General features: G+C 34.1%; 2 protein-coding genes and 1 pseudogene across 2 annotated transcripts; 1 reads left to right on the plus strand and 2 right to left on the minus strand.

Moving 5' to 3' along the window:
* Positions 1 to 29,540: 29,540 nt before the first annotated feature.
* LOC139870455 (malate dehydrogenase, chloroplastic-like) lies at positions 29,541 to 30,132 on the plus strand (annotated as a pseudogene).
* Positions 30,133 to 31,057: 925 nt separating this feature from the next.
* LOC139873172 (protein EMBRYO DEFECTIVE 514) lies at positions 31,058 to 32,773 on the minus strand. Its single transcript, XM_071861104.1, has 2 exons — positions 32,371 to 32,773; positions 31,058 to 31,595 (listed from the first exon to the last, which is right to left on the minus strand). Exons 1-2 carry the CDS (start codon positions 32,674 to 32,676, stop codon positions 31,272 to 31,274), a joined length of 630 nt encoding a protein of 209 aa, XP_071717205.1. The 5' UTR covers positions 32,677 to 32,773; the 3' UTR covers positions 31,058 to 31,271.
* Positions 32,774 to 35,623: 2,850 nt separating this feature from the next.
* Positions 35,624 to 42,030, minus strand: LOC139870456 (diaboline synthase-like; the record flags this gene model as incomplete). The annotated part of the gene is made up of 5 exons (XM_071858261.1): positions 35,624 to 35,792; positions 36,023 to 36,146; positions 41,185 to 41,188; positions 41,232 to 41,670; positions 41,729 to 42,030. Coding segments are annotated over 5 exons (1,038 nt in total), but the record flags the coding sequence as incomplete, so codon positions are not given.
* Positions 42,031 to 72,089: the final 30,059 nt, after the last annotated feature.

Here is a 72,089-nt window from a genome sequence, read left to right on the forward strand (position 1 = left end):
CGAAATACTGATTGCTGATTCCCGGTAATTGGTATGGCAATTATTGTTACAGGGTAGATGAATACAAGATGGGGTTTCAATGAATATAATGATTTTTAGGAAAGTCCAAATTCATTGAAGTTGCTGGTAATTTTACTGCTAATGTGGTGAAATATAAACGGTTCTCCGGTAACGATGACGACAGGCAAACTTATATATCGAGGTTATAATAAGGCTAATTCGAATGGAAGTTGAAGTTGATTTATTGAAGCTGTGATAAAATTGGCTAATTTGAAAAAGAGTTGCAATGTTATTTTCGGTAATAACAATGCCAAAGGGGCTAACACAGACACGTGTTAAACTTTTACTTAGGGTCCAGGAGTTTTCAGGTGCATAACTATATGCATCAATCTTTTCTTCCGTAGATGAAGTGCGATTGGTTCATTCTTTCGATTGAGGTGTTTTCAAGAATCATGAAAGGTTTGAACGCAGATTGTAATCGTCAAGATATAAATGAAGTTTAGGATGAAATCAAGTGGCAAACTTGAAGAAATGTTTAGTTTCATATGTTATATTCAATATTTTAATTCATTTTAATTGTCCAATGTTATTAGTCCACAGTCGATAGTCCAATAATTCATATATAATTTAATATATAATATTCGAATTAATTAATACGTATCGTGACCCGTGTACATGTCTCAGACTCGATCACAACTCCATTTATATATATTATTGTAGAATCAACCTCAACCCTGTATAGAGAACTCGATCATTACTGCATATAGAGTGTATATGGTTATTCCAAATAATATATATAAATGCGTCGATATGATATGTCAAAACCATGTATACGTGTCCCGATATTTAAAGTGCGTAAAATAAATAACAGAAATTTAAATGACAATAAATAAAGTGCGTAAAGTAAATAACAGAAATTAAATGACGATAAATAAAATTGCGAGAATTAAAATTGCGATAAAATAAATTGCGATAGTTACAATGTAATACGGAATTAACAGTTAGCTAGGAACAGTTAGCTAGGATTTTGTTAGCGTGGATTCTTAACAACATTTATCATAGTTAATTTATTTGTTTCTAACAAATTTTGTTTTGTCCAATGTTTTCTTCATTATGCCACTTGTCGGATTCTGATAGGTCAAAATCCAAATATGAAATTGAATGAAAATGGTTATTCTGTGGTGAACGGATACGTACATCGATGGATGTAAGTAGGATCGTAAATGACTGTTGAATCAGATTCGGAGAATATACAGTGTAACTTATTAATATGAAATCTAAATATTCCTCGGGTATTACCTAACCGTTAAAATATTTTCACCATTAATAGTTTGTACAAAAGAATTTTTAATTACAATCTTTATGAAAATATACTTACATATACATTTTCTTCAGATATAATCATGGATTTAATGAGTTAATATGATATTAAACTCATTTGATTTACCGTTAGAACTAGAATGGATAATCTCCAAAACTTTAGAGATTACTTAATCGCCATGTCGAACGGGGATAAATGATGTAGAACATCATGTAGAACGATGATTATGCTTGAGGTACAGAATGAGATGTTGAGGCATGGATTGTTGATGATACTGGTGCTGTTGCCGATGGTACTGTTGGTATCGGTGATGTTGCTGAAGCTGATACATTTTGCACCATATTTCCCAAGGTTACAACTCGGGCGCAAAGCTCGTTGACTTCTGCTATTACTTCAGGATGATTGTCGGTCGGAACAAGTGGATGAATAAGGTTTAGAATTGTGGATAGAATATAATCGTGTCGAGATATCCTAGAAATGAGGCTGAAAATGGTGTTTCGGATAAACTCGCCGGTAGGTGCTTCAGGTTCTTCGCCAAGAGGACAATTTGGTGGATGAAAAGGATCGCCTTCTTCGCGTCTCCTTTGTTTAAATCGACTACGAACCCATCAGATGAATTGGGGATGAATGATTGATTGATTCATTCTGGTGACACCGCTTTTGGAGCTTAGGTGAATATCCATGTCGGAATAGCTGTCGGAATAACTATCGGAATAGCTATCGAAATCTGAGGGACTCGAATTGGTGGAGGGATTCATCTCCTACGATCAGATGAAGGATTTTCGATAAGAAATAGATTATAGGATGTAGATTAGTACCCTGCAGTACATGATTTACATATGCATACATAATACTAAAATCCCATAAATTAAGGAGAAATCTACGGAAGCTGTCAGGCAAAGGTAACAATAACAGACACGCTAAGATATGAATTTATCTATACACAGTCTATGCAATAGAGGCAGTAAGACGTGTCTAGACTTTAAGGATGATAAGCAAATAATTTTCGACACTAATGATAAGCAAAAATTTTGACATGCAGACACGGTCGAAGTCCAGACTCACAAATGCATTCTAACGACTTATCAGTTATACACACTAATGCAGACCTGGTTCGCTAAGACCACCGCTCTGATACCAACTGAAGCGACCCGTCCTAATCTATTCGGACGAAGTCTATATCGATTACAAACGATTCACAATAGTTGGTTACATCGCGAGGTACTTGACCTCTATATGATACATTTTACAAACATTGCATTCGTTTTTAAAAGAAAAACTTTCTTTACATCAAAAATTGACGGCATGCGTACCATTTCATAACATATTCAACTATAATTAACTTAATAATAATCTTGATGAACTCAACGACTCGAATGCAACGTCTTTTGAAATATATCATGAATGACTCCAAGTAATATCTCAAATACGGGCAAATGCACAGCGGAAGATTTCTTTCATACCTGAGAATAAACATGCTTTTAAGTGTCAACCAAAAGGTTGGTGAGTTCATTAGTTTAACATAAATAATCATTTACATCATTTTAATAGACCACAAGATTTCCAGTTCTCATAAATATACGTCCCATGCATAGAGACAAAAATAATCATTCATATGAATTAAACACCTGGTAACCGACATTCACAATATGCATATTAGAATATCCCCATCATTCCGGGATCCTCCTTCGGACATGATATAAATTTCGAAGTACTAAAGCATCCGGTACTTTGGATGGGGCTTGTTGGGCCCGATAAATCTATCTTTAGGATTCGCGTCAATTAGGGTGTCTGTTCCCTAATTCTTAGATTACCAGACTTAATAAAAAGGGGCATATTCGATTTCGATAATTCAACCATAGAATGTAGTTTCACGTACTTGTGTCTATTTTGTAAATCATTTATAAAAATTGCGCATGTATTCTCAGTCCAAAAATATAAAGGGTAAAAAAGGTAAATGAAACTCACACATATATATATATATATATATATATATATATATATATATATATATATATATATATATATATATATATATATATATATATATATTGTAAAACAGTTGTTAAAACTATGCATGAATTCACAGTCCAAAAATGTAATGAGTAAAAGGGAGCAAATGAAACTCACGCATATAAATATTGTAAAACAGTTAATAAAGCATTTGCATGTATTCTCAGCCCAAAAATGTAATGAGTAAAAAGGGAACAAATGAACTCACCTAATGTATTTTGCAGTAAAAATACATATGACGACATTGAACAACTGAACAATACAGGGTTGGCCTCGGATTCACGAACCTATATCATGTATATATATATTAACACATAATATTGTAATTGAACAATGTTGTATATATATATTTATTATAATATTTTATTAAATTGTAACTTATGGTTATAGATATATAATGTGTTGAATTCAATATTTATATATGTGTTTATTACTACTTTTAATATCTTAAAATATTTTTATACAATATATGTAATTTAGTTATTATTACAATTATTAATATTTCATATAAAAATATAGTATGTAATATACTTTTTACATACAAGTCTCTTTTGTTTGTAAAATTAATATTTATTATACTATTAAGGTAAAGATATTAATACCTATGATAAAAATGATAGTTTTACTAATATTGATTCTCTTAATAATAATATAGTTGTAAAAATAGTAATTTTTAATAATAATGCTAATAATGATAATGATAATATTAATAATAGTAGTACTTATGTTAATAGTGATAATAATAATAATTATAGAGATACCTATTTTGTTAATTATGGTTATAAGTTTAAATATAACCATTCTAAATATCATATTAATAATAATAATAATAGTTATATTAGTAGTAAAATGTTAAAGTTATATTTTAAATGATATTAGTAAACACATTAGTAATAATAATAATAACAATACTTGAAACAATAATAATAATCAATACTAATAATGATAATTATAATAATATCCATAATACTTATCATACTTAATAATAATCCTAAACTTTATATACTACTTTCATACTTATACAATTATCATTATCTTGTCACAAAGATTTATATTAATAACAATATTAATGATATTCATATTCTTAATCATGTAGTAACAATAATAATAATAATAATAATAATAATAATAATAATAATAATAATAATAATAATAATAATAATAATAATAATAATAATAATAATAATAATAATAATAATAATAATAATAATAATAATAATAATAATAATAATAATAATAATAATAATAATAATAATAATTAATAATAAAGGCTACCTTTAAAAGAATGAGTTTACCAAAAGAAGAACCTCTCATGCCCCGGCTCGAAACCCCGACCTCTCAAAAATCCACAAACTTCCTAAACCAACACACTGCTTCCATATTTCTGATATTCTGCTAGCCTATAATAAATATATATCTCATTTCTGTGTGTCATCTCCTTCCCCATCATACTTACATCGACCAGGGAACTAATCAGATTTATAACAGCTAAACCTTTGTTTGGTTAAAGACTCGAATTAAAATAGAACAACAATCAATGAATCGTTTACTGATAAAACAAAACAAAAAAAAAAATATAAAAAGTGCAGTACCGACGTTTTGAAGAACACGAGGACTTTAATCATGATATTGAAATCTAGACATTTTTAGGTAGAAGTTACAACATGAAATCTATAGTAAATCGTTATTGGAAACTTATTGAAGCATCAATTGAACTTGAAACATATACATGAACTCGAATTCGATTGTAGAACATTCTTTGACTTTTTCAATTTAATACTTTGACTCAAAAATTCAAAACCAATACATTGAATTGGGACCGAAGATTTTACAGAGAGTTTACCCTTACGAACCCTAACATAACTGTTATAATAGATTTTGGAATGGTATTTGATTTCATGGTTTTGCTGGAACGTGATACAAACAGAGGGACCGAAGGGTTTTTGAGTTTTTCTGTTTAAATTCATCAAATGGAATTAGCTGTATTTGATAGTGATGAGAGTAGTTAGAATGATTGTAATTGAGATAATTAATAAAGATTATTTGCTGTTTTATAAATCCACAAGTAGTCGACAGAATATGAAGCCAGAGAGTAAACGAACAAAGAAGAAAAACCAAACAAAATATTAAAAGCAGTTTATGATAATGAAAGAAATCACGCGATGTATAGTGGTTTTATATAACTGTGTTTTATATTTCGGTATATATATTATATATATATATATATATATATATATCATATAAGTATATTTATAATATTAAATAATAAAAACAATAATGATAATATTAAAAATGACAATAATATTAGTAGTAATGATAATTATTATTAATAATAACTATTAAACATAATAATTAAAATGATGATATTAATAATAATCCTAATATAATTAAGAATCATGATAATTATTTGAATGATGACTAAAATGATAATACTATAATATTACTAAAATAAATTTCATGTATCACCTTGCATATATATATATATATATATATATATATATATATATATATATATATATATATATATATATATATATATATTAATAATAATATTAAATATACTCAAATAGATATTATTATTAATATTTATTTTACTAATACTAATGAAGGTAATGGTAATATAACAACACTATTTCATCTTGTAATTTAAATTTAGTATTTTAGTATTACAATTTATTACTTATGTAATATTTAATAATAATACTACTTGATAATAATACTATTAATGATAATAATATTAATGTAACAATTATATTCAAATTTGCAATTAAGTTTAATATATACCATTTATTATTTATGTAATATTATATTATATGATGACATTTTCAGAATAGTTATTATTTATATATTATATATATATTTAATAGAAATCATATATAGATTCATAATAACATATATAATTATATATATATCTATTTATTTTAACAATAGCTTAATTATTCTAAGTATTATTTTACATTTTTGTTTTCAAGTAAATAAAATATAGTATACTAATTTAAAATATTATATATATACTTATTTATGTTTATATAATATATAAACATCTTTATTTACAACAAATGTTCGTGAATCGTCGGGAATAGTCAAAGTCAAATGCATTCATGGAAATAGTTCAAACATTATGAGACTAAGTTTAATAGACTTTGCTTATCGTATCGAAATCATATAAAGATTTAGTTTAAATTTAATCGGAAATTCCCGGGTCGTCACAACTCCTTTGCTTCAAAAGTATCATCTTCCAACATCAACCTTGATTCAGAGCAATGTCTTGATAATAATTGTAAGGCCTCTCAAAACCCCTCTCAAAACCCCCACTCAAAACCCTTCCACTTCCAATATACATTCTGCCTTACCCTCTATTTTCAGTCACTCACCTGCTGCAGCAAAACCACTTCATACAGATCAATGCCTTGGAAAATCCTGCAAAATAGAATGCCAAGAAATTAAAGCTAGATGTCTACCGGTAGAAAATGATAAACAACCTTTGGTTCTTAACAAAAAAGGTGGTTTTAAGAAAGCGTCCAAAGATAATTCCAACAGTTGGGTGGATGAGGTTCCAAACTTAAGCGACTTTTTTGACACCACCAGTGAGATTAACCATGTTGTAGGCACCTCGGCGAAAGTTAAAAACAACAACACAAACTATCGACAATTTGCTTCAAGAAAATTAACTCATAAAGAAGAATTGTACAAATTTGGAGTGTTTATGGATAATATGACGGATGATGATACGCCTATTAAGCATAAATCATGAGGCCGTTTCCAACCATTTCCTCGGAATCTAATTTTTACATTTTTCTTTCAATTAGTTTCAATTTTCAGTCCTGTTTATCAACATCAATCTTCTCTTTCGTATTTTTCTGTCTATTTTACCTTTTCAATTCCTAGGCTCAAGTCGATTTTGGCATGATCCTGATTTCAAGCTTCTCATTCGTTGTCGTTCGCCTCCTTTCTTCTCACTTTCATCTATTCATTCTTCAAGGTTTCTCCAATTTCTGTCACAAGCAAGATGAATTCGAGTGGTATGGGTGTTTTCGAGATTCATCTGATGTCGTTTTTCTTTCAAGCCATTGGTGCGCTCTTAGGGTTTAGATGCCCTGAATTAATTTTGGGAAGACTTTATCGTACAAGCCGATCATTTTCTTCTTAGACGTTTGGACCCGTTGATGGTTAGTGCAAGGTGGGCTCAGGCCCTTTAATGTCGTTGGGCCTCATTTTAGGCTCCTAGTTCAGTTTATGTTGATGCTTCTTGGGCTCCTAAGGTAGTCTTTGTTGGGCTTAGTGTACCATTTATGTTTTTTGCCCGACATACTTGTATTTTCGTCATTTTTTTGGGCTCTCAAGCCTCTTCCAATGTAATATGTTGTTTTTTCTTCATCGTAATATATATATTTCTTTTTCGCCATAAATAAAAAAAAAAAAAAAACTTTGTGTCAAATACTGCACAAGACCTAGATTACCATTTAACCTTCATTAATATTAATATTAATATTAATATTAATTTAATATTAATATTAATATTAATACTAATATTAATACTAATACTTATATACTAAAAGTAGTGGTGTTTTGTGTAGTTTCAGTTATAACCGATTGTTGTTTTGAGTTTGCGTTCACATTACAAATGGTCCCTCAACTTCGGCTATATTTACACAACCACCCCTCAAGTTTACACTTTTTCAGGGGTAAAAAGTGTAAATATAAAAATAAGATAAACTAACTCCACCCGAATTTATAACGGGCCCTATCTTTTCGCTCGGTGCGAGTTAAATTTTTCATAGACACTGCTCAACTCGAAAAAATCTTGCGAACCCAACGAGACTAACTATACGCGAAACGAACACTTCTCAAAAAACGCTAAACACCTCCGGCTATCTCCAACACATTTCTTTCTGTTCGCCGCGAGTTAAATTTTTCCGACAGCACCATTACACTCAAAAAAATTTATTGAACAAAACAAAACTAACTACGTTCGAAACAGATACTTTTTAAAAAATGCTTAACACAGCGACATCTAAAACGGCGCTTAACACATGGGTCATGTTCCCCTCTGTAAATACACAATGCTACGTTAAATATGAATACGCAGGCCGAAAGCCTCCGCCGCAACGCGCGGACCGGTCCGAACTAGTAAACACAAAATATTAAAATTTTGTGTCAAATAGTGCACGAGACCTTTTGCTCTTCCTTTTGTATATGTATAATAATAATAATAATAATAATGTGTAGATTTATTTAATGTTCATTGTATTAAATTTGGAAGTTCCATTTTGCCCCTCCAAATTTTGTAGGTAGTGTATGTGGTAATTAATGAATGACCAAGTGTTATGCATGTTTTTGGATTTGATCGTTGGCTCATTGCTAGTTCTCACACATTTTAACATGTTTGTATATAATGTAAATGTAAATGTAAATAGTCTAAAAGTAAATATAAAATAACAAATTTTCCAATAGATGAATTATCACTTTTACCATTGCTAAATAGTGTAAACTATTACTTCCATTATGTTACAAGTGTCCTTTAATTATTTTTTAATATAGTTTTTAAAAAAACTCACTAAAAATATTACCCCTACATACTAACACTCACCAAAATTTTTGTAGTTCTAGTTATTTTGGGTTGTAATTTTAACCCCTATATACTAACACTCACCAAAATTTTTGTAGTTCTAGTTATTTTGAGTTGTAGTTTTAAGTTTGCGTTCACACTGTAATCGGCCCCTCATATTTACCTCAATTTACAAAATAACCCATCAAATTCATATTTTTAAGGGGTAAAAAGTGTAAATATAGAATTTTACTAAAATAAAATAAACTTATTTCACCCGAATTTTTAGAGGGCTCTATCTTCTCGGTCGGTATGAGTTAAATTTTTTCGAACCCACCGTTCAACTCAAAAAAATCTTACGACCACAACGGAACTAACTATACGCAAAACGAACACTTAAAAAAAACCCTCAATACCTCAGACTATATTCAATACTTATACACACCTATAATACGCTCTGTTAACTATGAATACGCAACCTAAAGACCCCGTTAACTATGAATACGCAAACCAAAGGTCCCGCGGCATCGCGCGGGCTCCTTTTTCTAGTTCTTTATCAATAACAAATCTTTTCTTCTTTATGTACTAAAAGTAGGGGTGTTTTGTGTAGTTTCAGTTATAACCGATTGTCGTTTTGAGTTTGCGTTCACATTACAAACGGTCCCTCAACTTCGGCTATATTTACACAACCACCCCTCAAGTTTACACTTTTTCAGGGGTAAAAAGTGTAAATATATAATTTTATTAAAATAAGATAAACTAACTCCACCCGAATTTATAACGGGCCTTATATTTTCGCTCGGTGCGAGTTAAATTTTTCAGAGACCACAGTTCAACTCGAAAAAATCTTGCGAACCCAACGAGACTAACTATACGCGAAACGGACACTTCTCAAAAAACCCTAAACACCTCCGGCTATCTCCAACACATTTCTTTCTGTTCGCAGCGAGTTAAATTTTTCCGACAGCACCATTACACTCGAAAAAATTTATTGAACTAAACAAAACTAACTACGTTCGAAACAGATACTTTTTTAAAAAATGCTTAACACAACGACATCTAAAACGGCGCTTAACACATGGGCCGTGTTCCCCTCTGTAAATACACAATGCTACGTTAAATATGAATACGCAGGCCGAAAGCCCCCGCCGCAACGCGCGGGCCGGTCCGGACTAGTTAACACAAAATATTAAAATTTTGTGTCAAATAGTGCACGAGACCTTTTGCTCTTCCTTTTGTATATGTATAATAATATAATAATAATGTGTATGTTATAAAATATCTAGATTGTGTTATAAAATATCTAGATTGGATGTTAATTTTATTATTATTATATTTCTTGCATAGTAATATTTTATACTATAGATAGACATGTATGGTAACCATTTAAGGTGCACCATTTCTCTTGAAATATCAATATCAATATTTCTTCTCTCCTTCTTCTCTCTTTTTCTCTCTTTGTTCTTATAACCATTAAAGGTAGTTATAAGCCTACTGAATTATAACACGTTATCAGCACGAAAAGCTTAGTGTAATTAAAAGATATCTCAAACGATCACGAATCACTAATCAAGGTATGAAATTATTAATAATTTTCAGACTCGAATATATCAAATTTTGGACTACTAACATTTATATTTATGTTATTTAAGTTATATATGGTCGGTTATACCACCTGAATTATATTTCTGTAATCTAACTTTTACTAACTTCACTAACATTTATATTTATGTTATTTAAGTTATATATGGTCGGTTATACCACCTGAATTATATTTCTGTAATCTAACTTTTACTAACTTCACTAACATTTATATTTATGTTATTTAAGTTATATATGGTCGGTTATACCACCTGAATTATATTTTCTGTAATCTAACTCTTATTAACTTCACTAACATTTATATTTATGTTAATAAGACCTCATGATTGTACGCAACACGTCATTTGACAACACGGTACTTTATGTACGCAACACGTCATTTGACAACACGGTACCATGGGTCGAGATTAATTCCGATCAATACGAATACGACGGGGTCTTTATATGTTATCTAACATTTATGATTACTTATGCAATTAATCATTATTTATTTCATGCATACTAATGTTTATTCTTAAATTTATAATTTTAAAAGTTAAAATAAAAAAATAGTTTGTATTTTTATTAAAAGTAAATCTTAAAAGTTAAAATAAGAAAAAGTAGTTTGTACTTTTATTAAAAGTAAATCTTAAAAGTTAAAATACAAAAAGTAGTTTGTATTTTTATTAAAAGTAAATCTTAAAAGTTAAAATAAGAAAAAGTAGTTTGTATTTTTATTAAAAGTATATCTTAAAAGTTAAAGTAAGGAAAAAAAGGAGATGGTAAAATGGAATAGTTTTTTGTCAAAAATGAAGTATTGAAAATGAAGTGGTCTCCTTCTATAACTAAAAAAAAATATATACTTTTATCAAATGAATTTTTTTGTGGCCGACAATTTCAAACACGAGTCCGTGTTTAGTTTATCAAGAATATCTCTTGCTTTGGTGAAAGGTCACGATCACGATATCAGGTGTTGTGAAAGAATTAAAAAATTGGTCAAGTGGCCTTTTAAAAACTAGAAAAAAAATTTAAACAAAAAGTTTTTTTTATATATTTATAATTTACGGGTAACGTAAAAAAAAGGAAGTTTTTTTAAAAAAAAAAAAAAAACAAAGAAAGTGTTTAAATGAGTTTTACAGAAAGGGGGAAAGCAAAGTAAAAAAAAAACTTTTTTCCAAACAAAGGTAAATGAAAGTAGGACTTAATACAAGAAAAAAGTAAACATCTCCAAGACGTGATAAAATCTATCAATGATAAGTATTAGACTTGATGAGCTAAATGTGACAAAAATGTTTCAACATGTCTTATGTTAATTTTCTAAAATAAGTTATTATTATTCCGAGTTTAACACATATACATATGTTAATTAAAAACAACCTTTTTGTTCTTATGTAGTGTTGGGTTGCAATTTTGGTTGTATGCCATAATTCCATCCAGTAGAGTGACAATAGAAAACTTTTGATGATAATCAATAAAAAACTTTTTTCCAAACTTGTCAAATGTTTTGTTAAAAACGTGACCGTTGAAAAAAGGAGGTTGAATAATAAAACTTAAAAAACAAATTATTTTTTTAAGAGTGTGCATCAAAATGGTCCGTTTAATAATGGGGAGTAAAAATATAGTCAAATTGTTTCAACGAACAAGGGTTCAATTGGATGTCTCTTAAAAAAAATCCGCGGGTACGGGTGATGGATCCAATGGATCCGCATCCACGACCCGCGGGTGCTATCCCTAATTGTGACAAGTACAAATCAACTAAAAGTCTAAAAAATAAATGCTCTTATAGGGACTAAATGTTCACAATAATTGCCTAAGCTAGATATGAAACAAATAGTTCATAAAAAAAAAAGGTCGTTGTGCGTTTTCGGGATGATAGCCGAAATACACTTACAAAAGTAGGTCAGCCGTCAATTCTTTATGGCCATATCAACGTAGATCAATAAAATCATTTATGGTTTTGATAAAAGATTAATTAAAAATTAATTATTTTTTGGTCTTGGATTCTCGGTAACAAAAGCAAAGGTTGTTTTTGGTTGCCACAACAAACAAGACAGAGGTTGTTGACTTTTGTTGTTAAACATGGCACAAGTGAACAATAACAATAGATTATTGTTTTTGAAAAGAATAATGATGCGTTAATTTTATTGTATAAAATAAAATTAAAGAAAATGGTTTTCATTGATGACTATGAACAAACGTAAACAAAGTGTTTGTGGTATTTGGTGATTAAAAAAAAAATGCATCTAAAGCTTCTACTGAAAATAATATGCATCTAAAGCTTCTACTGAAAATTAATGTGCAAGGTACAACGTATAACTATATGGTCAAATTCATTTGAGCCTTCGGAGTCACAAGTATATGATGTATATATATATATATATTACTCAATTAACAAAATAGTAAATCTAAATTAATTCATATGAATAGTAAAACGAAATTAATTAATTTACTATTCACATAAAAAAGCGCATATGATAAAAAGCGCATCGCATATGATAAGCGCATATGATAAAAAGCGAATATGATGAAAAGCACAACGCATATGATGAAAATCGCATATGATTAAAAGCGCATATGGTGAAAAACACAGCGCATATGATTAAAAGCGTATATGGTGAAAAGGATATATGATAAAAAAAAAACACATATGGTGATTAATGGAAAGCACATATGGTGGTTAATGAAAAGTATATTGTGAAAAAGAATCACAAATGTTTCTTGAAAGAATTCAAGGTAAGATATATGAACCAATTCATCCATCATGTGAACCATTTTGATATTTCATGGTTCTAATAGACGCATCTAGCGGATGGTCTCATATTTGTATGTTATCAAGCCGTAATATGGAATTTGCAAAGTTTCTTGCACAAATTATTAAATTGAGAACACATTATTCTGATTACACCATTAAAAGGATGAGACTTGATAATGCTGGTGAGTTAACATCTCAAGCATTTAATGATCATTATATATCTACAGGGATTGTTGTTGAACATACAGTTGCTCATGTGCATACACAAAATTGGTTTAGCTGAATCAATAGATAAACGCTTACAGCTAATAACTAGACAATTGATAATGAGTACAAATCTCTCAATATTTATATGTGGACATGTAAATTTACATGCTGCGACATTAATTCGCATTATACCATGTGGAAGTCGTAAATATTTTCACTTAATACTTGATTTTGGCCAAGAGCCAAATATTTTCTACCTTAAAACATTGGTTGTGCAGTGTATGTTCCAATTGTATCACCACAACACAATAAAATGGTTCTTCAAAGAAAGATGATAATATATTTTGGATATAAAACATCTTCAATCATAAGATATATTGAACCCATGATGGGTGATGTTTTTACAGCACGTTTTGCTGATTGTCATTTTAATAAAACATTGTTCCCTAGATTAGGGGGAGAAATAAAAATAAAAAATAAAATGATGCTTCATGATGTGAACATCAATTAAGGTATATTGAACTCGCACAAAAGAATGTGAAACGAAAGTTCAAAAATAATGCATATGCAAGAACTTGCAAATTAATTACTTTATGCATTTACAGATATAAAAAAGTGACTAAATCATATATACCAGCGATAAATGCTCCAGCTCGAACTGAAATTCCAAAAGCTGGCAATAATGTCACTGTTGAGTCTTTGCCACGCATTAAACGTGGAAGATCAATTGGTTCCGAAGATAAAAATCCTCGAAAAAGAAAATCAGCTGATAATGAGGTAAGAGAAAGTGTTCAAGAAGAACCACAAATCAATATTCCTTCTGCAGAGGATATTGATAAATGTAAATACTAAAATTGCGATAAATTATGCAATATTATGGAACCGAAATGAAACTAAAATCTCTATGAGATATTTTCATATAATGTTACAATGACATCATGAATAAAGATGATGATCTGGAACTAAAATCTGTCATTGAATATACAAAATGGACATGATTGAGCTCAATGAAAAGGAGCAATAAGAGCTGAATTAGAATCGCTCGATAAAAGAAAAGTTTTCGGATCAATCGTTATCACTTTTAAAGATGTGAAACGTATGGGATACAAATGAATTTTTATCCGAAAAGAAATGTGCAAATGAAGTTACAAGGCAAAACTAGACTTGTAACTCAATATTTCCCACAAAGACCAGAAATGAATTAGGAGGAAAAATTATCCTCCTGTAATGGATACAATTACTTATTAGATACTTAATCAACCTGGTAGTTATTTAAATGCATCTCATGAATGTTGTTACTACTTATCTGTATGGATCACTTAATAGTGATATATATGAATATACCTAAAGGGTTAAGGTATCATAAGCATCTAATGTAAAACCCAAGGGAATATATTCCATTAAATCACAAAGATTTCTAAGTGGGTTTATACAAACGGGACGTATGTGGTATAACCGATTAAATGACTACTTGATAAAAAAAAAGGTATAAATATAAACTTATTTTGCACGTATGTTTTATAAAAACAATGTTCGGATATGAGATCGTAGTTTTTTATATCAATGTTCTTAACATCATATGAACAAATAAAGAGATCTATGAAATCATTCAACTTCTAAAGAATTATTTTGAAATGAAAGATCTTGAAAAAACCAAGTATTACCTTGGATTGCAAATTGAGCATATGCCTAATGGTTTACTTGTACATCAAACAACTTATACCGAAAAGATTTTAAAACATTTTTTTTTAAAGACAAACTCATTGTTGTTAGATCACTCAATATTGACACTGATCTATTTCATCCCTGCGAAGATCATGAAAATTTTAACAGATCGGAAGTTCTATATTTTAGTGCAATTGAGGTTCTTATGTATCTTATAGATTATACAAGATCTGACATTTCTTTTGCAGTTAATTTGTTGACAAGGTTCAGCTCAGCCCCTACCAAAAGACATTGGAATGAGATCAAACAAATAGTTTGATACCTTCGGGGAACTACTGATTTATAATTATTTTATTCTAACAACTCGAAACAAGATTTGTTTGGTTATACAGATGCAGATTATTTATCCGATCTACATAAAGCTAAATCTCAAACTGGATATGTATTCCTAAATGGAGGCACCGCAATATCATGACGTTCTCAAAACAAACACTTGTTGCAACATCATCAAATCATGCCGAAGTGATTGCATTACATGAAGCTACTCGGGAATGATTTTAGTTAAGATCAATGATACAAATCATTATTGATTCTTGTGGACTAGAACGCTATAAAAGCGTAACAACTATCTATGAAGATAATACAGCTTACATAATACAAATGAAAGAAGAGTATCAAAAATGACAGAACAAAACATAAATGCTGACGAGGCGCTAAAGCTATAAACGGTCTTAACGGTCATAAGTTTGATGGAAAAGAATGGTATATTGGTAAGGCTCAGAAAAAGACTGAAAGGGAATAGGAACTGAAACAACGGTTTGAACAAACCATGAAGGAGACTGTAGACAAATCACGAGGGCCAAACTTGTACATAAAAGATTTAGATGATACAGTTTCAGATGAAAACCTCAGATTTTTCTCATATACTCAAGATATCGTAAAAGACAACCAGATTAAAATGAGATACGTTCAATCAACAACTCTGCTGATCTTTATACTAAAGCACTGCTAACTGCTATTTTCAGAACACACGTTCATAATATTGGCATGAGGCATGTTCAGAAGATGTAACAACTCAGGAGTTGCCTACTTGAGGGGGAGTCAACTTTATGCTGCACTCTTTTTCCCTTAGCTAAAGTTTTATCCCAATGAGTTTTCTTTAGCAAGGTTTTTAACGAGGCAGTACTAGTTATTCTCTAATAAAATTGTCATCCAAGGGGGAGTGTTATAAAATATCTAGATTGTGTTATAAAATATCTAGATTGGATGTTAATTTTATTATTATTATATTTCTTGCATAGTAATATTTTATACTATAAATAGACATGTATGGTAACCATTTAAGGTGCACCATTTCTCTTGAAATATCAATATCAATATTTCTTCTCTCCTTCTTCTCTCTTTTTCTCTCTTTGTTCTTATAACCATTAAAGGTAGTTATAAGCCTACTGAATTATAACAGTGTAGAATTATTTAATGTTCATTGTATTAAATTTGGAAGTTCCATTTTGCCCCTCCAAATTACTTGAATGTAACAATATATAACCTTGAAAATTGACAATTATTACCCCTCAAGTTTGAGGTGTTTGACCCTTGCTTTCCTCCTTCAAAACGACAAATGTAGTCACAGAAGGCCACTAACGACCTTAAAATTTGTAGCTATTAGTGTTTGTGGTAATTAATGAATGACCAAGTGTTATGCATGTTTTTGGATTTGATCGTTGGCTCGTTGCTAGTTCTCACACATTTTAACATGTTTGTATATAACAAGCAAGGTGGTCAGCCGCGCATTGCGATGGCCACCCCTCGTTTAAGTAAAACATTTTTGTAGCATCCAATTATATATTCTAATAAGAATATATTAAGGCAAAACAGTTAACGTAACCTATAAGACAATAATTTGTTTTAACATATTAAACATCTAATACAATTGCAAAGAAACATATTGTCATATATTACTATATGGGTGGTAACAAATTAATTATCTTGAGCTGTTCAAATTATGTTGTATAATATTTTTTTTGAGATGTATCAAATTAATTATTATAAATAATTACTATATAACACATAAATAAATTTTTATACACGTAATAAAAATTACTCCGTATAAATTAGAAGAATGATTTAGTAAGTTTGAAAATTCAAGTTAGAAAAGAATGGTTCAATTTTGATGTAATTTATAATTAAAGGAATATGTTAATAATGACTCCAAGTCTTTAATTGTAGCAATGGCTATATCTATGTAGCTACTATTAAAAAAAGTTATCACGTATTCTCTTCTCTATTCCTCTCTTACTTGAAAATCTACCCATCTCATTTTGTCTTTTCCATTTGATTCTCTGGTCTCCGGTCTTCTTCTCAGGTAACAAATTACAATATCTTATGAATATTTTTTCTATGAGTCTCTACATTTTTGTTGACTCTGCCTTCTCTCATGTGTCTCGCCTAAAACCTTATTTTTTCGGCGTCGTTCCGGCTTCTGGTATCCTCCGAACGTCCGGACTTTTCTTCTTTCTTTCCTTTTTTTAGTCGCTGATATCTTTTGTTCTCACTGAAGAACACATCTATACTACCTGAAAAAACTCAGAAAAAGTGGCGGGAGAAATTTTCGATGACCTATGTGTGTGGCGTGTGGCAGTGTGCTTCAGACCGATTGCTGGTAAAAATTGTACGTTCGAAAATATGCTGCGAGTTAATTTGTATAGGTGGTGTGTTTTTATTTCGCTAGGAAAATGAAAGTATTTGCGTTAAAAGTTTAGGGTGGGTTTATGAGGTTTTTTAGGTCTAAAAGCTATGTGCGTATGTTCTAAAAGCTGCGTTGCCGGAAGTATGGCTGTTAGAATTGGTGGAAAAAAAGACAAAAATAGTTTGGAATGGAAAAAAAAACCGCAAAAGGACAAATTAGTTACTATTGAGTAATAGTAACCATATTTGGTCAAATGTAATATTAGTAATGTAAATGTAAATGTAAATAGTCTAAAAGTAAATATAAAATAACAAATTTTCCAATAGATGAATTATCACTTTTTACCATTGCTAAATAGTGTAAACTATTACGTCCATTAAGTTACAAGTGTCCTTTAATTATTTTTTAATATAGTTTTTAAAAAAACTCACTAAAATTATTCTTTATCAATAACAAATCTTTTCTATGTGAAATAACTTTTTCTGATATATATAAATTGAAAATAAACATTTCAAGTATGATATCGAAATAGAAATATGAACGGGATGGGACTAGGGATGGTAATGGATCGGATATGGATCGGATGATGCCATATCTACATCCATATCCATTTAATTTTTGCTCATCCATATCCATATCTATATCCATTTAATTTTAATTCATACGTCCATATTCATATCCGATTGATTAAGCGGGTTAATGGATATCCGTTGGATATCAAATGAAATGTTTATCTAACGACGATTTTATCAATTTAACATAGATCATAACAAATGTAAATATTTAAACTTCATGTTATTAATTTGTTACACATGTTTTGATTGTAATTTGTCGCCGACTGTGAATTTAAATGAGCAAAATACGTTATAATTATAAGTTTAAACTAATCTAAATACGTAACTTTAAATATTGTTAGTAGCAATTTAATAATTATGACTATCACAACTCTTATTTTCGTTAATAATTTAAGAATTTGTAGGTTATATGTATATGTATATCAATATGTAGATGCATATGCTTATATTTTAGTACGTATACTAGCTCTAATAGCCCGTGTGTTGCACGGTTGCTTTAAAACTTGGTATTAGCAACTAACAATATGTTTGATAAAAAAAATACCTATCTAATTCATGTAAACGTTCGTAAATGGACAAGTAAATGTACATTAAAAATTCCTCGTGTAGTATGTAGGTATCTAAAATACCACACCACACCACCTATCAGTAATTAACAAAGGCCCAACAGTGAAAACAAACTTAACACCAACCATTGACGAAGGACCGTCAATGTTAAAAAAACCCAATCTGCACAGTATTTACACCTTCAGTCCCTGAACCAGAAATAGACATGGAAATTCCCTTTTTGATAATCATCCACCATAAAGATCCAAACACGTGGTGGAAATGATCCTAATGTGCTATGTTTTGAAAGCCTTTGTTACCTTATACCGCCCACCGTGCCATCAAGAACTCTGTGTGTGCACATGAATTGATCTCCATGTTAGCATGAATTGGTCTCCAGGTTAGCATAATTTACAACCTGTTGAATGAAATGTAAACTTTAGGTAATACAAATACAAAGCTAATCAAATGACTTAGAGCATGAAATAGTGACTGTTAACTGTCGAATGAAATAGTGAACTTCATACATTTTTCTTGTCACCAAGATGATAATTCATGAACAAAGCATCTACAATACTCCATATTTCCCATCACCATTCGTAAGCATTACATCATCCCGAAAACATGTAAACGGGTCATAAATTCGCAGCCATTGATTGCTACTTTTATAACCCAAATAAGCCATATATTCCTATTAATAATAAAAGCATAATAGTTTTAAGAGTTTGTACATTGAACAGAAGAAGTAAATAAACGTTTTTGTGAAATTAAATAAAACACATAATCCAATTTAAAACAAAAAGATACATTGTGCTGAATTAGATATTGCATGGCTATAGATGCGACTAAATATCAACTAAAAACTGTTATAAATTTGGGCATTTAGAGCCCGTATATAATAATGTTATAATTTGGGGGTTTCATAGCCCGTGTATTGTACGATTGCTTTTAAAAAAAACTGTTATAAACTCATTGTGAGTTTCTCGAATGGTTAGTGTCATTAAATATGATTTTAACCTGACACCATATTGACATAGTGAAAGCCGCTATAAAAATTGTTGAAATAACTCAATTTTGGGCCAAATATATAAACGAAACAAATAAAATAACAGGTGAGAAGAACTTAAATTGTAACGACCCGCCAAAATCGTTATTGACGCGGTACGTTATTCATTGATTTCAGAGTGAGGTACTGACCTCTACATGATACGTTTTGTAAACATTGCATTCTTTTGAAAAGGCACACCTTAATTGAATATCAAATTCCAAGGTTTTTGACGATTGATGATTTCTACATATAGACAATCACCGTAATTAATAGTTTACAATACTACATCCGTTAATAATGCAGTCAAAATAAGATACATGGTGATGATTTTGTGAATGCAATGTTTTCTCGAATAAAGCATGTATGACTCCATGCACATAGCTTGTATCACATATAAGCAAACAGCGGAAGACTTCTAGGAACCTGAGAATAAACATGCTTACAAGTGTCAACACAAAGGTTGGTGAGTTCATAGTTTTAATGTTGCGCATAATCTGTATATAAAGGTGGATCACAAGATTTCAGTTGTTTCATTCAGAAACGTTTATCAAAATATTCTACAAGATTGAGCACACTGGTAACTAAGCTTTAACGTTATAATAAGTACCCCTGTTTTAACATACATGCAACCAACATGTACAATACACGCAATCCAATGTGTACTAACCTCAAATAGCATATGTCTGTTTTATAGTTCAAGCGAGGGTTTCTATACCTGGAACAGACGGGGATGTCAGGCCCTATGGATCCATATACAACTACTCGCGCCCACCAGTTCTTATAACCGGCAGTTACTAGTTACCAAAGCTAAGGGATTTTCGGTTCAAACTCGTTGTAGAATTTAGTATGTACTTGTATCCATTGCGTTTAAAATAAAGTGCATGTATTCTCAGCCCAAAAATATAGATTGCAAAAGCAATTAAAAAGGGAGCATATGAAACTCACCTTAGTAGCACATAAGGTCATTCACCGAAATGTGACCGAAACTCGAAATGCAAAATAACCATAGATCTCAACCTAGAGAACATATGTTGGTCAATACATGTCTAACAAGCTAGGTCGGGTCATAGTGTATCATAATCCTAATGCTCGAGACTGACATGCAAATGTTAACAAAAGTTATCTCAAAAGTCAACTTGACCCAATATAATCTTTAAATCTATACATGTTTATTAACATAATATAAGTCTTGATAATTGAACGAATTTATAGTTTATCAAACTCAAAATATTATTTATTTCAGGAGCTATATTATATTTGAATTATCATGGCAATCGAACATATTTTATTATTTCACATAGTTTTTCAATACTTGTAAAATCAGATTATAGTGTTTATAAAACTTTAAAACATAATAAGACAGTCAACCTTGACAATTGTTCAACAAAACGAGACGTGCCTTATACAAAAATTCATTTTCTCGATTAGTAATATCTAAAAATCCAATTTATCAATCTCATAGACAAGTTGTTTAAATATTAATTTACAGTTTCCAACACAATTTCAATTAACGTCAAACATAATTCAGTTGACCATATCTTTTAATCCGTTCATCGAAATCACGCGATTTCTAAATGAAAAGTAATTAATTTTTCGATAGCTTTCCAATGGCATGCATATCATATACTTTATATCAGTAGCATATGTATCAAATTCGTGATTCATCATAAACTATCCAATGACAAAATTAAAGCATACAAGCATGCATAAACATATATACTCGAGCACTAGACATGGATACACTATTAATATATAAAAGATAAGATATGAATACTCACATATCAATATTGTGATTCAATATTGCAGGAAAGTACGTAGACGCAACGGAAATGATAAACGCTAGGTTGACCTTTGACTTATGATCATAACCCCCAAGCAATACTCATAACCTCCATAGCTATAACTCATAATTTCCCTAGCTTCATCCCACTCGAAAATCCGTTTTGAAAATAATTCGCTCATGACCTCGTCATAATATTTTATGTATACATAACTAATAAATAATTATATGAGATTAATAATAATATTAAGATTAATATTAATAAAAATAATATTAATAATAAATATTAATAATTCTTACGAAGTATGTAAATTGTATGTGTGTGTGTTTTTCTACGATCGATATATATATATATATATATATATATATATATATATATATATATATATATATATATATATATATATATATATATATATATATATATATATATATATATATATATATATAATATTATAATATTATAATAATATAATAAAGTAATAATATAATAATAAAATAATAATATAATAATAAAAGGAATCAAACGTGTGTAATCTTAGTCGCCCCATTTTTGTTAGTTTATGCCGACAGTTTTTCACAGACCATTATTTCGTACTCTGTTGCTAATAATTGACGGGTAAAAGTATAAATAAAAAGAATTCCACTTTTTATAATTGAATACATATATTTATTTTGGTCTTAAGCTTTATAAAACTAGTTGTAAAACGGTTCATTTATTTATAAAATTACTATATACGTTCGATGTAGAGTGTACGTACTAGTCTGCTGATCATTTCGTGCCACAGTAAATCACAAGATTCATTTAATCGAATGAATTTCAAAATTTTAAAAAGTCGTATTTCTTAAATACTTCAGGGGTATATTATGTAACTTATAATTAATAATTTCTATCATGTCGCTTTCATGTGAATAGTAAATTAATTAATTTCGTTTCATTTACTATTCATATGAATAGTAAATGAATTAATTTCGATTCAACTATTTAAGTTACATTGTTGTACGTTGTGCTTTACAACTTGTACATATTTGATTTAACTTCGTGTCTTCTTAAAAATTTAAAAAAATACATCATAAAAATAAAACGATTATATACGTAAAAAATTTAATTTGAAATTGTATCATTCACTAGTAAATTTTTATCATTTCGTATATAAATATTATTCGCATGTTTTCGTATATAAATATATATACATACACAATTATATAATTATCACAAGTTATGACGTTCGTGAATCGTCGGACAAACAAGGTGGTCAACCGTTATATAAAACTCATTTACAAAAGTTTTAAAACTTGTCAAAATGCATTGCTTAAATATTAAATCATATATAGAATTGGTTTAAATAAGTCAAAATTTTCCTGGTCATCACATAAATCATCCCAACCCCAAAACAGACAATTAGTATATAGATTACCTAGTTACGTGCGCAAAGAACCATTCATTAACGAAAACATGTAAAAAAGGGTAAATTCGTGGAGCTGTAAAATCGATTATCAAGGGGCAATGCGATCGTCTTGATGAAACTTTGAATTGAAAATTTATGTTTCGGTACATATATGCAGGTACTAAAACATGAAAATAAATGTGATAAAACATGATACGTTCCTACATTCAGTATAACCTTAAAAGAATTTAAAATTACATACCTCCAATGATTACAGCCCCCATCCGCTCCAATGATTATTGCCCCCGTCCGCGCAGTTGTTGAGGTGCCAATATTTAATATAGTAGTGGATTTCGATTGTGCACCTGAGATGGACATAACACCTAATTAAGGATGTTAAAACGAAAGTGGAAGCCAATAAGAAAGCAAAAGGACAATGCACTATACCATTTATTCAAACTGCAGTGTCCTGTACGTCTTGTTGATTACTGTAGTCTGAACATACAAACTGGCCATAGAAAGACATAGCAGTAACACCAACACTTGCAGGTGTAACATTTGCAGGCATAACAACAACAGAAGCAGCAGTTACAACCTCACTCAAATACATGAGATACTTATAAAGTAAGCGAATTTATAAATATTTACATAATTATATATTCCACAACATTTATATGATCAAATCACATTTTCTGAGAATCATCACTACTTTTCCATTCCATCAAACTGTTTAACAACCTTATTTAATTGTTGTTAATGATTACCCAATCATATAGCAATTAGCGTCAAAAAGGCCACAATGCTATAGTAGCAAACGACACTACCAAACACATTTTTTACAAACTAAACGATCATACATGCTTTGGCTATTCTATAATGAATCATCATGGTTGCAACTCATACGTTGCCCTGCCAAGAAATGAACCATTTCTTTTGTTGCAAAACCCAACTGACACAAATTAAGAAATGCACCAGATAATATAATTCTAATCATTAAAAATGATTCGCCATGCCTTCAAATAAAATGTTAGCAAACAATTCGAAACCGTCAATGTAAAATTACTTGCACTATTTTTGCACAACTCATCATCAGAGAATCATGATTGCAACTAAAGTGTTGCCTTGCCATGACAATTTTTTTCTAATTTTAACACAAAAATTCCATAATCACATTCCCAGTCTACTAACTATAAAAAATATCTTATTAACCTTTGAGATAATGAGCATAGCCTAAAGTTCACCATTAATGATAATCCATATAAATGACAGAAAATTCATTACTTACAATTGAAAGTAAAAAGTAAAAGATTTGTATCTGACCTTATGAAGTGGTCTGGTCGGATTGTTTTTCCAACTTCTTAACAACTGGAAGTAACAAAATAAGCATTGGTAAAAGATAATATTTTTTGGTAAAAGATGATATTTTCGGAATACCTAAATATGCTTATGCCGATATAATATTTATCACCAATGCACAAATGAGAGAGCACACTATAAAGCCTACACATATCAGTACTTATTCTTTATTAACCAAGAAAATGTAATACCCAATCACTAATGTTACAAATGACACAAATATCATACACTAATATGAAGTATGGGAAACATAATTTTATATCAATTTCTTTGTACATAAAACATGTTGTAGACAAATTACTATATCAATTTCTTTATTCAAGTATGAATCTTAGTATGAATCAAGTAAGAATCTTAGTTTGTCAATTCTTTAAATGTAAAATACTTGTAACATTATATCAATAAAAAAAAAAAAAATTCCTGCAAACGAAAGATGTAACATTTTTGTTAGCAGGTATCTGAATCATAGACATCAAATTGGCATCAATTCTGTATCCAATAACAAAAAACACAGAAAAAAATTGATGCAAGATTGTTATTAAAGAAATTAGATATTCATAATATTAGTTACTGAATCTGGCCAAATTCAAAGGAAAGATGTCGACTATATGATTAAAGCTATTTATCGATTAAAGATATGAAAAAAAAAATACAAATAATTTGTTACCTTGGCTGGAGACTTGAAAACTTTGGATTAGAAGATCAGTTTTTGATGATAAGAAATCAATGGCCGTTTTCTACACGCAATGACTAATCGTTGCAAGATTGAAGAGTATTTTACGATTTGCGGTTGTAAAAACACAAATAAATCTTGATTCATAGCGGTTGTAAAAACGCAAAATGCATGACTGATCAATGAAGACACAAAACACAGTTGAACGGCTACGCCTTTCGACCAGTTAATTGAAATAGGATATTGTACATCTTCAAATAATTATATGAATCAGGTCGTAACGACGCTCGATTTACGGGATTCTTTTGGTGGCATATGGTGTGTTTTGGGATGATGATTTAGTGATTATTAAACGAAAACCCTAATTGGTTTACAGGAATGGAAAGAGAGGATAGAAAGAATGAATGGGGCAGAAGGAATTAAAGATCCGTATAGTTTGTAATTACAGAAAGAATTGGCCAATAATAATTGGACAGATGTCAGAATGTGAGCATTAGATTGGAATAGGGAGTAGGGAGTAGGTAGTGTTGCCACGTAGAATATCTATTAGAATTATAATAGGTTATAGATATGTATGCATAGATGTATTTCGGGTGATAATTGATATATCCGTGAATGATAAGTTCTCATTCATATCCGATCCACGAAATATTTAGATCATCTATATCCATATGCATATCCGTTAATCGTTCATTTACATCATTCATATTTATTATAAATGAATCGGATCGAATGGATGTTCCGAGATGGGACCGGTTGATTTTAAAGTTAATAATAGTACCAAATAACAACCGTTGATACGAACAATATAATTCAACGGCCAGGATTAAAATTACAAGGAATCGGAATAATAGTAGCAGAGATTCGTATGGTTCCACGCCAGCTGTAAATTTCTTCGAGGTTCAACGGCGGAGAAACCCTAAATAACGCCGGCTGTAGATTTCTTTCATATCTTAATTTGCAACGGCTTTTAATACAGGTATGCTAATAAATCAGAGTATATACGTATATCTTTTGTATATATTGATGCTCTTTTACGTAATTTCATTACTCCGTATTATTTACGTATTAGAGATCTGGATGTCTTAGTTTTGGTTATATAGATCCAAATTTACCATTTTAGAGTTTCACATTTTATTTGTTGATACATAAATTTTTTATCTTCGAGGTGGTTAATGATTTTATAAATGTGTTTAAGCTGCTATGTAATTTGATTCTAAACTGATTGAATATGTGTTTAGTTTTTTAGTATCAGGATTCAACAAAAAAATGTAGTTATGGATCATGAGCTTTTAGGTAGTTTTTGTTTATATTGGAACAATAATCTTAAATTTTAATGCAATTTGATTAGTGTAAAAAGATAAATACCTAAAGGCTGCTCATGTAGTCATTGAGATAGTTGGCTTTCTGTGTGCGGACATTAACTTTTTGGTTTTAAACTAATAGGATAAGGATAATAGGATATGCTTTGGGGGTTTGGATTAAACTTTTTGCTTGTAACTAGAGTTCAGTTATTATAGATCACTACCTTACCTTAGTTATCTTGTTATAATTCATATTTGGGTAGAAAATATGGAATTAGTTCCATACATATCAACAAGTGGCCTGTATCTATGTGCATTTTTTTTCTTCTCAATAATACTTCCTTGCATTATTGTCACGTTCTTACATTCCTGTTCTAGAGGTAATAATGAAGCCTATTTAACAGTCTTAATTTGTTGTATCAGGGACATCACCAAACTTACGTAGTTGCACTTTCAGGAAAGTTGGTTCATTGCCTAAAAATGTTGGAACCACGAACCACTCGTCTAATTGACCAGATTGATAAGGTATAAGAAATTTTTGATGAGGTTATATTAATTCACAAGTAACATTACTTCATGGAACATCAAAAGCCTATATATATTGAAATGAATAATTAGTTTTGGATTGATTAACCATTTCTTTTGGCTGCAATTGGGGTTGGGTAAAATTAAGGTAACCCTGCTAGTGCTCCGTTAGAGCTGCTCAATCTAGAGCTTAACACAACTTTTATGGAATATTACCTTAATGTTACGTTTGATATGTCCAAGGTCAGAGAACATGTTCTTTTTTTCTATCTCTTAATGGTGAAAATTTAAAAACAGATTAAATAAAAGTTTCATGAGGTATAGCTTTATGAATGTGGGGTTCAAGATACCAAAAGACTCCATAATTGTAAGGCCTGCAATATAAAGTGTGCAGCAAGATTGTTTTTTCTATGTTGTTTTTTAGATTAGGTACTCAAATTTTTTAAATTTTTAGATACCGGTTTTGTTTCTTTGCACAACAAATGTATAGGAAACAATACCCCGTCCATTTAGAGAAATGATGGAAATCATAAATTATCTTGAATATGTTATTGTCGGAAAATTGAGTATTGCCAGAGACACGATGCATGTGTTGTAAAATCTGAACGTGTTTCTCTTTTCTTAAATATAAGAAATATTACATTCAATAATTTGTTAATTTTTTTCTCTATTATATACTAGTTTATAACCATCCATAATACTAATTAAAAAGACATGCTTTAACATCGAAAATTACTATATTTGTATTCTGTAAGTCTGTTTGGATGGTTATAAACTTGTATGTAATAAAGACAAAAAAATAACAAATCATTAAATGTAATAATTTTTATATGTAAGAAAAGTAAAGCCTGTTCAGGTTTTACACCACATGCATCGTGGGATCCTTTCTCTAAATAATTTATGACAATACGCTATTTCTCGTCAGTAATATATCCAGGAGTGTTTATGATTTCCATCCTGTCTCTAAGTGGATTGAGCATCTTTTCAAATACATTTGTCGTGTCTAGAAACAAAGCCTGTATCTAAAAGTTTAAAAAATTTGAGTACCTAAGCTAAAAAACAACAAAAAAAGTTATGTTTTGCTAGATATATTACATCCTTACAACTAAATAGTCTTTTAGCATCTTGAATGCCCCTAAATCAAAAAGATATACCTCATGAAACTTTTATTCCATCTGTTTTTAAATTTTTGCCATTAAGAGAAAGGAAAAAAGAATACGTTCTCTGACCTTAGACAGATCAAGCGAGACATTAAAATAATGATCCATAAAAGTTATGTTTTGCTCTGGATGGAGCAGCTCCAATAGAGCACCAGCGGCGTGACTTTCCTTTTTTCCTGACCCAACTACAGTGAAAAGAATGTTTAATCAACCTAAAACTAATTAGCTATTTCAATATATGTGTGCGTATCTTTACAATTGAAAACTAATGTAGCTCATGAAACAATATAACTTCATCAAAAATTTATTATGCCTTATAAATCTTGTCAATTAGAATGAGTGGGTTCGTGGTTCAAACATATTTTAAACATTGAACCAACTTTCCAGAAAGTTTACCTACGTTAGTTTGGGGATGTCCGTGATACAATAAATTAAGACTGTTAATTAGTGCCAGCAATTGAACCAAATTATTTTCATGTTCTTACAAATTAATATTCATAAGCAACTAATAATCTACTTATAATGAAACCTCATTCCCCATGTGATCCGTTCATAATTATATCCGTATATACACTATTTGTTCTAACTAGGAGTTGCCCTGCCAAAACTTGACTTTCTACTTGCCACTGTAGCTACTGATGTGTTCTGGATGTTTTTTACATGATAATTGTTTATCGTTTGTGGCTTATTTTGCTTTATCTTTTATTAAAGGCGACAATGTTGCAAAAGTCGGCCAACTTGGCCGACGCGTCATTTTTTAGGCATGGCCGATGCGTCGTTGCTAAAAAGTCGGTCTAAGGTAAAAAGTCGGTCAAAGTCGGAAAAAGTCGGTCAAATTCAGAAAAAGTCGGTCAAAGTCAGTCAAAGTCGGTCAGTTTTTTTTTTTTTTTTTTTTTTTTTTGTAATATTGTTAAAAGTTGTTTATTGTTCATGTTTATTGTAAATATAGCTTATATTTTAAGATTCGATCTATATAATATTATATATAAATATATATTTAATAAAACTATTTTAAAAAGTCAACGACCGTTGCGTCCGACGCGTCATTTTTTAGGCATGGCCGATGCGTGCTCGACTCGCGTCTTTTACAACCTTGAAAGGCGGTAAACTAGTCAAAATGGATTGGGTTAAAAACTTAAATGGATAATTTTTGGTTCGGGTTGGGTTGAGGTGACCCATAACACTTTCTAGCCAATTTTTGTAATTAACTAAATGATCAGTGTCTCAAATATGATGTAAAATCTATATTTCGATATACTTTAATAATAATAATCTATAATCTATAATCTATTTTGTGAGTGGAATGTTTGAAATATTTCTGTCCATTTGACTCATTTCCTTTAAAGCTACCCAGCTCAACATGTTCACTGGTAAATAGCTTGAAATTGTCACCTTTACTTTTTATGTATAACATGTTGCGAATAATAATCTTTGAGTTTTTGCTCGTTAGGTCGTTGATTGAATCCGTAGTTGATAACTGTCCAGATGTGTTCATTCATATTATTACCAACCCGGTTAACTCAACCGTTCCTATTGCCACTGAAGTGTTGAAACAGAAAGTTGTGTACAATCTGAAGAAACACAATTGTTGCTCAGAAGAAGAAGTTAAAGCTTATTGATGTTGATGTCCCGGTTGTAGGAGGTGATGCGGGATTACTATTCTACGCCTGCTGTCAAAAACCAAACCTTCTGTTACTTTCACTGATCAAGAAGTTGATGATCTGACGGTTAGGATTTAAAACGGCGGAACTAAGGTAGTTGAGGCTAAGGCTAGTGCCCTGTAGACTACATTATCGATGGCTTACGCGGCTGCAAGAATTTTGGAATCGTCTCTTCTGGCACTTGATAAGGACAGTGATGTTTACGAGTGTTCGTTTGTGCAGTCTGAAGTGACGAAACTTCCGTTTTTCGCATCAAGGGTTAAGATTGGGAAACAAGGAGTTGAGGGTGTGATTTCTTGAAGGTTTGACGGAGTATGAAAAAGGTGTGGCGTCTGCAATTTAAGCAACCAGTGGTTTAAGAGTTGTAATAATATTCGGCATTTTTCTTCTCGAATGCTCAATTTATTAGAACTTGCTTGTTGTAGAATTTGGTTCACTGAAACTATTGTTTTTATTGGTGATGTTTTGAAGAAACATAATCTTGTTTCTTGGATATCATAATAAATATATAAATTTTGTTTATTTGCATATGCTTTGATACCTTCCTCCAGTCTCCAGAGGTGGAATATAGAGTAACCCAAGGTGGGTATCCGTCCACCTTGGATTTTACGGAACAAAAATTTTTACACTAAAAAAAAAAATTACTAAAAAATAAGGTTTTTTTTAGTGTTCGTCCTTGCTGAATACGAAAGATTTAAAAAAATTTTACACCCGCCCCACCTGTATCCGAGTTCAAGTTCCGCCGCTGCCTTCCTCCTTCACCTTTAGGTTGAAATATAATAGCTCAATGAAGTTACATGTTCACGTCTTAAAAAATATAATTTTATGTTCAAGTCATACAGCTGGTGTGTCTGAACGAGTCTAGTTGTCCTCTTTTTGATTTGTTGACATGTTTGTCTTCAAATTTGAGTCCGAACATCTTGGAATTTGGTTAACGGCTACGTAATTATGTTAATCGATTACGTTCTAAGGAAAACAGGACATGAGGAGCACGAACAAAGTTATTTGCGGACGAATGGTTGTATGTTGTTACAAAAATTAAAGTTAAAAATGTGTCTCAAAAAAAACCTTTTAAAATTAAAAGGTTCTCCTGTAAGGAACAGCATAGACTACATTTTAGGCATTAACCAAACCTTGACCTACCTAAAATGCTGAATTCTATTACTCCTAATACAATTATACAAAACTATGTCTTATACTTGGAAAAACATTGGTCACCCGAACAAGAACAAGTGATCTAACCACACATAAATAAATATATTGAAACAAGCAACAAACAATAACGAACATTTCTAGACCATAGAATTTTCATTTCCAGAATCCAATTATATTAAAAAACAGAAAATTCAGACAAACATTCAATAAAGAAAACAGTACACACTAGTTTACTTTTTCAATAAAGAAAACAGTACACACTAGTTTACTTCTACTTATATATTACTCCGTACCCGTTAAAAAAACAACCAAGCAATGAAAAAAACATCAGTTCCTTCTGCCACCACCTCTACCACGTCCACGCCCATTTCCACGACCACCTCTGCCACCACGACTGCCAGTATTACCGCCACCCAATGCCTTGTTAACATCATGTTTTATTACCATGTTTTCAGGCAATGGTAAAATGTGATCCACACACTTACGGAAACTGAAATCATCAGATGAATCATCCTCTCGTACAAGAAAAAAGCACCGGCTTTTCCACTGCGGGTGGTAACGGACTTGAAACGCTTTGATTCCTGCACCAATCTTTTTATCTGCTTCCAAATGTCCCTTCTTTAACAAGTCCAGTAACATTGCCTGCTCATACTGAAGTACATAATAACAACAAAACAACAAATAAGTATCTAATTAAGAAAATAAACATATAACGAAGTTACCTATTTAAATTCACAATGGCACGAATATAAACGATTAACAATTATTTCATATCGAACATTCATGATATATACATTCAAAGAAAGCAAACTTTCACATACACAATTACACATAAGCTAGTAGAAATATAACAAAAATATAGCAATAAGTGACAGGACATTAAACAAAGTGACAATCGTGTATCCATTTAACGATCGAGTTGCTATTGTTTAACTATTCATTGTTCAATAACATTTACATTTACTAGAGTGTTCAAAATTTGGGCCGTTTTTGTTGCAATTGTAATAATCATATAATATAGCATCTATATAATTCTTGGTTATTCGAGAAAATCTTACATAACCATCGAGATATAAGCGTTGTCTCACAAAAAGTTCACTTGATTCATTTTTTACCAATTCCTAATCAATTGAGTCATTTTTTTTTTTACCAATTCCTAATCACTTGATTCATATTTTACCAATTCCCAATCTGTATACAGTTAGTATCAAACTATGAGGCCACTGCAGCTTTAGTTATTATTTATGGCAGTTTGCAAAATACAAATAACTTTACAACTAGTACTCTTACTCAAATCATCTTACACTAACTAATTAACTTGTATGCCAATAATATTACTACAGTAGACTTGAGTAGCAATAACAATTTAATAAACAAGAGTAAGCAAAACTGATTAAAATATAAATATAAATAAAAAAGCTAGTACCTGATTAACATTCAGATTAGGAGGCCAGAAATGAAGTAACTTATAAAAGTAATCAAACATCTCAACAGAGGTCTCAAACTTTTTAAACCCTAAACAAACCGGGTCGGGTTTTTCAGCGGTTTCTTGTTTCTCAAGTCTATCTTCTTCAACAGATTTCTCAACTTTTTGTTTCTTTGCATCGTTTTCATTCTCCGGTGTTACTTCATCATCTCTTTCTCGCTTACCGACAACATCGGATTCAACCAGATCCATCTCTACTGGTGGTGGCGCTGATGAACAGTCCGTGACGGCGGTTTCGTCGGCCATTGATTTGGATTGTTTTTAGCTGTGATGAAAGAGGGGAGAAAAGAAAAACCCTAATTTTAAACCCTGATTCTTGGAGTTTTATAGGTGGGGCTGGAATATATTTTAATGGAGTAAATGAAATATTTTGTGAGAATATGAAATGGGCCAGCGTATAATTAGCATTTGATATATGGACTAGACTAGAAACAAACATAATTTTTTAAAGAAAAAATTACGCCGTTAGTATCTGTGTCTGTTTATATTATAATGACAACACTTACTATTTTTTTCATAGTTGATACTTAGATTTTATTTAACTTGCGTGGCTGGTACTCCTGGCTAACTATAGTCAAATTTTAATGGTTAACTCCCCACATGTAACAAACATGTGAGGGCATTTTCGTCATTTTCCTATTTCTTTTTTGTATAATCTAATTTTATCTTCTTCTTTTTGTTTTAAATAAATAGATCACAAAAGAAAAAAAATACCTATATTGAGTGTCCAGGAAACTAGCAATCGTAATATACAAATAGGTACTATAGCAAACAAGAGTACACATTTTACTAACCGACGAAGTTTCATTGGAAATACAACAACAATTAAAATGGCAACTACTAAGTTTATCAAACACAATTAAGCTAATATCGAACATGGGTCGTGTTATGTTTGAACTTTGAAAAACACATAAACATGTAGACTTCTTGACTTTCTTTGACTTTTTGATGGGTATGATTCTGAAGTCTTTTAATGAAATCTGAAAGAGTAGAAAGATCCATCATCATCTCGTGATCATTTCCTCAAAATTTCAGGATCTAACTCTCATTATTAATCGAGATCTCAGCAATTTTCTGTCCGAAAAATATCAAACAAAAAATCGATTTGTTCTTCGATTTTGAGTTTAATTTTGAAACATATAAAAATATATGTGTTTGAATGTTTTAACCGCAACTATGTGCAGATTTTCATAAATTTTCATTGATTTTCATAGATTTTCACATAATTTTAAAACAATCATAATCGTTTAAATACTTCAATCAATAACACCATTTATGTTGAATAAAGTTCAACTGCCACTCTCCTCTTCTGCCGTCGTGAGGTTCGATCTGGTTCTCCGGTCACTGATCTGGTGAGCAGGCGGCAATTTCGGGTTGTTTTAATACGGGATCTGTTCGTTGATCGTGGTTTTGGGTTGTTTTTCCTTTGGTCCTCCTGTTCCAGCCGTTGGGGTTAGGTGTCTTCATGTTTCTTTGGTTACAGTTTCTTTTTGCCGAATAGTTATCTTGGGTGTTTGTTGAAGCCCGTTGATTCCGGTCGTTTGGCGGCTGCCAACGACTACCTAGGACAGTTGACCACTACAGCTTCGGTTGGTTGCTAGCGACCGCTGGTGGTCCGTGGTGGCTGTAGGCAGTTGCACTTGGCGGTTAGTGGCTGCTTTTAGGGCTGCTGGTGGTTATCTGGTGGACTAAAACTTGATTGATGGCTGCCTAGCGGCTGCCGACGGCACATGTCGGCTTTTTGTTACTTGTGAAGCCGTTAGCGGCTGTTAGTGGTAATCGATAGCCTTCAGTGGTACTGGTGGTGGCTGGTTGCCGCTAAATGGCGGGTGAAGTTTGTGGGTTTGTAAAGTCCTTATAAAATCTGGTGGAAATGGTTCGGTTCCTTTACGGTTTGATTCTGGTTTGGGACATGTTCGGTTGCTGCTCGTTTGGTTCATTCATTTCATTTATCCTGTCGTCGGGTCTGTAGTGGGCTTGGTGGTGTTGCCGTCGTAGTTGACTTTGGAAAATAGGCCTCAGGTTAGGTATTCTTGGGTTGCCCGATGAATGGTTGAATTTACGGTTTCTGAGGAGTGAAGTTGCAGGGTTGGATACGGGATGTGGGTTATGTATATGTTTTAGTCTTAGATTTGGTGGGTTGTTATAGTTAATTGTAATTTCCATAGTGCTCGTTCGGTATTTCGGTGTAATCGTTAATACTGTTTAGAACGATTTGAGCGAGTGTAAATGAGTTTCTGACCAAGTACTTTCAGAACAGATCGTCATGATCTGCTCAATGTTGTTTCACCAGATCGTTTGTTCTTTTATATATATATATATATATATATATATATATATATATATATATATATATATATATATATATATATATATATATATATATATATATATATATAAACACGTGACATGGTCATACGCAGATTTTGACATAGTCGATTGTATTGCACCTTAATCATCATGCGGGATACGCGCTATGTTTTATGGAATGGACATTTCAATAACAGAGGGGAATTTAAGGGTTTTTCGTGTTTACCACTCCGGTCCGGTGTACCGTGAATAACCAAATGTGAGATGAAGATCTCAATGAGAATGGTTAAATGTAAACCCATCATCATCAGGCTAGCGAATGTTGATGGCTTAACTACTGTTTTGAAAATCAGATATAAATCGCGACGCACAGATTCTCTGTTTAATAATAATAATAAAAATTGTCATTTTTCTAAAAATGAGTCGAGTTCGTTTCATATCTTGTTTGTAAAAATATGGCTTGTACCTAAGCAATAGTAACTAGTCTCTTCTACTGCAGTTCACAAGATTGGAGGTAATTCTAAGTGTGAACATTTGCTCTAAATAATGTGAAAATATGCAATTTTTTGTGGTAGTGTCAACATGCTTTTTTTTTTTTGGTATAGTGGTACATGAGTAACCCATAGACCAAAAGATTTTGATTCAAGTTTAGACGTCTTATGTTAAGTTATACTAGTCCATTATAAGATGATACACCAAGCCTAATTTTGTAAACAGATGTTGACAATATTTTAGAAAGAGCAGGTACAACAATTGTAAAAAAGCAATCAACGGTAGTAAATTGGCATCAAATCAAAAGTAATCAGGCATTATTTCATGTTAAATTCAATAAGTACTCTTATTAATATGAGCTAATATGACCAAAGCTGTTCAATCATCATCTTCACCATAAGCAAGAAGCTCTACATCCTTTTCGAAGATGGCCATCTCCATATGGAGTATCTAACAATATAAATCCATTCTTATCTGTATCTAGATTTCTTACAATTACTTTTTTCGGTTTTCCCCATCCGAAATCCACATTGTATATCGAACTCCTACATAAACTCGAACTACCAACTTGTGATCGACCCTTTCACACTACATCTCCAGATCCCGATCTCTGTCACCATCATCGCCGGCGGGTTCAAACGCCGGTGATACCTCAACCTCGCCGACCTCCCTTTCAATTCAATTCGATCCTTCCTTGCAACTTTATGGCAATTCCCTTTTCAATTAGAACCTAAACTACAATTCCAATTTCAATTTGATCCGTCATCGACTAAACGGCGGAGGCACAAACCTTCGTTCATCAATCTGATCATCATGTCTCGGAAAGAAGATCACATAAACACAGCCAAACTGGCGACTACGATCTTCCTTTCTAACTTTCCACCAAACTTTGGCATTAACGACATCAGAAACCTCTGTAAACAATTCGGCACCATTCTAGATGTCTACATCGCTGGTAAACTCACGAAACAGGGTTGCCGTTTTGCTTTTGTTCGTTTCTTACGAGTTGAATCTGTGAAAAGCCTAGAATTGAAACTTTCTGCTCTTTGGATCGGAAACTACCATTTGTATGCGGCAAAAGCAAGACACGGTCGAGAGTACATAATCAAACGCAAAGGAAAATCATCTGCGACAACTGATCGACCTTCTACTCATGCTACCAAACTTCCGTCTGCACAAGACTTCCCACCATTGAAGGGTCAGTCATATGCCGCAACTTTATCAGGTAATCAACTTCATTCAAAACCTAATACTTCTACAAAAACATTAGAAATTAATGATGATGAAATAATACGGTCTAAAGATGTGCCGATTCTCTTGTTTGCCAAGATTCGTAACCCTTGTTTAATTCCGAATTTGAAACGAATCTGGAATATTGAGGGTTTTAAGGATTTAGAAATTCAACATATTGGCGGTGCGTGGATTGAAATCATCTTTCCGTGTATAGAGGCCAAAAAATCATTCGAGTCGAATGAGTCGATCCTCTCATATATTGTAGAATTAAAACAGTTTGAAGAGGAATTCTCTGTGACTGAACGGGCCATCTGTCTAGATATCATTGGTCTTCCGGCAGGTGCATGGACGGAAGACATATTCAAAAAAGTATCACTCTTGTTTGGAGACCAAGCATTCACTTTAAGTCAGGATGACGGAGAAAAGGTGTACGTAATCACTAAGACATTGGAATACATTCATGAGATAATATCTGTAAAAGTCAAGAATAAATGGTACAAGGTACTAGTACGTGAATCAGTAACTTGGAACCCAAACATTCTGAGCTTAGAGCAAGAAGAAAAATCGGATGAAACGATTAACTCAGATGAGGAAAACATCTTTGATGACAAAATATCAGAGGAAAGTTTCATTGACGAAACACCATTACCAAAATCACCAGCTCATAATGGTGACGAACATGAGGACAATGCGGCATGTGAAGAAAACCCTCATGGCTCAGATAACATCGAGGCCACAGAACCAATCCAAAACCAAACAGAAAATGAGAACACCCCAATAATTACCACTAATGAAAGCAACAAAGAAACCTCTAAATCCTTTTCAAAACCACCAGGGTTCGGGAATAAAAGAATAGAATCGCCTATCAATAGCAGCGAATCATCCACGGCAAGAAAGACAACATACGAGGATTTCTTGAAAATGGGAGCGAAGTTAGGCTTTGATGTTTCAAAAACATCCGGTAATCTCAAGAATGTGATTCTAAGCATGCGAGGTTTCAAAACAATTTAATGAATCTCATGTCCATAAATATAGGAGGCGGCATCTCTTTTAGCATCAAACAAAGATGGCTTAGTAAGTTATGTAATGAACACAAAATAACTGTATTAGGGGTCCAGGAAACAAAATCCATAACTCCTAACTATTCGGCTCTCAAATCCCTTTGGGGAAATTTTCATTTCAAGTTTGCCTCTTCGAGTGCAGTGGGACGCTCAGGTGGTATTATTACGATGTGGGACCCAACTACTTTTAACAGCAAACGGGTCTTATCTTTTCCAAATTTTCTTATAGTCGAAGGTATTCTAAATGAAGATCCAATTCCATGCTTTCTTATCAATATCTATGCTCCTCAGTCTAGAACGGATAAGAAAAGAATTTGGGATTATTTATCAAATTTTCTATCTTCATACTCGGGTTACTTTGTTCTTTTTGGAGATTTCAACGCCGTAAGGTTTGCTCACGAAAGATATGGATCCCAATTCAACTCTTCAGTAGCTTCGGATCTAAACGATTTCATTATTGGCTCCGGGTTAATCGACGTCCCTCTGGGTGGTCGTGATTTTACAAGATTCAACAAATCGTTTACGAAACGTGCAAAAATCGATCGGTTCTTAATCTCGAGCGGCTTCTTAAATAAATTTCCAGATGTGGTCGGTACCATCCACTCAAAATTATGGTCGGATCATTGCCCTATAACACTGAAAAGCGATGTCTTGGATTACGGACCGATCCCTTTCAAACTATTCCATTCTTGGTTTCGTTCTAAAGGCTTCGATGAGATTGTCATTAAAGCATGGAGTGATACAGGCAGCCACCTTCATTCTAATCCGCAAATTAATTTCAAGAACAAGCTCAAGCATGTTAAAGACATCCTAAAGATTTGGAATAAGAATCAAAGGAGTAGAGCACAGGAAGATAAACGGATTCTAATGGATCGCATCTTGGCGATTGACGAACAGATTGATCAAGGCGTTTTCCTAGACTCTATGGCTGAAGAACGAACTACTATCCTGTTAAATCTCCAGAAGCTAGAAAAAGAGGAAATGGAGAATATGGCACAAAAAAACAGGAAACTTTATAATAGTCTAGGAGACGAAAACTCTTCCTTTTTCCATTCGGCTTTAAATAGGAAGCGAAAAAAGATGCAGGTTTCGGGTGTCATGAACCACGGCACATGGATAACAAATCCTGCAGAAGTCAAGGCAATATTCTTTGATTTTTTTGTCGATAAATTCAAGAAGACAGACCACATTCCAATAATCTCTCCGAGTAATAATATTCGCAAAATATCTGGAGAAGATGCGATGTTTTTGATCTCTGATTTTACCGATAACGAAATCAAAAGCGCAGCGTGGTCTTGTGGTAGTGAAAAATCTCCAGGTCCGGATGGACTCTCTTTTAAATTCGTCAAACATTTCTGGGATACCATCAACAGTGACATTTTTGAGATGGCCAGAAATTTCCATGAATCATGCGCAATCCCAACCGGATGTAATGCCTCATTTTTTTCTCTAATTCCTAAGAAGAATAATCCAATCTATGCTAACGATTATCGCCCGATCAGTCTGATTGGTCTACAATACAAGATCATCGCCAAAATATTAGCAAATCGTCTCGCATCGGTCATAAGCGAGATAATTAGTCCTGAGCAAACAGCTTTCATAAAAGGAAGACAAATCTTAGACGGCCCTTTAATCATCAATGAGGTACTTGATTGGTGCAAAAGAAAAAAGAAAAAAGCAATGATATTTAAAGTGGATTTTGAAAAAGCTTTTGACTCCATTCACTGGGACTTCATATTCTCTATGTTATATTTCATGGGATTTCACCCAAAATGGGTAGCTTGGATTCGAGCATGCCTTGTATCTTCTAGAGCATCGCTTCTAATAAATGGGAGCCCCTCGGAAGAATTTTCAATCGAAAGGGGCTTGCGACAGGGAGATCCTTTATCACCTTTACTATTCAGTATTGGAATGGAAGGTCTTCAAGCGGCCATTAGAGACGCTTCTAATGCAGCTCTTTACTCGGGCATCAGAGTAGGCAACAACTCTAATCAGGTTACTATCACTAATTATTTATTCGCTGACGATGTTCTCTTTGTTGGTGAATGGAATGATGAAAACGCTTCCAATCTACTAGCCATTCTAGCTTGTTTTTTTGCTGTTTCCGGCTTAAAGATCAACCTTCTTAAATCATCACTGTTTGGTTTTGGTGTTCCTTCCAATGAAGTCAACAGGCTGGCAAACATAATGGGCTGTTCATCGGCAGAAACCCCATTCAGTTTCCTTGGCATTCCGATTGGTCAAAATATGAATCTTTCTAAAGGTTGGTCCCCTATTATCGAGAAAGTGGAAAAGCGTCTAAATTCTTGGAAAGTAAATCTACTTTCTTTTGGAGGTAGATTAACTCTAATCAAGTCGGTTCTGGGATCTCTTGGGACATACTATATGTCACTTTTTAAAGCGCCTTCAATCGTCATCAACAAAATCGAATCTCTTCGTTCCTCTTTCTTTTGGGGGGGCAAAGAAAAAGCTCGTAAAGTCCATTGGGTAAGCTGGGACAAAATACAAAATCCTATTGATAAAGGAGGGTTATCAGTTGCAAGTTTAAAATCGGCGAACCTAGCTCTAATTTATAAATGGCGATGGCGTTTAGTAAACAACCAAGACGCATGTTGGGCAAAAGTTATCTATGCAATACATGGTAAGAGCAACGGTGGAGATCTACCATGTGCCAAAAATGCTACTAGTACATGGGCGAACATTGTTAGATGTATAGACTTGATTCACGCAAGAAACTATATTTCATCAAATCGTCTACGTCTCAAATTGGGCGACGGCTCGAAAGCCCTATTTTGGCATGATCCATGGATTTTCGATTCATCTCTAGCTTCACGTTATCCTCGTTTATACTCCTTGGATATGAACCGCTCAAGTAATGTGGCTTCAAGATCTTCAAACGGTTCATGGTTATGGTTTTGGCGACGCCCCCCTAGAGGAGGTGTTGAAGAGAGCCAACACGCGGATCTAAGAGAGGCTCTTTCATCGATAAGCCTATCTGCATCCACAGACTACTGGAAATGGGAAAATCCTCCAAACAACGTATTCGAAGTTGCTCAAGCTAGACGCGCTATCGAGAGTTCTATCATGCATAATTCCCCTTCTTTCTCCATGTGGTGCAAAACGGCTCCAATTAAAGTGAACATCTTCATTTGGCGCCTTAATCTTGACCGCCTTCCAACGATTCCGAATCTGGAGCATAGAGATGTCACAGTGGACAGAGATTGTTGTGCCCTTTGCGACGTCTCTGAAGAATCTCGGGATCATCTTTTTATAAGGTGCGATACAAGCTATCAGATTTGGTGCAGGATTGGTATTTGGCTAGACATCTCTTTCCCAATTTTGGATTCAATAGAAGATCTTTGGTCTTGGATCAATTCCCTCCCCCAGATTGGCAATAGACGGTTCATTGTTAAAGTGGCGGCTATTTCAACTCTTTGGCATATCTGGAGTCTCAGGAACGGCATCATTTTCAAGGATCACAACATCAGAAAATCTTACGTTTTTGATTATATTGTATTGTCCGCTTTTAATTGGATCTATTCGAGGTACCACAAGTCTACTTTAAATTGGACTACGTGGTTACACTCGCCTCTCTATTCCTTGTAATTTCCTTGTTCTTTTCTTAGCTCCTTGCTAAGTTTTCTTTAATATATTTTGCCGTTCTAAAAAAAAAAAAAAAAAAAAAAAAAAAAAAAAAAAACCAACTTGTGATCGAGTTTCAACGTCCCCTAAATTTAAAATTATCTCTTGATAATGATTGAATACTTCTTTAATATCTTTTAGTCCTTCAACCTCCATTTTCGCTTTCCTTAGCTCTCCAACAACCTCATTCAACTTAATTTCACTTGATCCCGCCATGTTTGCGGCCACTACTGTCATTATGTTGCCTGCAGGCATCTCATTACAGTTTTTGATGATTCTGTTCCTCATGTTCACTGTGTGTAATAAGGTTGACGGCTTTACACAACCTGTATTTAAAGTAATTGCGTGAACCACACATTTGAATACTAATGATGTCACTAATTCAACGCGAGTTGGGTTCGATGGAGTTGTCCCCATGTCCACTACCTTTTTCTCGAGCTCTTTCAGTTTCTTGTTAGAAAATACAAAACTCCGACATACAAATTTACCCTTCTCTATGCTCCTCCAAGTTGAGGGTAATTTAATCATATCATTTTTTTGGTAAAAGAAAATTTATATTGAGGATGACGTCATCGAATTTCTTATCGTTAGAAGTTTCAAAGAATACAATTCCTTCGTCGTTACAGTCGATGTAAGATGATGCACGTGATGGTAACCTACCGGCAAACGGGTAGTAATGTATTAAACTCTTGGATAACGATTGCTTTAGAAATTCGGTGTCGTTTCGATTGTAATTCTTGTAGAAGAAAACATGAAACATGTTAATGTTGGGAGAAAACTGATCAAGTATGGAAAGATGATGAGTTTTGAGGTTATGAGGTGTTGGGGAGGATGGTTTGATGGTTTCTTGAGATATAATTGTGTGGAGTTAAGTTGTCTACTAATTTTACTAAATTGACAAATCTTTTTCATGATTATGATTTTTATTATTATCACAAATAAGACTGCAAGTTACATGAATGTGTAAGCCTGCATACATAATCTATATATACACGGGGTGATCCTTTTAATGTATAGAGTTACTATTACTAGTTATTTAACAATTTTTTTTTTTTTTTTTTTTAGAACTGCTTGGTTGGCAACCCCCTTACCCCCCACTGAAAACCCACTCTCGAATCTTCAGACTTACATCTACCAGATCGATTTTATTAAATACCTCGTTCCGCAAAGCACGTATTAGTAGGGACCACTTCGTGGGGCAACCACTCAGTATATATATAATATGTGGGAAAACCAGCCCCATTCGAGACTCGAACCTGTGACCAGGCGAAGCCCTACTAGGGAATTGTACCACTCAGCCAGAAGCTCGGTGGTTGTTATTTAACAATATCAAATCAGTAACAATGTTTTCTTTATTTATTAAAGTTTACTTGTTAGTATCATAGTAAGAATGTGTTTAATAAAAATGAATGATTAAGTACTGATTGGGAAGTTGTGATGTGATTTAGCGGTTGATGGTCTGCCTCCTTTAGGGGAGGTCAGGAGTTCGACCCCCGTTGACTACATATTGAAAACACAATTTCATCTCTACCATGAAGTATTCACTCTTGACACCCTTCTCATATCGTTTGGGGGTAAATGGGAGGGGGTTTTACTTGGCCGTGCCCTTGGATCGGTTTTAAGATTTCCTCCCGGGCAGCGATGGGGGCGGGGTTATTATCGCTGCATCGACATAGTCGAAACGGGAGATGATCGCAATGGGTGGTTTAGTCCCCCTCGGCTGATCCCAATCGCTGTCAAAAAAATAAAATAAAAAAAATAACCTGAATGATTCAGATGTTCTAAATGAATTTTATTTTAAATGACAATAACCTATTTGGTAATTATTCTAAACAAATAATTTTAATGATGTAAACTTACCTTATTGATCCTGATATGAATAAAAACTACAATGTAGTTGTTTAATAACTATTTTGATATAATTTAGAGTAAATATTATATAAAAATTAGGTGTTTAATTGTTAATTTAGAATTTCAGCTTTAAATGATTCAATACTGAATACCAACATCATATGTCATTCATTCAAAATTAAACGGGCTAAATGTTAAACGATTTAACATTCAACACTAAATCATTTAATTAAAAGGTAAAGAAATGCACCCTAAATTAAATAACTTCATAGTTGTGAATGAAATGAGTCCAACAAGAATTTATATATCTGATCCTTTTTATCAAAGCACTACTAGATCCTTTTTATCAAAGAACTACTAGATCACATGAAAAGACTTTAATCTAAGCCGCAACCTATTCATAGCAATAGGTACTTCATTTATGTCTTTTACCCAACACAACATAATTTCATTTTTATGTGCAGTTGTGTAGTAAACAATTTAATTAAGATGGAGTTAATATCTGAATTGGATCGCCAATAAGGTAAATTACATGCGATAAAGACTTTAGTATTAGAATTGAAGAGAACATAAAAAGTGGTACGTGAACAAATTAGCAAAACATATCAAAATCAGGTAAACGTGAGGACAAATATTTTTACTCTGATATACGTTTAATCAAGTTGTTCCATAAACGTTTCTAACCATTTTTTAGTCATTCTCAAAATATGTTGTTACAAAATTTGAACCTCAATAGATATCAGCTTGCAGTGGCGGACTCAGAAAATTTTTTCACTGGGGGGCGAAACTTCGTTTTAAATGTAAGGATTTTTTTTTTTTTGACAAAATATGGAGGTTTTGGGAAAAAATATAGAGTTTTATAGCAAAATTTGAAGATTTTTGGGCAAAGTACGAAGGTTTTGGGGCAAACTATGAATGTTTTGGCACAAAATATGAAGGGTTTGGGGCAAAAAAAAATTTCACCGGGAGCAAAATCGAAAAACCAAAAAAAATTACACTAAAAATTTCAAATCCACTGAGCGCGGACACCCCCCTCTGCCCCTACATAGGTCCACCCCGGTCAGCTTACAACCACTAGACAATCATGTATGGGAGAACTTATTAACTAATGTAAAGTTTGATTTTAGGTGTGTTTAGGTGACAAACTTATGATAGATTATAGAAGTTTAGATTTTTTTTTAAAAAGACGTATTACTCCACAATTATAGGGCGATTTCAACTAACTTTGCAGCGCCGTCATTTTTCCCTTGTTTTCCCGGTGATCTACAGCGGGATCAAACGCTGATCACTTCGATTCTTCTTCTCAAGGGTCTAGTATGGTGGGCAATCTACGTAACGAACCATTGAAGGATGGATGGGTCCTTAAATCACACCGTAATTAAAAACTATCTATCGTAAGATCGACATCGAATTCAATACAGGAGACAAAGATAAATATTATCAATCATTCTTCGTAAAGAACTTTCCTGAACAGGCTGTTGTGAATGATTTGCGAAGATATTTGACGAGTATGGTTGTCTAGTCGACGTATTTATTTCCAAGAAATGTGCAAAGACTGGTAAGCGATTTGCGTTCATTAATTTATGGGTGTCAAACACGTTTTGGCTATGGAAAATCGTCTCTCGAATGTCTGGATGGGTAACATCCATTTGTTTGTGGAAGCATCAAAGTTTGCACCTGCTATTAAGAAACCTATTAATACACCTGCTGTTGAGAAACCTGCTACTCCAATGTCCTCGGTTAGGGCTCCTGTTATGACTCATACTGCTAATGCGGATAAGCTGGATGGACATCATGATGGGACGTCATACGCGTCTAGGGTTTCAGGCGTTGAGACATCTCATAACAAGTTTGTGTTTGAGGGGTCAGACTTGGTTACTAAGAAAGATGATCATATCTTAATGGAAAACGTGAAATATTTTGGTGTACCGTACACAGTTTATCGTTTGATTATTGCTGAGGGTTTTGTGGACTTTAAGATCCAATATGTTGGAGGAATGTGGATTTGGATCATGTTCAAATCCGAGTCAAGTTTAAATGCGTTTAAAGGTAACGTCAACCTATTGTCCTTGTTCTCTAACGTGAGGGAAGCTTCTGATAATTTTATTGTAGATGAGCGGATCCTGTGGGTTGAAATCTTAGGCTTGCCAACATGTGTGTGGGGCACAAACGCCTTCAAGAAAGTTGCAGCATGTTTTGGGTGTTTTTTATTTTTCGAGGCCAAAAGCAAAGTTACCATATCGTCTGGTAGAGTTCGTATCGCTACACAATCAAAAAATGTTGCATCAAATGAGGTAATCAAAGTAAAAGGGGTAGATGGGGAGAATTCTGTGCACGAGGTAGGAACTTGGACCTTCGATATCGAGTCTACCATCGAAACTGTTGCTAGCCATGCTTCCGATTCGGCTTCTTATGATGTACTTTGAGTGACTCTGAATCTGTGGAAGAGTTATGAAGCAATTCAGATCATTTGAAAGAATTTTTGGGGGTAAATATTGATGAAGAATTGGCAACTGGCTCAAAACCACAAACGAAATCGGTCTATGTGGAGGAATCTGTTAATGATTTATATAATGAGAAGGTCACCATTGAGGGTATTGAAACAAATGTAAAGAAAGATAGAAAGGAGGAGAGCTATAGCTTCCCACATCCTCCTGGTTTTAATTCCGTATACAGCGAACGTTTCTGGAATGAAGTATCAGGTGGTTCGGTATACTGCCATACGTCTCTGAAAGGGATTGAACATGATTTGGGTGGAAATCAGGGCTGCAATGTTAGCAGTTCGTTTGAAGATATATTTGGGATTGGTACTTTACTTGGTTATAATGTCGAAGGGTGTCAAAAGTTTTTAGATCGACAAGGCGGTTCTATTGGTTTCTAATGAAGATTTTATCTATCAATAGCTGCGGGTCAAAATTGTTCACAAAACGACAGTGGATAAAGGAATTGTGTGTATCATCCAATGTTAAATTTCTTGGATTACAAGAATCGAAAATGACTAGGCTGAAGATGACTCGGCTACGATCTTTATGGGGTAATCATAATTTCAATTACGCTGTTAGTTTGGTTCGGGGTTTTTCTGGTGGCATTATATCTCTATGGGATGCTAATGCTTTTATTAGAAGTGAGTTATGGTGTGACGATAATTTTGTAATCGTTAAGGGCCGATGGGTGCGTGAGAGCTTGGAGGTATACATGGTTAACAACATTTATGCTCCTCAAAGTGTGGCAGCAAAGTCGATTTTATGGCAAAAACTGTCAACTTTTATGCAATCTATGAGTTCATTTTTTTGGGAGACTGGAATGAGGTTAGGACTGTAGGTAAAAGATGTAGTACAGAATTTTGTCCTATTGATGCTCGGCTTTTTAATGACTTCATTGATTCTACTGCCCTGTACGAATTACCTCTTGGAGGGTTACAATTTACTTGACGAAATAAGGTAGGTAACAAATGAAATGTCCCGTTCTTATTGATTAAAAACGTTCCATATTAATTGATTTCGTTGCGAGGTTTTTGACCTCTATATGAGACGTTTTTTTTCAAAGACTGCATTCATTTTAAAACAAACCATAACCTTTATTTCATCAATAAAGGTTAAAAAAAACTTTACGTAGATTATCAAATAATGATAATCTAAAATATCCTGTTTACACACGACCATTACATAATGGTTTACAATACAAATATGTTACAACAAAATAAGTTTCTTGAATGCAGTTTTTACACAATATCATACAAGCATGGACTCCAAATCTCGTCCTAATTTAAGTATGCGACAGCGGAAGCTCTTAATAATCACCTGAGAATAAACATGCTTAAAACGTCAACAAAAATGTTGGTGAGTTATAGGTTTAACCTATATATATCAAATCATAATAATAGACCACAAGATTTCATATTTCAATACACATCCCATACATAGAGATAAAAATCATTCATATGGTGAACACCTGGTAACCGACATTAACAAGATGCATATATAAGAATATCCCCATCATTCCGGGACACCCTTCGGATATGATATAAATTTCGAAGTACTAAAGCATCCGGTACTTTGGATGGGGTTTGTTAGACCCAATAGATCTATCTTTAGGATTCGCGTCAATTAGGGTGTCTGTTCCCTAATTCTTAGATTACCAGACTTAATAAAAAGGGGCATATTCGATTTTGATAATTCAACCATAGAATGTAGTTTCACGTACTTGTGTCTATTTTGTAAATCATTTATAAAACCTGCATGTATTCTCATCCCGAAAATATTAGATTTTAAAAGTGAGACTATAACTCACTTTCACAGATTTTTACTTCGTCGGGAAGTAAGACTTGGCCACTGGTTGATTCACGAACCTATAACAATATATACATATATATCAAAGTATGTTCAAAATATATTTACAACACTTTTAATATATTTTGATGTTTTAAGTTTATTAAGTCAGCTGTCCTCGTTAGTAACCTACAACTAGTTGTCCACAGTTAGATGTACAGAAATAAATCGATAAATATTATCTTGAATCAATCCACGACCCAGTGTATACGTATCTCAGTATTGATCACAACTCAAACTATATATATTTTGGAATCAACCTCAACCCTGTATAGCTAACTCCAACATTCACATATAGAGTGTCTATGGTTGTTCCGAAATATATATAGATGTGTCGACATGATAGGTCGAAACATTGTATACGTGTCTATGGTATCTCAAGATTACATAATATACAATACAAGTTGATTAAGTTATGGTTGGAATAGATTTGTTACCAATTTTCACGTAGCTAAAATGAGAAAAATTATCCAATCTTGTTTTACCCATAACTTCTTCATTTTAAATCCGTTTTGAGTGAATCAAATTGCTATGGTTTCATATTGAACTCTATTTTATGAATCTAAACAGAAAAAGTATAGGTTTATAGTCGGAAAAATAAGTTACAAGTCATTTTTATAAAGGTAGTCATTTCAGTCGAAAGAACGACGTCTAGATGACCATTTTAGAAAACATACTTCCACTTTGAGTTTAACCATAATTTTTGGATATAGTTTCATGTTCATAACAAAAATCATTTTCTCAGAATAACAACTTTTAAATCAAAGTTTATCATAGTTTTTAATTAACTAGCCCGCGGTGTTACTACGACGGCGTAAATCCGGTTTTACGGTGTTTTTCGTGTTTCCAGGTTTTAAATCATTAAGTTAGCATATCATATAGATATAGAACATGTGTTTATTTGATTTTAAAAGTCAAGTTAGAAGGATTAACTTTTGTTTGCGAACAAGTTTAGAATTAACTAAACTATGTTCTAGTGATTACAAGTTTAAACCTTCAAATAAGATAGCTTTATATGTATGAATCGAATGATGTTATGAACATCATTACTACCTTAAGTTCCTTGGATAAACCTATTGGAAAAGAGAAAAATGGATCTAGCTTCAACGGATCCTTGGATGGCTCGAAGTTCTTGAAGCAGAATCATGACACGAAAATAAGTTCAAGTAAGATCATCACTTGAAATAAGATTGTTATAGTTATAGAAATTGAACCAAAGTTTGAATATGATTATTACCTTGTATTAGAATGATAACCTACTGTAATAAACAAAGATTTCTTGAGGTTGGATGGTCACCTTACAAGATTGGAAGTGAGCTAGCAAACTTGAAAGTATTCTTGATTTTATGTAACTAGAACTTGTAGAATATATGAAGAACACTTAGAACTTGAAGATAGAACTTGAGAGAGATCAATTAGATGAAGAAAATTGAAGAATGAAAGTGTTTGTAGGTGTTTTTGGTCGTTGGTGTATGGATTAGATATAAAGGATATGTAATTTTGTTTTCATGTAAATAAGTCATGAATGATTACTCATATTTTTGTAATTTTATGAGATATAAAGGATGGTTCCCACATGTGTTAGGTGACTCACATGGGCTGCTAAGAGCTGATCATTGGAGTGTATATATCAATAGTACATACATCTAAAAGCTGTGTATTGTACGAGTACGAATACGGGTGCATACGAGTAGAATTGTTGATGAAACTGAACGAGGATGTAATTGTAAGCATTTTTGTTAAGTAGAAGTATTTTGATAAGTGTATTGAAGTCTTTCAAAAGTGTATAAATACATATTAAAACACTACATGTATATACATTTTAACTGAGTCGTTAAGTCATCGTTAGTCGTTACATGTAAGTGTTGTTTTGAAACCTTTAGGTTAACGATCTTGTTAAATGTTGTTAACCCAATGTTTATAATATCAAATAAGATTTTAAATTATTATATTATCATGATATTATCATGTATGAATATCTCTTAATATGATATATATACATTAAATGTCTTTACAACGATAATCGTTACATATATGTCTCGTTTAAAAATCATTAAGTTAGTAGTCTTGTTTTTACATATGTAGTTCATTGTTAATATACTTTATGATATGTTTACTTATCATAGTATCATGTTAACTATATATATATATCCATATATATGTCATCATATAGTTTTTACAAGTTTTAACGTTCGTGAATCACCGGTCAACTTGGGTGGTCAATTGTCTATATGAAACATATTTCAATTAATAAAGTCTTAACAAGTTTGATTGCTTAACATGTTGGAAACATTTAATCATGTAAATATCAATCTCAATTAATATATATAAACATGGAAAAGTTCGGGTCACTACAGTACCTACCCGTTAAATAAATTTCGTCCCGAAATTTTAAGCTGTTGAAGGTGTTGACGAATCTTCTGGAAATAGATGCGGGTATTTCTTCTTCATCTGATCTTCACGCTCCCAGTTGAACTCGGGTCCTCTACGAGCATTCCATCGAACCTTAACAATTGGTATCTTGTTTTGCTTAAGTCTTTTAACCTCACGATCCATTATTTCGACGGGTTCTTCGATGAATTGAAGTTTTTCGTTGATTGGATTTCATCTAACGGAATAGTGAGATCTTCTTTAGCAAAACATTTCTTCAAATTCGAGACGTGGAAAGTGTTATGTACAGTGGCGAGTTGTTGAGGTAACTCAAGTCGGTAAGCTACTGGTCCGACACGATCAATAATCTTGAATGGTCCAATATACCTTGGATTTAATTTCCCTCGTTTACCAAATCGAACAACGCCTTTCCAAGGTGCAACTTTAAGCATGACCATCTCTCCAATTTCAAATTCTATATCTTTTCTTTTAATGTCAGCGTAGCTCTTTTGTCGACTTTGGGCGGTTTTCAACCGTTGTTGAATTTGGATGATCTTCTCGGTAGTTTCTTGTATAATCTCCGGACCCGTAATCTTTCTATCCCCCACTTCACTCCAACAAATCGGAGACCTGCACTTTCTACCATAAAGTGCTTCAAACGGCGCCATCTCAATGCTTGAATGGTAGCTGTTGTTGTAGAAAAATTCTGCTAACGGTAGATGTCGATCCCAACTGTTTCCGAAATCAATAACACATGCTCGTAGCATGTCTTCAAGCGTTTGTATCATCCTTTTGCTCTGCCCATCAGTTTGTAGATGATAGGCAGTACTCATGTCTAGACGAGTTCCTAATGCTTGCTGTAATGTCTGCCAGAATCTTGAAATAAATCTGCCATCCCTATCAGAGATAATAGAGATTGGTATTCCATGTCTGGAGACGACTTCCTTCAAATACAGTCGTGCTAACTTCTCCATTTTGTCATCTTCTCTTATTGGCAGGAAGTGTGCTGATTTGGTGAGACGATCAACTATTACCCAAATAGTATCAAAACCACTTGTGTCCTTGGCAATTTAGTGATGAAATCCATGGTAATGTTTTCCCATTTCCATTCCGGGATTTCGGGTTGTTGAAGTAGACCTGATGGTTTCTGATGCTCAGCTTTGACCTTAGAACACGTCAAACATTCTCCTACGTATTTAGCAACATCGGCTTTCATACCCGGCCACCAAAAATGTTTCTTGAGATCTTTGTACATCTTCCCTGTTCCAGGATGTATTGAGTATCTGGTTTTATGAGCTTCTCTAAGTACCATTTCTCTCATATCTCCAAATTTTGGTACCCAAATCCTTTCAGCCCTATACCGGGTTCCGTCTTCCCGAATATTAAGATGCTTCTCCGATCCTTTGGGTATTTCATCATTTAAATTTCCCTCTTTTAAAACTCCTTGTTGCGCCTCCTTTATTTGAGTAGTAAGGTTATTATGAATCATTATATTCATAGATTTTACTCGAATGGGTTCTCTGTCCTTCCTGCTCAAGGCATCGGCTACCACATTTGCCTTCCCCGGGTGGTAACGAATCTCAAAGTCGTAATCATTCAATAATTCAATCCACCTACGCTGCCTCATATTCAGTTGTTTCTGATTAAATATGTGTTGAAGACTTTTGTGGTCGGTATATATAATACTTTTGACCCCATATAAGTAGTGCCTCCAAGTCTTTAATGCAAAAACAACCGCTCCTAATTCCAAATCATGCGTCGTATAATTTTGTTCGTGAATCTTCAATTGTCTAGATGCATAAGCAATCACCTTCGTTCGTTGCATTAATACACAACCGAGACCTTGCTTTGATGCGTCACAATAAATCACAAAATCATCATTCCCTTCAGGCAATGACAATATAGGTGCTGTAGTTAGCTTTTTCTTCAATAACTGAAACGCTTTCTCTTGTTCATCATTCCATTCAAATTTCTTCCCTTTATGCGTTAATGCAGTCAAGGGTTTTGCTATTCTGGAAAAGTCTTGGATGAACCTTCTGTAGTAACCAGCTAGTCCTTAAAACTGGCGTATGTGTTTCGGAGTTTTCGGGGTTTCCCACTTTTCAACAGTTTCTGTCTTTGTCGGATCCACCTTAATACCTTCTTTGTTCACTATGTGACCGAGGAATTGAACTTCTTCCAACCAAAATGCACACTTTGAAAACTTAGCATACAATTCTTCCTTCCTCAATACTTCTAACACCTTTCTCAAATGTTCACCGTGTTCTTGGTCATTCTTTGAGTAAATAAGTATGTCATCAATGAAAACAATGACAAACTTGTCAAGGTATGGTCCACACACTCGGTTCATAAGGTCCATGAACACAGCTGGTGCATTAGTTAAACCAAACGGCATGACCATAAACTCGTAATGACCGTAACATGTTCTGAAAGCAGTCTTTGGAATATCATCTTCTTTCACCCGCATTTGATGATACCCGGAACGTAAGTCAATCTTTGAATAAACAGACGAGCCTTGTAGTTGATCAAATAAGTCGTCGATTCTCGGTAGTGGGTAGCGGTTCTTGATGGTATGTTTGTTCAACTCTCGGTAGTCGATACACAACCTGAATGTACCATCTTTCTTCTTGACAAACATAACAGGAGCTCCCCACGGTGATGTGCTTGGTCGAATGAAACCATGCTCTAAAAGTTCTTGTAATTGGCTTTGCAGTTCTTTCATCTCGCTGGGTGCGAGTCTGTAAGGAGCACGAGCTATTGGTGCAGCTCCTGGTACAAGATCTATTTGAAATTCAACGGATCGATGTGGGGGTAATCCCGGTAATTCTTTCGGAAATACATCGGGAAATTCTTTTGCAATGGAAAATCATTGATGCTCTTTTCTTCAGTTTGTACTTTCTCGACGTGTGCTAGAACAGCATAGCAACCTTTTCTTATTAGTTTTTGTGCCTTCAAATTACTAATAAGATGTAGCTTCGTGTTGCCCTTTTCTCCGTACACCATTAAGGGTTTTCCTTTTTCTCGTATAATGCGAATTGCATTTTTGTAACAAACGATCTCTGCTTTCACTTCTTTCAACCAGTCCATACCGATTATCACATCAAAACTCCTTAACTCTACTGGTATCAAGTCAATCTTAAATGTTTCGCTAACCAGTTTAATTTCTCGATTCTGACATATATTATCTGCTGAAATTAATTTACCATTTGCTAATTTGAGTAAAAATTTACTATCCAAAGGCGTCAATGGACAACTTAATTTAGCACAAAAATCTCTACTCATATAGCTTCTATCCGTACCCGAATCAAATAAAACGTAAGCAGATTTATTGCCAATAAGAAACGTACCCGTAACAAGCTCTGGGTCTTCCTGTGCCTCTGCCGCATTAATATTGAAAACTCTTCCGCGGCCTTGTCCATTCGTGTTCTCCTGGTTCGGGAAATTTCTAATAATGTGGCCTGGTTTTCCACATTTATAACAAACTACATTGGCATAACTTGCTCCGACACTACTTGCTCCGCCATTACTCATTCCGACACCATTTGTTCCTTTCGTTCTATTAACCCCTGGTCCGTAGACCTCACACCTCGCCACGCTATGACCATTTCTTTTACACTTGTTGCAAAATTTGGTGCAGAACCCCGAGTGATACTTTTCACACCTTTGGCATAGCTACTTCTGATTGTTGTTGTTGTTGCGATTATTATTGTTGTTGAGATGATTGTTGTAGTTGTTGTTGTTGTTGTTGTTGTTGTTGTTGTTGTTGTTGGGCCGTTTGTTGTAGTTGCGATTGATGTTGCGATTGTTGGGATAATTGTTGCGATTATTGTTGTAATTGCTGTTGTTGTTGTATTGGTGATTCTTATCACCGTTTTCCTCCCACTTTCTTTTGACTTGCTTCACATTGGCCTCTTCAGCAGTCTGTTCTTTAATTCTTTCTTCAATCTGGTTCACTAGTTTATGAGCCATTCTACATGCCTGTTGTATGGAGGCGGGCTCGTGTGAACTTATATCTTCTTGGATTCTTTCCGGTAATCCTTTCACAAACGCGTCGATCTTCTCTTCCTCATCTTCGAATGCTCCCGGACACAATAGGCACAATTCTGTGAATCGTCTTTCGTACGTGGTAATATCAAATCCTTGGGTTCGTAACCCTCTAAGTTCTGTCTTGAGCTTATTGACCTCGGTTCTGGGACGGTACTTCTCGTTCATCAAGTGCTTGAATGCTGACCACGGTAGTGCGTACGCACCGTCTTGTCCCACTTGCTCTAGATAGGTATTCCACCATGTTAACGCAGAACCTGTGAAGGTATGCGTAGCGTACTTTACTTTGTCCTCTTCAGTACACTTACTTATGGCATACACCGATTCGACCTTCTCGGTCCACCGTTTCAATTCGATCGGTCCTTCGGTTCCATCAAAATCCAAAGGTTTGCAGGCAGTGAATTCTTTGTAGGTGCATCCTACACAATTTCCTGTACTGCTAGATCCAAGGTTATTGTTGGTATGTAGCGCAGCCTGTACTGCGGCTATGTTTGAAGCTAGAAAAGTACGGAATTCCTCTTCATTCATATTCACGGTGTGTCGAGTAGTCGGTGCCATTTCCTTCAAAATTATCAAATGGAACAAGTTAATCATACAGAATATTAAGAGTAGTTAATAGTATTTCGTAGCATAATATGAACTCATTTATAAAAGCTTTTTCTTCATATTAGCATTTTATAAGTTTAAATTCGGGTAGTACCTACCCGTTAAGTTCATATTTAGTAGCTAATATACAATTCAACTACTACAATTCTATATGAAAAACTAATTATAATAATATTTCGCGTTCAAACTTTTACACAATATTTTACAAACTTACAATACCGCTTATTTTACATATAGCATGAAATATAGCACACAATAAATTTGATACAAGATGGTTGTGAAGATAATTCTAGCTAGTACACAAGTCGTTCAGCAAAGGCAATAAAGACACGTAATTCATACGTCCAGAAACAAGTCATGCATTCTGGTTTTACTAGGATTACTTCCCATCCTTGGTCTTATGGAACATAACCGTTATGGCCGTTGATAAGACAGCGTGTTGTAATGTCGTCAAATGGACGAGGGTTACGTAATGTCCAACAGTCCCGTAACAATCTAAAAACCTCATTTCTTACCCCAATTACTGACTCCGTCACTTGTGGGAACATTTTGTTTAATAGTTGTAGCCCGATGTTCTTATTCTCACTTTGGTGAATCCGTAAGCATAACATGCTTCTTTATGTTGCATGTTAGCCGCTTTTTCTAAATCACGAAGTCCAATATTCAGATATATTGAGTCAAAATAATTTCTTAACCCATTGCGTAAAATAGCATTTGGGTTCCCCGCAATATATGCGTCAAAGTAAACACATCGTAACTTATGGATTTCCCAATGTGATATCCCCCATCTTTCGAACGAAAGCCTTTTATAAACCAAGGCATTCTTGGAACGTTCTTCGAATGTCTTACAAACTGATCTCGCCTTAAATAGTTGTGTCGAAGAATTCTGACCGACTCTAGACAAGATTTTATCAATCATGTCTCCGGGTAGGTCTCTTAAAATATTGGGTTGTCTATCCATTTTGTGTTTTTATACTGTAAAATAGACAAGAGTTAGATTCATAAAAAAAATACTTATTAATACAAGCAATTTTTACATATATCATAAAGCATAAGCACACTATATTACATATATTACACCACACGAATACAACTATCTTATTCCGACTCGCTTGTTTCTTCTTCTTCGGTTTTGGTTCGTTTTGCCAAGTTTCTAGGGATATATGATGTTCCCCTAATACTAGCTATTATTTTCCACAACGGTTTAGAAAAACCTGGTGGTTTAGAGGTTCCTGGGTCATTGTTACAACTTAAGGACTTCGGGGGTTGACGATACATATAAAGTTCATCGGGGTTGAAATTAGATTTCTCTATTTTTATGCCCTTTCCCTTATTATTTTCTTTTTCCTTTTTTAAATTCAGTTGGGGTAATTTCTATAACATCATCGGAATTCTCGTCGGAATCCGATTCATCGGAGAATTGGTAATCCTCCCAATATTTTGCTTCCTTGGCGGAAACACCATTGACCATAATTAACCCTGGTCGGTTGGTTGAGGATTTTATTTTACTTAACCGTTTTGTTATTTCCCCCACCGGTTCTATTTCCTCCTCCGGTTCCTCTTCTTCCGGTTCTGATTCTTCTTCCGATTCCGACTCTTCTTCCGGTTCCTCTTCGGGAACTTGTGAATCAGTCCACGAATCATTCCAATTTACATTTGACTCTTCATTATTATTAGGTGAGTCAATGGGACTTGTTCTAGAGGTAGACATCTATCACATAATATCAAACACGTTAAGAGATTAATATATCACATAATATTCACATGTTAAAAATATATAGTTTCCAACAAAATTTGTTAAGCAATCATTTTTCAAGTAAACACGGTCGAAGTCCAGGCTCACTAATACATCCTAAAAAACTCAATAAGACACACTAATGCAAAATTCTGGTTCTCTAAGACCAACGCTCTGATACCAACTGAAATGTCCCGTTCTTATTGATTAAAAACGTTCCATATTAATTGATTTCGTTGCGAGGTTTTTGACCTCTATATGAGACGTTTTTTTTCAAAGACTGCATTCATTTTAAAACAAACCATAACCTTTATTTCATCAATAAAGGTTAAAAAAAACTTTACGTAGATTATCAAATAGTGATAATCTAAAATATCCTGTTTACACACGACCATTACATAATGGTTTACAATACAAATATGTTACAACAAAATAAGTTTCTTGAATGCAGTTTTTACACAATATCATACAAGCATGGACTCCAAATCTCGTCCTTATTTAAGTATACGACAGCGGAAGCTCTTAATAATCACCTGAGAATAAACATGCTTAAAACGTCAACAAAAATGTTGGTGAGTTATAGGTTTAACCTATATATATCAAATCATAATAATAGACCACAAGATTTCATATTTCAATACACATCCCATACATAGAGATAAAAATCATTCATATGGTGAACACCTGGTAACCGACATTAACAAGATGCATATATAAGAATATCCCCATCATTCCGGGACACCCTTCGGATATGATATAAATTTCGAAGTACTAAAGCATCCGGTACTTTGGATGGGGTTTGTTAGACCCAATAGATCTATCTTTAGGATTCGCGTCAATTAGGGTGTCTGTTCCCTAATTCTTAGATTACCAGACTTAATAAAAAGGGGCATATTCGATTTCGATAATTCAACCATAGAATGTAGTTTCACGTACTTGTGTCTATTTTGTAAATCATTTATAAAACCTGCATGTATTCTCATCCCGAAAATATTAGATTTTAAAAGTGGGACTATAACTCACTTTCACAGATTTTTACTTCGTCGGGAAGTAAGACCTTGCCACTGGTTGATTCACGAACCTATAACAATATATACATATATATCAAAGTATGTTCAAAATATATTTACAACACTTTTAATATATTTTGATGTTTTAAGTTTATTAAGTCAGCTGTCCTCGTTAGTAACCTACAACTAGTTGTCCACAGTTAGATGTACAGAAATAAATCGATAAATATTATCTTGAATCAATCCACGACCCAGTGTATACGTATCTCAGTATTGATCACAACTCAAACTATATATATTTTGGAATCAACCTCAACCCTGTATAGCTAACTCCAACATTCACATATAGAGTGTCTATGGTTGTTCCGAAATATATATAGATGTGTCGACATGATAGGTCGAAACATTGTATACGTGTCTATGGTATCTCAAGATTACATAATATACAATACAAGTTGATTAAGTTATGGTTGGAATAGATTTGTTACCAATTTTCACGTAGCTAAAATGAGAAAAATTATCCAATCTTGTTTTACCCATAACTTCTTCATTTTAAATCCGTTTTGAGTGAATCAAATTGCTATGGTTTCATATTGAACTCTATTTTATGAATCTAAACAGAAAAAGTATAGGTTTATAGTCGGAAAAATAAGTTACAAGTCGTTTTTGTAAAGGTAGTCATTTCAGTCGAAAGAACGACGTCTAGATGACCATTTTAGAAAACATACTTCCACTTTGAGTTTAACCATAATTTTTGGACATAGTTTCATGTTCATAATAAAAATCATTTTCTCAGAATAACAACTTTTAAATCAAAGTTTATCATAGTTTTTAATTAACTAACCCAAAACAGCCCGCAGTGTTACTACGACGGCGTAAATCCGGTTTTACGGTATTTTTCGTGTTTCCAGGTTTTAAATCATTAAGTTAGCATATCATATAGATATAGAACATGTGTTTAGTTGATTTTAAAAGTCAAGTTAGAAGGATTAACTTTTGTTTGCGAACAAGTTTAGAATTAACTAAACTATGTTCTAGTGATTACAAGTTTAAACCTTCGAATAAGATAGCTTTATATGTATAAATCGAATGATGTTATGAACATCATTACTACCTTAAGTTCCTTGGATAAACCTATTGGAAAAGAGAAAAATGGATCTAGCTTCAACGGATCCTTGGATGGCTCAAAGTTCTTGAAGCAGAATCATGACACGAAAATAAGTTCAAGTAAGATCATCACTTGAAATAAGATTGTTATAGTTATAGAAATTGAACCAAAGTTTGAATATGATTATTACCTTGTATTAGAATGATAACCTACTGTAAGAAACAAAGATTTCTTGAGGTTGGATGATCACCTTACAAGATTGGAAGTGAGCTAGCAAACTTGAAAGTATTCTTGATTTTATGTAACTAGAACTTGTAGAATTTATGAAGAACACTTAGAACTTGAAGATAGAACTTGAGAGAGATCAATTAGATGAATAAAATTGAAGAATGAAAGTGTTTGTAGGTGTTTTTGGTCGTTGGTGTATGGATTAGATATAAAGGATATGTAATTTTGTTTTCATGTAAATAAGTCATGAATGATTACTCATATTTTTGTAATTTTATGAGATATTTCATGCTAGTTGCCAAATGATGGTTCCCACATGTGTTAGGTGACTCACATGGGCTACTAAGAGCTGATCATTGGAGTGTATATACCAATAGTACATACATCTAAAAGCTGTGTATTGTACGAGTACGAATACGGGTGCATACGAGTAGAATTGTTGATGAAACTGAACGAGGATGTAATTGTAAGCATTTTTGTTAAGTAGAAGTATTTTGATAAGTGTATTGAAGTCTTTCAAAAGTGTATAAATACATATTAAAATACTACATGTATATACATTTTAACTGAGTCGTTAAGTCATCGTTAGTCGTTACATGTAAGTGTTGTTTTGAAACCTTTAGGTTAACGATCTTGTTAAATGTTGTTAACCCAATGTTTATAATATCAAATGAGATTTTAAATTATTATATTATCATGATATTATCATGTATGAATATCTCTTAATATGATATATATATACATTAAATGTCTTTACAACGATAATCGTTACATATATGTCTCGTTTAAAAATCATTAAGTTAGTAGTCTTGTTTTTACATATGTAGTTCATTGTTAATATACTTTATGATATGTTTACTTATCATAGTATCATGTTAACTATATATATATATATCCATATATATGTCATCATATAGTTTTTACAAGTTTTAACGTTCGTGAATCACCGGTCAACTTGGGTGGTCAATTGTCTATATGAAACATATTTCAATTAATAAAGTCTTAACAAGTTTGATTGCTTAACATGTTGGAAACATTTAATCATGTAAATATCAATCTCAATTAATATATATAAACATGGAAAAGTTCGGGTCACTACAACAAATTCAGTAAGTTGGATCGTTTTTTCCTCACCAATAATATCCTAAATGAAGTCAAATATATCGAAGGTGTTTTGATGTCTTGAGGACACTCCGATCATGCCCCAGTTCCTTTTATTTCAAGATAAAATCGATTTCGGGCCAACGTACTTCAAGGTTATTGCCTCTTAGTTTAACAGAAGTGACTTTCGTGATATGGTTCAGAAGTATTGGGCTTCCATTAATGTAGACCCGGAGCAGAACATTGTCTTGAAACTTCGAATGCGTAAGGCTCATCTAAAACAATGGATTCATAATTCAAGGTCTTCTGAAGTTTCACGTTTAAAGGAATTGGAAAAAAAGATCGACGACTATGATTTGATTATCGATGAAGGTAGAGCAGATTCTGATTCGGTTAATATGCGCAGTGCTTGTTTCAACGAAAAGGACAATTCAAATAAGCTTATTGGTCTTGATAAAGTGCGAAAAGCTCGTATTAAATGTGACGTGGAGGGAGATGAGAATATGAAGTTTTTTCATTGTTCCTTGAAACATAAACGTGGTCAACAATTAATTCATTCATTGTTCCTTGAAACATAAACGTTGTCAACAATTAATTCATGGATTGATGGTGGACAGTGTTTGGGTTGTCGATCTAATGGTTATTAAGAATAATTTCTTTGAATTTTACAAGGAAAAGTTTGATGTAGTCAACACCGAGGCTGTTTTCGAATCCATTGATATCCTTTCCGAGGCTGAAGCATTTCACCTAGAAAAAGTTGTCGATGACGATGAAATTAAAAGGGCTGTTTGGGATTGCGGGAGTTCAAAAGCTCCAGGTCCGGACGGGTTCACTTTTCAATTTATTAAGGAATTCTGGGACATTCTAGGTTCAGATATTTTTAGGGATAAATTCGTTACTTTTTGGAGTCTTATTCATTTCAACTTGGCTCTAATTCCGCATTCTTTCATTGATTCCTAAGGTGAAGAACCCGGTTCTTATCGCCGACTCTCGACCGATTTCGTTGGTTGGCTTTTTTTATAAAATTTCTTCGAAAATTTTTACTAACAGGTTACTGTTGGTCATTGACAAACTCATTAGCCCTGTTCAATCTGCTTTCATTTCTGGAAGGCAGATTTTAGGTGGTCTGATGATGCTTAGTGAGATTATGACCTGGTTCAAAAAGATGAAACGTAAGATGTTACTTTTTAAAGTGGATTTTGAAAAGGCATTTGATTCGGTTAATTGGGATTATCTCATGTTCATGCTTTCTTCCATGGGTTTCTGAAAGGACCCGTTCATATACATTATAAACGATTCATAATAGTTGATTACATCGCGAGGTATTTGACCTCTATATGATACAATTTACAAACATTGCATTCGTTTTTAAAAGACAAACTTTCTTTTCAACGAAATTTGACGGCATGCATACCATTTCATAATACATCTAAACTACAAATGACTTGATAATATTCTTGATGAACTCAATGACTCGAATGCAAAGTCTTTTGAAATATGTCATGAATGACTCCAGATAATATCTCTAAGATGAGCAAATGCACAGCGAAAGATTTCTTTCGTACCTGAGAATAAACATGATTTCAAGTGTCAACCAAAAGGTTGGTGAGTTCATTAGTTTAACATAAATAATCATTTCCATCATTTTAATAGATCACAAGAATTTCATTTCCAGTTCTCATAAATATACGTCTCATGCATAGAGACAAAAATCATTCATATGGTGAACACCTGGTAACCGACATTAACAAGATGCATATAAGAATATCCCCTATCATTCCGGGAAATCCTTCGAACATGATAAAAAGGAATTCGAAGTACTAAAGCATCCGGTACTTTGGATGGGGTTCGTTAGGCCCAATAGATCTATCTTTAGGATTCGTGTCAATTAGTAGATCGGTTTACTAATTCTTAGGTTACCAAGCAAAAAGGGGCATATTCGGCTTCGATCATTCAACCATATAATGTAGTTTCGATTACTTGTGTCTATTTCGTAAAACATTTATAAAAATTGCGCATGTATTCTCAGCCCAAAAATATAATGTAACGACCCAACCCGTTTTCCATCCAAAAACGTGCAAAAAAAAAAAATTTGGAACAGTTCATCTGGACGGCGTCCAGCTCTGAAGGACTCGACGGCGTCCAGCCATCTGGGACGGCGTCCAAATACACTAAAAAGTTCTGATCAGTTTTTCAAACACACGCGAGCGGAAAACCCGCTTCCCGACACTTTTAAACCAAAACACTTTCACAATATGTTATAATAATTAAAACTAAGAGTTTTCCATAATAAAACTGAGTTTTACAACCCCGGGCCCACATCGACCCAAATTACAACCAAGTGACCATTTCGACCCATTTAGTTAAATTCAGAACATAGACCGAGCATGGGATTGGGGATACGCTACCCAATCCTAATCAAACCAAAAGCAAGCCTTCTAAAGCAAACTACGCAAGCTCACTAGTTCCCGCGCTTACCCGAGCCACCGCATCCATGCATCTATAAAAATGTAAACAACGAGAGTGTAAGCTAATGCTTAGTGAGTGAAAATATACTACATACATATATATACATAAAATGGACACACCACACAAAATATCAAATACCGCATACCGGAGCATCCAAGCGTAAAGGCAAGCTAGTCTAAGCATACCATACAACCACTAAGCAATAAGTTAAGGATACATCAACAAATATAAGTTCACCAATGACGATGTGAACAACGCCAAATGAGCTACACCCGGAGGGTTAGCTACATCACAACAATACAATAATATGTATAACAATATATAAACGTCCAAGGTTAACCCCTTAACCCAATACCAAGAACCGACAACCGATTACCACATGAAGATTGGCTGAACTACACGAGCCTTAGTAAATCCGCATACACACGAGACTACTATCTTCAATATCACAACATCGAGGTTGGCCGAACTACACGAGCCTTAGTGAATCCGAACTACACGAGATCACTACCTCAATAAGATGACCGAACTACACGCGTCATCGTGAATCCGAACTACACGAGACTCACTTCCGATAAGATGAGCGAACTACACGCGCCATCGTGAATCCGAACTACACGAGACTCACTTCTAATAAGATGACCGAACTACACGCGCCATCGTGAATCCGAACTACACGAGACTCACTTCCGATAAGATGGTCGAACTACACGCGCCATCGTGAATCCGCATCCACACGTGATCCACTTCTCCAACTCAAAACCCACGGTCACGGGACTATAAAATCCACCACATCGGGGTTATCCACATCACAACAATATCAACCCTTCGCCATTGGGGTTATATACACCACATCACAAACACGTGTGAAAACGTACACACAAACATGTACCTCGCCAAAGGTGGTCAACCAAAACGCACAACCGTGCCAATTGGACCTAAACGCAAGTCCATCAAATCCACCTATATGTGAAGTGAGCTCTATAACCGAGAACCACTTCACCCGACCCGCACCCATCCTACACATACACATGTACATAGGATATTAACACTCACCTTGTCGCCTTGACGAATGCTTCCGAATAATCCGCAACTCGCCGATGGAATGTACCTATTCCATCATCACAAATACAACAACACAATTAGGGTTGACTTACAAACCAACCCAATTTACACTTAGTGCAATTTTGACCCAAATGCACTTCCAAGCACCAACCGCGCCCAAACTAACCAACATTCACTAACACTAGTGAAAATGGTCCTAACACACCGATTAAACCCGAACACAAGTGTTAAACACGTGTCTTACCCAAATTGACACCAAACCGTAATTTTGACCCATTTCAAAATTAGTCAACCAAACACACCCAAAAGGGTTCCAACACTTCCATAATCACTAAACCTAGTGATTAAACCCATTATCAAAGCCTAATCAAGGCCAAATCGTCAACCAACCCAAAACCCGCCAAGTGACAAGAATAACTAGTCACCATGAACCCATTTTATCATCTAAAAGGGTTTTACAACAAACTAGCTCAAAACCCTAACTTGAATATCAAATCTAACAAATGAAATTCGGAGTTTGAGCTTACCAATACTACCACAACGTAGCTAGGAGCGAGATGAACAACTTTAGAACCTGAGCTTTAGCGAGAATTCGACTCCTTCTTCTCCAAATCAAGTTCTCTCTCTCTAAACCCTTACTCTCTCACTAGAACAAGATGAGAGGGTTTGTGTGGGTGATAATGGAGCAAATGAGGCTCCATGAACTGATCTTGTGGCCTTAACTCGTTCCACATGTGAAAAATACCATTTTGCCCCTCTAAATATCTTAAAGTAAAATAGCTGGCCCGACAGACAAGTTGGACGGCGTCCAACATTTTGGACGGCGTCCAACGCTTCATTACTGGACTGCGTCCCCCAAATCTGGACGGCGTCCCACTTAGCTGAACAAAACAGAAACTGAAACAGGGTGTTACAACTCTCCCCCACTTAGAATCGATCACGTCCTCGTGATCTTCGTCACTTAACCCAAACGGACCACACTCCACGGTCCTCTAACATAAGTCCCAATCTGACTTTCCTAAGCAACTCTTCCCAATGAATCACCTTTAACGACAAAATCGTCACCCGCGATTTATCAAATCACAATCCGAGCACTAAACCTTACTCATTCCCTCACCTCGGAAAAAACTCAACCAATCTCGAACCGAGATATCAATCCCATAGCGTACCCTACCAAGTACACCGCTAGTGACAACCGCACATCAAAATAAAGTCAACCATCTAAACTAACGAAGACCGAACAAAAGCGAACCCTTACGCATAACACTTACCACTTAACATCCTTTGTAGTGCGCAACACGACCAATACGCAACTACCGTAACATCATAATCCAACGGCTAAAACCGATTGCGTCCAACGACCATGGCAACGCAAATTCCAAGGTGTACAAAATCGACTATCGTCACACCCGTAACATCATGTGAGCAAAACACGGCTATCGCATCACTAATCATACAACACGGTCCTCACGACCCCACCATTGGCGTATAAAACAACCAATAGATCAAACAACATGATCCTTACGACCCCACCATCGGTGTATAAAACAACCGATAGATCAAACAACATGAAGGCTGGCCGAAAACTACACGCGCCTTAGTGAATTCGAACTACACGCGACTCACTACCTTCCTCGCAACAACAATCGGGATTGGCCGAACTACACGCGCCTTAGTGAATCCGAACTACACGAGAGTCACTATCCCAAAAGAATGACCGCAACCACACGCGTCACTTGTGAATCCGAACTACACGAGACTCACTCCTCAATACAATGACCGAAACCACACGAGTCATTTGTGAATCCGAACTACACGCGACTTAATTCCACAATAAGATGACCGAAACAACACGCGTCATCGTGAATCCGAAAACACACACGATCCACATTCTCAACACAGGAATGGTACTCGCATTTCCTACCAGTACTCGCATTTCCCGATAATGTTATACCATGCCGATATAACACTACTCCCTTAATGAAGTCAGCGGACCCCGAAGGTCATGCTTCACCAATATAATACTACCATGATGAAGTCAGCGGACCCCGAAGGTCTTGCTTCACCAATCACATACTCCCATGATGAAGTCAGCGGACCCCGAAGGTCATGCTTCACCAATCAATAATCTCATGATGAAGTCAGCGGACCCCAACGGTCATGCTTCACCAATCAACACCCTTTTGGCCTCGAACAACGAGTAGCGTAACATCGCGCCTTGCTACGCCATAGTGAATCCTAACGGATACCACTAACCATTCACACAATCGAGCAAGAACCACCTATATCAAACATAGGTACAAAACAATAATTCTCTAGAAGAGTCCGATATGCACATCCCTTAACTGAGGGATTTCACCTTGCTCGCCAAACACGTCCATTATCTCTCAACGAGATTTATCACATTACCACCTCGGTGATAATTTACGAATCCAAAAATCATAAGTACAATTTTAACCAAAGTTGTACTCCACCACAAATTGTCCAAAACTAGGTCCCAACACAAGTTTCGGATCTACCATAAGCATTATCTGAAATCTCACCCTAAGGCCTCCTCGTGCGTGAGTGTAACTCCCCCACTTGGAACTACGTTCCATAACCACAACTTGTACAACCGTACAATGCTACCAAAGGTAGACTTTACCAATAATTGGGTTCACACGACCCATCACCATATCTTGCTCCAACCTTGAGTATACTAAGGATCTTAACCTATCCTTAAATACTTCGAACGAAAAGTGTACCACAAATTACACAAACTATACTCTCGCAATCATCCAATTGCTTTAGTTTGTCAACTTTCACCCTGTCACTCATGTACCTAAGGGTTTCACTCGGTACCCTAAGTACAATGTAACCGCAATATAATCGGAGTCGAACACCACGCTAGTAGGTATAAAAGAGGCACCTAATGTCGCGTCACGTAGACTCCTTTACCAACCTACATCGAGATCCAAAACACTAGATCTCAAGGGTTTCAATCCACCCGACGAACCTCATGGTTCATTAACTTCAACACAAAAGCGAACACGCGCTTAACTACCGAACACCAAAACCCATTTCCATGGCTTGGTAGAAACATTTCCCAAATACCAAGGAATTCTTGATTGCACCAAGTCTTACGCCCTTCGCCCGACAATTAAACGTCACCATAGGGTACTTCCATTAGGAACATCACCCATATTAATAACATGCACAACACAATGCATCTGATAAACCCAAACTCAACGGCGCATAATAAATAATCAAAGGACATATTTATTAAAACGAAACGTACCTTAACGTCTCCTTCCCGCACCCGTCCCCGCCAACTTGGGACATTCCGATTTACGATGTCCTTCTTCTTGGCAATGGAAGCACACCATGCCATCACCCTTTGGTACCGAACATTCCCAAGACTTGTGACCCCTCACGCCACAATTGTAACACCTAGACGCACTAGAATCCGATACACTCGTCCGCGTACCACCCGTGCTCACACTTAGACCCTTAGTCCTCTTACTCGGAGCACCATACGAAACAACCCTTCTCTCACTTGAAGGTTCACCAATCTTTGATCGCGTATACGACTCGAAACCTCTAACCACGGCGAATAATTCCGCAAACGATTTCCCGTGACCTTGACTAATTTTACTCTTCAAGTCATCATTCAAGGTTCGATAGAAATCTTGCATCAACAAATTATCATTCCCTAAATACTCCAGGAAAAAACGAGCCTTCGCCATAAAGGTCGTCTTGAGAGTATTCAAATCCATAGAACCCTGTTGCAAATTTCGCAACTCATTATGCATTTTCAACAAATCGGCTGAAGTCCGGAACTCCTCGAAGAATTCCTTCTTAAACTCGTCCCACGATAACGCCATAAACGGTTCACCACCGACAAGATCAATCTTACCGTCCAACCAATCCTTTGCCCTACCCCGCAACAAACTAGTAGCGAGTCTGGTCCTCTTCTCGGGAGGGCACTCAATAGTACGAAAACACCCTTCGACATCCGAGATCCAAGTTGTGCTTATCAAAGGATCCGGTTTTCCGTCGTACATCGTGGGTTTAGTCCTCATGAAGCTCTTAAGACAATGCTCCATTTCACCACTACTCCGAGATTCAGAATACTTCCTATCCATTTCTTCTCGAAACGCACTCATTTTCTCCGCAACGGCGGCCGTAACTCTAGCGTTAAACTCCAAATCGTTCGTCTTGATCCCGTTTCCCGTCGCCATTCTAAGGAATGCAAAGCGATTAGTTCACGAACGTATAAAGCACACACACAACACCGCCCCATCTTGCTAAACACTCATCGTACATCACTTGCTAGACACGATTTGCACCCGTAATAAGGTTTGCAAGTCCTTATTATGCACACACGCCGTATCAACTCGTTAGTACAACGACCGCCTCGCTCGATGATATAACCAAGCACAAACAAAATTCTACGCGATATAAGCACACGCAAGAATTATTATCGCCACACAATAATATATTAATAATATCTGCATTACTAATATAAACGTTAGTCCGCCTACAAACAAGGCACTAACTATAACCCATTCCAACCCGTAATCCTACAAGTCCCGCAACAAATTAAGCACACACAAAAGTCTAAGTCTAGGCACCTATCTCAAATCACCTAAATCCCTTAGACCATGCTCTGATACCACTTGTAACGACCCAACCCGTTATCCATCCAAAAACGTGCTAAAAAAAAAATTCTGGAACAGTTCATCTGGACAGCGTCCAGCTATCTAGACGGCGTCCAGCTCTAAAGGACTGGACGGCGTCCAGCCATCTGGGAAGGCGTCCAAATACACTAAAAAGTTCTGATCAGTTTTTCAAACACACGCGAGCGGAAAACCCGCTTCCCGACACTTTCAAACCAAAACACTTTCACAATATGTTATAATAATTAAAACTAAGAGTTTTCCATAATAAAACCAAGTTTTACAACCCCGGGCCCACATCGACCCAAATTACAACCAAGTGACAATTTCGACCCATTTAGTTAAATTCAGAACATAGACCGAGCATGGGATTGGGGATACGCTACCCAATCCTAATCAAACCAAAAGCAAGTCTTCTAAAGCAAACTACGCAAGCTCACTAGTTCCTGCGCTTACCCGAGCCACCGCATCCATGCAATCTATAAAAATGTAAACAACGAGAGGGTAAGCTAACGCTTAGTGAGTGAAAATATACTACATACATATATATACATAAAATGGACACGCCACACAAAATATCAAATAACGCATACCGGAGCATCTAAGCGTAAAGGCAAGCTAGTCTAATCATACCGTACAACCACTAAGCAACAAGTTAAGGATACATCAACAAATATAAGTTCACCAATGACGATGTGAACAACGCCAAATGAGCTACACCCGGAGGGTTAGCTACATCACAACAATACAATAATATATATAACAATATATAAACGTCCAAGGTTAACCCCTTAACCCAATACAGAGAACCGACAACCGATTACCACATGAAGATTGGCTGAACTACACGAGCCTTAGTAAATCCGCATACACACGAGACTACTATCTTCAATATCACAACATCGAGGTTGGCCGAACTACACGAGCCTTAGTGAATCCCAACTACACGATATCACTACCTCAATAAGATGACCGAACTACACGCGTCATCGTGAATCCGAACTACACGAGACTCACTTTCAATAAGATGACCGAACTACACATGCCATCGTGAATCCGAACTACACGAGACTCACTTCCGATAAGATGACCGAACTACATGCGCCATCGTGAATCCGAACTACACGAGACTCACTTCCGATAAGATGACCGAACTACACGCGCCATCGTGAATCCGTATCCACACGTGATCCACTTCTCCAACTCAAAACCCACGGTCACGGGATTATAAAATCCACCACATCGGGGTTATCCACATCATAACAATATCAACCCTTCGCCATTGGGGTTATATACACCACATCACAAACACGTGTGAAAACGTACACACAAACGTGTACCTCGCCAAAGGTGGTCAACCAAAACGCACAACCGTGCCAATTGGACCTAAACGCAAGTCCATCAAATCCACCTATATGTGAAGTGAGCTCTATAACCGAGAACCACTTCACCTGACCCGCACCCATCCTACACATACACATGTACATAGGATATTAACACTCACCTTGTCGCCTTGACGAATGCTTCCGAATAATCCGTAACTCGCCGATGGAATGTACCTATCCCATCATCACAAATACAACAACACAATTAGGGTTGACTTACAAACCAACCCAATTTACACTTAGTGCAATTTTGACCCAAATGTACTTCCAAGCACCAACCGCGCCCAAACTAACCAACATTCACTAACACGAGTGAAAATGGTCCTAACACACCGATTAAACCCGAACACAAGTGTTAAACACGTGTCTTACCTAAATTGACACCAAACCGTAATTTTGACCCATTTCAAAATTAGTCAACCAAACACACCCAAAAGGGTTCCAACACTTCCATAATCACTAAACCTAGTGATTAAACCCATTATCAAAGCCTAATCAAGGCCAAATCGTCAACCAACCCAAAACCCACCAAGTGACAAGAATAACTAGTCACCATGAACTCATTTCATCATCTAAAAGGGTTTTACAACAAACTAGCTCAAAACCCTAACTTGAATATCAAATCTAACAAATGAAATTCGGAGTTTGAGCTTACCAATACTACCACAACGTAGCTAGGAGCGAGATGAACAACTTTAGAACCCGAGCTTTAGCGAGAATCCGACTCCTTCTTCTTCAAATCAAGCTCTCTCTCTCTAAACTCTTACTCTCTCACTAGAGCAAGATGAGAGGGTTTGTGTGGGTGATAATGGAGCAAATGAGGCTCCATGAACTGATCTTGTGGCCTTAACTCGTTCCACATGTGAAAATACCATTTTGCCCCTCTAAATATCTTAAAGTAAAACAGCTGGCCCGTCAGACAAGTTGGACGGCGTCCAACATTTTGGACGGCGTCCAACGCTTCATTACTGGACGGCGTCCCACTTAGCTGAACAAAACAGAAACTGAAACAGGGTGTTACATATAAAGGGTAAAAAAGGCAAATGAAACTCACCATACTGTATTTTGTAGTGAAAATACATATAACGACATTGAACATATGTAGGGTTGGCCTTCAATTCACGAACCTATATCATTCGTATATATATTAAAACATATACTCGTAATCGAATAATTATAACTTTATGTAATTAATTTGTATATATATTTGATAATGATTATTATCTATTTAGTTATATATATATATATATATATATATATATATATATATATATATATATATATATATATATATATATATATATATATATATATATATATATATTAAAAATACTTAATTTATTATATATGGATATTTATATAAAGGTTGTTAATCTAATTAATTTACACATATATGTAATGTACTTTTAAGTATATTTTTACATAGATAATAATGTTTGATATATATAAAAAGTTGTATTTATTTATATTGATAATAACATTACTACTAATGATATTCATATTAATAATATTTTTGTTAATAATAATACTAATAATACTAAAAATGGTACTAATGCTAATATTAATGAAAATAATAATAAATTGTGTTATTTTCATAATAACACTAATAATAATAGTCATAATCATAATAATAATACTTGTATTGATTTTAATCATATTAATAATACTAATACTACCTAATAATATTACTAGTAATGATAATAATTTTTTAGTAAAAATCAATAATAATATCATCATTATAATTATAATTACGATAATAATCATAAATGGTAATTATTACTTTTATTTGTAAAAATAATAATACTAATAACTATAACACTAGTAACAATAATAATAACAATAATAATAATAATAATGAAAATGAAATATAAAAGTGTATACCCTTTTTCTAAAGCTTTTCCAAAAATGATTGCCCACGACAGGGCTCGAACCCACGACCTCTCGTTCAACGACACGTCCCTTAACCGTTCCTCTATTTGTTACATTTGTAATATCTCGCATTTTTAATTACTTAACTTATACTAACCGTTTATCATCTTCTTCGTTAATCACTCTCTTCACTCATCATCTTTATCATTATCAAAACCATACGTATCATAATCTTAATCATCATCTAATCAACTTCATAACCGTAATCATCTTTTATGATAAAAATGTAGTGACCCGAACTTTTCCATGTTTATATATATATTAAATGAAATTGTTATTTACATGATTAAGTGTTTCCAACATGTTAAGCAATCAAACTTGTTAAGACTTGATTAATTGAAATATGTTTCATATAGACAATTGACCACCCAAGTTGACCGGTGATTCACGAACGTTAAAACTTGTAAAAACTATATGATGACATATATATGGATATATATATATATATAGTTAACATGATACTATGATAAGTAAACATATCATTAAGTATATTAACAATGAACTACATATGTAAAAACAAGACTACTAACTTAATGATTTTTAAACGAGACATATATGTAACGATTATCGTTGTAAAGACATTTAATGTATATATATCATATTAAGAGATATTCATACATGATAATATCATGATAATATAATAATTTAAAATCTCATTTGATATTATAAACATTGGATTAACAACATTTAACAACATTTAACAACATTTAGATTCATAAAATAGAGTTCAATATGAAACCATAGCAATTTGATTCACTCAAAACGGATTTAAAATGAAGAAGTTATGGGTAAAACAAGATTGGATAATTTTTCTCATTTTAGCTACGTGAAAATTGGTAACAAATCGATTCCAACCATAACTTAATCAACTTGTATTGTATATTATGTAATCTTGAGATACCATAGACACGTATACAATGTTTCGACCTATCATGTCGACACATCTATATATATTTCGGAACAACCATAGACACTCTATATGTGAATGTTGGAGTTAGCTATACATGGTTGAGGTTGATTTCAAAATATATATA

Source organism: Rutidosis leptorrhynchoides, chromosome 10, assembly GCF_046630445.1.
Source record: "Rutidosis leptorrhynchoides isolate AG116_Rl617_1_P2 chromosome 10, CSIRO_AGI_Rlap_v1, whole genome shotgun sequence".
Taxonomy (NCBI): domain Eukaryota; kingdom Viridiplantae; phylum Streptophyta; class Magnoliopsida; order Asterales; family Asteraceae; genus Rutidosis; species Rutidosis leptorrhynchoides.

What these genes read in the sequence shown, in the direction of transcription:
- LOC139873172 (XM_071861104.1), bottom strand. Translation starts at nt 32,676, where the DNA reads ATGGCCGACGAAACCGCCGTCACGGACTGTTCATCAGCGCCACCACCA. An exon ending in CTAATCTGAATGTTAATCAG is followed by an intron (nt 31,596 to 32,370) that starts GTACTAGCTTTT and finishes TATGTACTTCAG; the next exon opens with TATGAGCAGGCAATGTTACT.